The sequence below is a fragment of the Salmo trutta genome, chromosome 32 (assembly GCF_901001165.1).
Source record: "Salmo trutta chromosome 32, fSalTru1.1, whole genome shotgun sequence".
NCBI lineage: Eukaryota > Metazoa > Chordata > Actinopteri > Salmoniformes > Salmonidae > Salmo > Salmo trutta.
Window position 1 is genome coordinate 25,052,950 of NC_042988.1, and position 72,089 is coordinate 25,125,038.

General features: G+C 44.7%; 1 protein-coding gene across 2 annotated transcripts; it reads right to left on the reverse strand.

Moving 5' to 3' along the window:
- Window positions 1–27,197: 27,197 nt before the first annotated feature.
- On the reverse strand, window positions 27,198–55,563 carry LOC115171537 (neurexophilin-1). Of its 2 annotated transcripts, XR_003871211.1 has the most exons (3): window positions 55,130–55,563; window positions 34,214–35,036; window positions 27,198–29,372 (listed from the first exon to the last, which is right to left on the reverse strand). XR_003871211.1 is itself a non-coding variant. In XM_029728468.1 (2 exons), the coding sequence occupies exons 1-2, from the start codon at window positions 55,181–55,183 to the stop codon at window positions 34,269–34,271; spliced, it is 822 nt and encodes a 273-aa protein (XP_029584328.1). In that variant the 5' UTR covers window positions 55,184–55,563; the 3' UTR covers window positions 33,479–34,268. The 2 variants fall into 2 exon arrangements, 1 of the variants encoding a protein (XP_029584328.1); XM_029728468.1 differs by lacking the exon at window positions 27,198–29,372 and having other exon boundaries at window positions 33,479–35,036.
- Window positions 55,564–72,089: the final 16,526 nt, after the last annotated feature.

The window sequence follows — 72,089 nt, forward strand, 5'->3', positions numbered from 1 at the left end:
CATAAATGCGTATAAATCAGTCAAGGATATTGGTATTATAACAACATTTGGTACACATGTTGCAAACACTGTCAAGACTCAACATATGCAAGAACATTCATATCAACCACACAGTGGTGCTATAACGAGCACATGTTTATACTGCGCCTTCAGAAAGTATTCATATCCCTTGACTTATTCCACATTTAGTTGTGTTACAACCTGCATTTAAAATTGATTAAACATGTTTTTTGAAATGTTTGCAAATTTATTGAAAATTTAAATACAGAAATATCTCATTTACGTAAGTATTCACACCCCTGAGTCAATACTTTGTAGAAGAAACTTTGGCAGTGATTACAGCTGTGAGTCTTTCTGGGTAAATCTCTAAGAGCTTTCCACACCTGGACTGTGCAACATTTGTTCTTTTCAAAAATATTCAAGCTCTGTCAAGTTTGTTGTTGATCATTGCTTGTAACCATTTTCAGGTCTTGCAATAGATTTTCAAGTAGATTTAAGTCAAAACTGTAACTCAGCCACTCGGGAACATTCACTGTCTTCTTGGTAAGCAACTCCAGTCCAGTGTAGATTTGGCATTGTGTTTTAGGTTATTGTCCTCCTGAAAGGTGAATTCATCTCCCAGTGTCTGGTGGAAAGCAGACTGAACCAGGTTTTCCTCTAGGATTTTGCCTGTGCTTAGCTCCATTCCGTTTCTTTTTTTATCCTGAAAAACTCACCAGTCCTTAATGATTACAAGCATACCCATAACATGATGTTGTGTTGTATTTGCCACAAACATAACACTTTGTATTCAGGACAAAAAGTAAATTGCTTTACCACATGTTTTGCGGTATTACTTTAGTTCCTTGTTGCAAACAGGATGCATGTTTTGGAATATTTTTTATTCTGTACAGTCTTCTTTTCACTCTGTCAATTAGGTTAATATTGTGAAGTAACTACAATGTTGTTGATCCCTCCTCAGTTTTCTCTTATCACAGCCTGGGGCTCCTGAGTGGTGCAGTGGTCTAAGGCACCGCATCTCAGTGCTAGAGTCACTACAGACCCTGGTTCGATTCCAGGCTGTATCACAACTGGCCGTGATTGGGTGTCCCATAGGGCGGTGTACAATTGGCCCAGCGTCGTCCGGGTTTGCCTGGGGAAGGCCATCATTGTAAATAAAAATTTGTTCTTAACTGACTTGCCTAGTTAAATAAAGGTTAAATGAAAATAAATAAACAGCCATTAAACTCTAATTGTTGTATAGTCACCATTGGCCTCATGGTGAAATCCCTGTGGTTTCCTTCCTCTCCGGCAACTGAGTTAGGAGGGACGCCTGTGTATTTGTAGTGACTGGGTGTATTGATACACCATCCAAAGTGGAATTAATAACTTCACCATGCTCAAAGGGATATTCAATGTCTGCTTTTTATTTTCACCTATATACCGGTACTCTTCTTTGCGAGGCATTGGAAAACCTCCGTGGTCTTTGTGGTTGAATCTGTGTTTGAAATGCACAGTACTGCTCGACTGAGGGACTTTACAGATAATTGTATGTGCGGTACAGAGATGAGGTAGTCATTAAAAAATCATGTTAAATGGATACTTTGGGATTTTGGAAACGGTTCATCTGACTCTGGGGAAGCAGATAAAGGGCCTCATTGTCAAAATCTCAAAGTATCCCTTTAAAAAGATTATTGCACACAGTGAGTCCATACAACTTATTATGTGACTTGGTAAGCAAGTTTTTACTCCTGAACTCATTGATCCCGATATCCCAAACACCACTGGCCCGATTTTTACAAAACCTGGGTGAATGATGCGTCTTGCCATAGAGATCCATTAGTTACATAATCACACTGATTGGCCCAAGGGAGGTGCTGCATCATTCGTGGGGGACAATATGTTTACTGTTGCCTTGTTTATAATTTCTGTCCGTTTCGAGGAGGCTCCAATTCTGGTTCCTGGCTGGTTGTCTCTCATCTCATTTACTGTTTCTTGCTGTTTCCTAATAAGCGCTGTTGTAATTCTGTGTGTTATTAATGCCAGAGCGCACTGCACCCTGGGAGCCCTGGCTAGGCTGAGGTGAGGGCGTGTATCTGACACCCCGCGCCACCCGCCTTAGACCAACCACCCTCCAGAGAGGGGGCTTGCTCACCCAGGAGGTGACGCTAATGGGAGATTTTAACCACGTCTCTCCCCCTTCCTCTTTCCCTCCCTCGTTCTCTCTCTCCCTCCTGCTGGTCTGTGGATATGAGCCCAGAGCAAACACAGGCAGCTCTCATTAAGGGACTAGTGCTGGTATTAAATTTGCTGTTATTAGAGAGGCCTCCTTTAATTTCACTGGCACAGCAAACCACACACACCCACGAAGACTGCATTACATCTAGATGCTCTGTGTGTGTGCGTGAGCGTGTGTGTGCGTTTGCGCGTACTTGCGTTCGTGGGTGTGTGTACCTTAGAGGGGTGGTAATGGCAGCATCCTTTATGGAGTGGGTTCTACTGCGTTAAGGTGTCAGCCCCTCTGAAAGTGATAGCCTGTAATAAGGCTGGGCAGAGGTTGGGTTTTGATGTGGGTTTCTCCGGCTGTGTATTTGGCTCTGCCTCACTGGGCCTCAGACAGATAGGGGGTCAATTTTCACATTACTGCTCACACACCCCCTGCCTGACACGACCAAGACGAACAAGATCCATACTCATGCACCATGACAAAGACTCTGTCCCACAAAATCAATGCCAATTAATTCTTCCGAGTCTATTTCCACTATACAGAATGTACAGAATGTGTAAGACAGTGTGCGTGTGTCAGTCTCTCAACAAGTGAGTTGACATATAAATTCTTGCATATGGTACATTTGTCAAGCAGCGACTAGAGATCCCTCAAGGACATTTAATCACCTTCATCTGGATCCAGCTCCAGCCGCCTGTGCTGTGCCTCTGTCATTGGACATTCAGGACACGCCACGCGGAGTGACAGGGAGGAGGTAAAGTGACTGTGACAGGGGAACTGGCATCACGCTCTGTGACAGACAACCTCGCCATGATATCACCATGACAGGTGCATAAGAAGATGACTGAATGGGGAGACTGCGTGACAATACTAGAATATAATAGAGTTTTCTCTTGCTGAGCCAAAGGGGTCTGTTAGGGGGTCTACTAGAAGATTCTGTTTTCTACCGTGACCATTTGGTGTTCTGTTGGAACAGGTGGTTAAGAGGCGACGCTGAGAACAAACCACAATATCCGGTTCGCCTGTGATGACAAAGCGCCGACACAACTTTCACACAAACAAACACGATACATGAAACATGACATACTATAGTGGGACTTTATAGGACTATGTTTTCTTCTTGTTGGTGTGTTTGCGATTCACCAAGGCAGGCAGCCATTCATCCCGGCCCGGCCCTTCTGTCTGTCTGTCTGTCTGTGGGAGCTGTAAAGCACCACGGTGTGTTCAGCTGTGACTGAGACTCATTAAAGGGGGAGAGCGTCCGTCATGGAGGCGCGGCTGTCTGAGTGTCGGCCGGCTGTCCTGCGGGGGACTTACAGGGGGACTGGGGGGGCTCAGAGCTTCTCATCCACACAGAGAGGCCTAACTATCACCCCCCTCCCTCCTAACTGAACCCAACCTGCCGCTCCTCCATCACCCAGCTGGGGCTGGTCTCCTGTGATTCACTATGCCCCCCCGCCACCATGCATCACACACCAGCCCCACTCTCCAACCTGCCTCTTAGCAGACAGACCTTTTATCAAGCACCTCCAGGGCATAGCTTAGTGATGGATGCTTATCAAGGAGGACATTGTTGTGGACCTGTTGTGTGGATCTCTGCAGTGTCCTATGTCATGTTGTAATTGTCCTTCAAGTCCCATACTGCCTCTTTAGTAATTGTCAGCAATCTACTGCATGTTTACTGCTGTGGCATTGTGTCTTGAGATATTTGAGTGGACTTATGTGCACCTCTCAATCTCTCCCTGTCCATCCATATTTATGTCTATTGATCTCTTTATATGTATATTTCCATCCATCCGTTGGTGTAGTGTGGTGTGAGAAATGCCTGGTTGATGTGTTATTTCCCTAGAAGAGCCAGAGCTGTATTGTGTTCTGTGCTCTCAGCAGCAGACAGCAGTGCTGCAAGGCCAACAGGACCACACTGCTGCTGGGCTCTCTGTCGGTCTGTGACAGATCTCCACTGATGTGTTCAGCCGTTCAGACACACTGGCTCAATATCTGCCTCCCTCCTCATCCCCGCCCTCTATTATTTCTCTCTCGTTCTCTCTCTCTTTCTCCCTCTCCCTTTCTCTCTTTCCCTCTCTCTCTCTCACTCCACCTCTCTATCTCATCTCTTGTCCTCCCCTCTCTCCTATCCTCTCCGATCCTGCCTTTCCCCAGGGGGGAGATTACCCCTACTCCACGGGCCATTCCAGATATTTAATTTCCAGATATTTAATTTCCAAATCCCTGTAGGTAACCACCCCCTCCTCTCACTCTCTCTCCATCCCTCTCTTTCTCTCTTCATTGTGGTAAGAGACAAACACAACGGAGGAAACCAAACACAATGGGGGCTGTTGATATATTAGAGGAGGTGGCATCTGTGAGGCTGGGGTCACCGTGGTGCTCAAATGAGAAAGGACATCGCTCATTTCCAACCTCAAATTGCCTTGCTCTCATCTCTGACCTTCTCTAAACAGCCTCACTCAAGCAATCCCCCAGCTTTTCCTTGAGACGCACGCACAAGTACCAAGCTAGATCGCATGCACGCATTCACTCACACCCACACATGCGCATTAAACACACACACACCCTTACCATACACATTTGACACGATATGTACCCTTTCTACAGAGAAAGAAATTATACCAAAAAAGATACATAATAATAATTCCCCTTTAATTGCGCATCTAGTGAGAGAGGAATCTGTTGGTCTAGCGACATTTCTGTTGTTAGGACAACTGCTGCAGCATGTCATGGCACAGTTTGTGAAACAATGGCCACTCAATTTATACAAATAATCAAATAATATATACTGACCAAAAATATAAACCCAACATGTAAAGTGTTGGTCTCATGTTTCATGAGATGAAATAAAAGATCCCAGAAAAGTTCCACACACAAAAAACACATTTCTCTCATTGTGTGCACACATTTGTTTACATCCCTGTTCCAGTTCCCGCCAAAATATCCAGCCATTGAAGAGGAGTGAGACAACAATCCACAGGCCACAATCAACAGCCCGATCAACTCTATGCGAAAGAAATGTGTCGCACTGCATGAGGCAAATGGTGGTCACACCAGATACTGACTGGTTTTCTGATCCACGCCCCTACCTTTTTTTGATGATATCTAACCATCAAATGCATATCTGTATTCCCAGTTATGTACAATTCATAGATTAGGGCCTAATGCATTTATTTCAATTGACTGATTTCCTTATATTTGTATTTATTATGGATCCCCATGTCACGCTTGTCGTCGGTAATGGTGGACCAAAACGCAGCAGGTATGTGTACGCTCATTTTGAACATTTATTAAATCAAAACGAACATTCCAAAACAACAAAACGAAACCACGAACAACAAAACAGTCTGGCTAGGCCCAAGGCTAAGCACAGAACAATCTCCCACGAATCACAAACACACCCCAATATATGGGACTCTCAATCAAAGGCAATTGAGAGTCCCAACCCCAATTAATCAACCATAGAAATACACTCACTAGACTCCACATAGACATACATAAACCTAGACCATAAACCAAAACCCCAGAAATACTAAATCAAACACCCTTTTAACAAACACATCACCCTGAACCACATAAAACAAACACCCTCTGTGTCCGAGCTGTGTGCTAGTATTTTAAACAGACAGCTCGGTACATTCAGCTTGTCAACACCTCTTACGAAAACAAGTTATGATGAAGTCAATCTCTCTTCCACTTTGAGCCAGGAGAGATTGACATGCATGTCATTAATATTAGCTCTGTGTACTTTTAAGGGTCAGCCGTGCTGCGCTGTTCTGAGCCAACTGCAATTTTTCCAAGCCTCTCTTTGTTGCACCTGACCTGGTGCGTCAAAACCAGGGCCTGTAGGACCTGCCTTGTTGATAGTGTTGTTAAGAAGGCAGAGCAGCGCTTTATTATAGACAGACTTCTCCCCATCTAAGCTACTGTTGTCTCAATATGGTTTAACCATGACAGTTTACAATCTATGGTTACTCCAAGCAGTTTATTCACCTCAACTTGCTCAATTTCCACGTTATTTATGACGAGATGTAGTTGAGGTTTAGGGTTTAGTGAATGATTTGTCCCAAATACAACGCTTTTAGTTTTGGAAATATTTAGAACTAACTTATTCATTGCTACCCATTCTGAAAGAACTGCTGCTCTTTGTTAAGTGTTGCAGTCATTTCAGTCGCTGTAGTGGGTTGACGTGTGTTGAGTTATCCGCATACATAGACACGCTGCCTTACTCAAAGCCAGTGACTTTGAGTAACTCAGTAAAATCTTTGAAATTGTTGCATGTTGCATTTATATTTTTGTTCAGTGTAGTTCTGTCAGGTAAACCTACTTTGCAGTTAACATTTCATTGAGAATATTTTTGGGGAAGACTTTGTCTACCCACAATACGGTTATCATTAGCATCACTAACTTGCTATATACAGAGTGATAAGCAAACTTGTGCCCCAAATAGACAGATTTTTCTGGAAATTTATAGGCAGATGTTGTGTTTGGCCTTTTAAGCCAATAGAAGCTAACCAGGGGTGGGATAATTCAATGTGGCTTTGATTTGATAGTAGTTGGGAGCTTTATGTTTTTCACAGTTTGCTATGGAACAAATGAACTAACACTTTCAGAATTGCTTGGCGAGCTACTGGTAGTTCAGGATCTACCTGTTGGATACCCCTGGTGTAAAGTAACTAAGTAAAAATACTTTGAAGTACTACTTAAGATGTTTGTGGGGGTATCTGTACTTCACTGAGAAATGGCTATTTTTTTCAACTTTTACTTTCACTCCACTACATTCCTGAAGAATATATTTACTTTTTACTCCCATATATTTTTCCTGACACCCAAAAGTACTCATTACATTTGGAATGTTTAGCCGGACAGTAGAAAGAGAACACGATCTTGTAGACTCACTAAACACTATTGCTTTGTTTGTCTAGTGTTGGAGTGCGTCCCTGGCTATCCGTAAATACAAAAATAAAATGTGGCCGTGTGGTTTGCTTAATATAAGGAATTTTAAATGATTTAAACTTTTACTTTTGATACTTTTGACTTTTATTCAAGAAGTTTGTTACAGGGTGACTTTTCATTGGGTCATTTTCTATTAAGGTATCTTTACTTTTACTCAAGTATTACAATTGGGTACTTTTGCCACCACTGCACTTTCCCCATGAGTGTGTATGGTCCAGAATGTTATATTTGACATTTCACCAATAGATGAGCAGATGAGCCATAGTGTAGATTAGCCCCTCTACCTTCTGTCAGTGAAGCAGCCCTGTTCAGATAACATCATCACGTTTTAATGCAGACATAAACACAGCACTGTCTTCTAATTGGCCAGAGATATGACAACATTAAAGGGTGTCAGCACAGAGAACAGCGTTTTAATTCTGGGTTAATGATGATGTTTATTACCCCCGGTACTCGTTCCTAAGAGCTATGGCTTTATGCTGTAGTAGTGGCTAGCTGTAGCTGTGTGGTCTCTATGGGGAGAATGCTGAGTTCTGTCTCAAGGTAGTTTAGCTAAGAATCTCTCCTTCCCTCTGTAAGTTCTTTATCAGGAAGTAGCAGCACATTAACCTCAGAGCGGATTATGCCGTGTAACAGAGCCGGGCTGCCGGGACGCAGTGTGACTGGGCTCCTCTGGGCTCAGATTAGAGCCGACCTCTGACCTCTGTGTAAGTCACTGATAGTGAACTGTGCTTCTTCAACCTCCTCTCTCTCTCCACTCCCCGGTCATCTGAGGCTGCTGTGTGGTTCTGGAGTAAATCCTTACAGCAGGGCCAGGGTTAGTACTGCTGCTCTGATAGAAATCACACAGCTTTATCTGACCTCAGAGACAACACACCTTTCCCTAATCACAGTAGAAGTGATCTGAATACCTGTGGAGAAAAGACAGAACATTCTACAGACACCATGAGCAGAGATGAAATGAAAAAATAGCTTTCTGTTAAGGCCACAATTTACTGTACAGGAATGAAAGGCAGTCTATTTCTGACACTGAGGAACAACTTAAATGTCACATTATAAATTGGCAATAACTGTAATATTGTGCTGACATAAAGGTTAAAGGATATAGACTGACGAGTTTCTGCAGATATTTCTGTAATGAATTTCTGTGTTGTGAGAGCGATATAAATAAATGAAGAAAGAAAGGTCAAAAAAACTGTGGAAGAAAAGGTGAATGAGGGAGGGAAGGAGGGAGGGGGTTAGCATATTCTACTTCAATGACTCTGATCTTCTTGTAACTGCCGTGTGCATATGTTGGTGATGACGAGACAGGGATTAGCATGGAGAGGAGTGGTGATGGGGAGATGAGTGAGGTGATAGATTTATATCCTGCCATGACAGCCCAGGGAGAGATTAATTTCCTCTTTACGACTGTTTAAAAAGACGCTTGCGCCATGAGGGACCGACTGAGAGAGAGACCGACAGATAGAGACTGAGAGAGAGAGACACTGATAACTGCCAGGCTATGCCACAGAGTTGGTACTCGACTATTCCTTTGTGTGTGTGTGTGTGTGTGTGTGTGTGTGTGTGTGTGTGTGTGTGTGTGTGTGTGTGTGTGTGTGTGTGTGTGTGTGTGGAGGAACTGTGTGATTGATTGCATTTCAGAGTGCTTGTGCCGTTTGAGAAAGAGAGAGGGTGTGTGTGTGAGAGAGAGTTAGAACCTGTGGGCTGTTTGCGTGGTATGGCTTTTGGGACTTTCGTTTGATTAAGTGAGAGTGCTGTCGCTGTGACCAATGAGAGCGATGATGTCATCCCCTTTTATGCAATATTAGGCTGAAGAAGAAAATGATGAGATTTTTAGATCTCTTAAATGTCCCTTGTCTTGTTGAATCTGGAGGACCTAGAAAAGACTGGGACATTGCTCTAGCCCTAATCAGAAACTGCTTTAAAGTAAATTGGAGAGAATTTCTTAGTTTTTAAAAATTCTCTATTTTCTTCAAATTAAGAAAAATTGAATTTCATTATCGCCATAATATCTCCTTTACGTTGACAGTTTTTTATCATCAAAATAGGGTTCAGAAATCTTCCTGCTGTTCAAAGTCATGTACACACACACACACACACACACACACACACACACACACACACACACACACACACACACACATTTACTGATTATATTATTATTCTGCTAGAGCCTATAGGTGAAGACCAACAGGTGGTAATACAGTCACTCCACAGTAAAAGACGTACAGTAATAGGACCACTGATTGGTCTTTCCTGTCTCATCTAGCTTCCCTCCAATGAACATGTGAGTGTCAGTATAGCTGGCAGTGAAGAGGCTCTCCATCATGACACTGCAGTGAGCCCCTGGGGTGATGACGCTGCTCAAATGTCAAGCTAAATGAGCAGGCCAACGTGCCTCTCTGCATGTTGTTCTATCTGCCCCTGTTTATTACGGTAATGTTGTCACCCCCTGCTCTCTCTGCCAATAGCCCCGTTGTCCTCCAGCCCCCACCACACCCACCACACCCTGTGGTTCTCTCAGACGACCAGGGGTCAGTTGCTCATTTATAGGTTTAATTAAAGCCTTGTTAATTATTTAGCCACCTCCGGGGCAGAGTCCATCTCTGCCCCCTGAGTTTGATCAGTATCTGACTGCATGTTTAAGAGAAGGCCCTGAGCTAAATGGCTCTCTCTCTCGCTCTCTCTTGCTCTCTCTCTCTTTCTTTATTGCTGTCTCTCTAACTCTCTGTCTCTCTCAATTCAATTTTAGGGCTTTTTTGGCATGGTAAACATGTTTACATTGCCAAAGCAAGTGAAGTAGATAATAAACAAAAGTGAAATAAACAATCCACATTTTTTTACAGGACATTACACTAACAAAAGTTCCAAAAGAATAAAAACATTTCAAATATCATATTATGAGCAAATAGTTAAAGTACAAAAGGGAAAATAAATGAACATAAATATGGGTTGTATTTACAATGATGTTCGGTCTTCACTGGTTGCCCTTTTCTTGTGGCAATAGGTCACAAATCTTGATACTGTGATGGCACACTGTGGTATTTCACCCAGTAGACATGGGAGTTCATCAAAATTGGGTTTATTTTCAAATTCTTTGTGGATCTGTGTAATCTGAGGAAAATATGTGTCTCTAATATGGTCATACATTTGGCAGGAGGTTATGAAGTGCAGCTCAGTTTCCACCTTATTTTGTGGGCAGTGTGCACATAGCCTGTCTTCTCTTGAGAGCCAGGTCTGCCTACGGAGGCCTTTCTCAATAGCAAGGATATGCTCATTGAGTCTGTACATAGTCAAAGCTTTCCTTAAGTTTGGGTCAGTCACAGTGGTCAGGTGTTCTGCCACTGTGTACTCTCTGTTTAGGGACAAATAGCATTCTAGTTTGCTTCTTTCTTAGATTTTTGCATTCTTCATCAAACCATCTGTCATTGTTGTTAATTTTCTTAGGTTGTCTGCTTGAAATTTTTAGATTTGATTAGGAAGCTGAGAAGTCAAATATACTCTTTAGGGTTTCTACTGCCAAGTTTACACCTTCGCTATTACAGTGAACCATTTTATCCAGGAAATTTTCTAGAAGGGATATAATTTGTTGTTGCCTAATAGTTTTCTTTGGTCAATTTCCACAGTACTTTCCTTACTATCATGACGCCTCATGATTGAGCATAGATATGTTCAAGTAGAGTGTGGTTTTGCTGTGATCTGATAGGAGTGTCAGTGGACTGACTGTGAACTCTCTAAGAAACTGTGTTGAGGTCAGTGATAAAGTAGTCTACAGTACTACTGCCAAGAGATGAGCTATAGGTGTACCTACCGTAGGAGTCCCCAGCATCCGACAGAGCTGCAGGAGTTGTGACCCGGTTTTGTTGTTGTAGTTGTGTCTAGGGGAGCATATGGGGGAGGGAATGGAGGTGTTTGTCCCCCTGTGTGCTGAGAGTGTCAGGTTCTTGTCCAGTTCTGGCATTTAGGTCACCACAGACTAGTATATGTCCCTGGGCCTGGAAATGGTTGATCTCCCCCTCTAGGATGGATAAGCTGTCATCGTTAAAGTATGGGGATTCTATTGGGGGGATATAGGTAGCACACATGAGGATATTTTTCTCTGTTGAGATAATTTCCTTATTAATTTCTAGCCAGATGTAAAATGTTCCTGTTTTGACTAATTTAATTGAGTGGGTTAGACCTGCTATAAACCAAACTAGCATACTCCCTGAGTCTCTTCCTTGGCGCAGGGGCATGGGGGGAAGAAGGGGCATAGGTCTGATACGGGGGGGACGATATAGGGTGTGGTCAGGGTTTTCTTGGGGTGGTCTTAGCTGGTTGGGGTGTGGCTAGTGATGCTGTGGTCTGGGTGTAAGTCCTCTTGGCGTGGGTTCTCTCGTCTCTGTGACGACTGCCCTCTGGGTCTTGTTGGGTGGGGTGTTGTTGTACTGGTCTGTTTTGTGTGTTTGTTCTGTCTGGATTGTGTGGACCAGCTCCGTGAGCTCCACCATGTCTCTCTCCAGCTCTGTGAATTTATCCCTCTCAATGATGGAGGAGCAGTGCAGTTGTGGGACCTGGGTGTGTTCAGTGCTGGGGGGGTGACTATCCTCGTCTGCAGGACAGTTTGAAGAGGTGTGATCAGGCTCACTCAGGATGGGGGAGTCATCACAGAGAGAGAGCTTTTCCTGCTGCGCTGTCTTTGATCCCGTAAAACTCCTGCTGGAACTGCTTGAGGTTGTCCTGCACCATTACTGTCCTAGACTTTTACACATTGACAGAGGTTGTTTCAATTTCCTCAATGTCTAGTATTCCACCCTGGGCCAATACCCTCTTGACATAGGGGTAGTGTGCTCTTATATCACTGTGCCATGCCAGGGGATTCGTCTGTGTGGATAATTAAGTTGCTTATGTTCCCCTCAGCAAATAGTGTCTCTGGACTGTCTTTGAGGAGCTTTTTGTTGTTGTTTTTATTCCGTGCAGTGTTATTTTTTATATCTATGGGGTACTGTATGTTAATGACCTCTGCATAGGGATAGGCCATGGGGGCTTCAAAGGCCTCTGCATTTGGTGGGGGGGGGGGGGGGCTGTGAAATTCAATTCAATTTTCCTGCCATTGTTAGGCCTAAGAGTTGTCCTACCTCTTACTTCACACTTCAGTGCTAATTGAAGTTGCAGCCAGGTCAGTTCTGTTCTAGCAGCTTGGTAGATTAGTAGCCTTATTTATTAAGCTTTATATAACAAGATTGTCTTTTACTTTTTGACTTCAGAAGTAGGTTCAGGCTGAACATTACTTACTCAGTTATGTGTTGGGTGGTATTTCCAGGTTCCGCCGTGTTTTCTGCAGGTTTTAGTTTGTTCGTGTTTTCTTCGTAGTAGTCCATTCAGGTCATTTTGTCCAAAATGAAGGCTTTAGGTATGGAATTTGGATTTAAGGTTTTGATGTTGAGGTTAATATCCTGTATACGTCCCTGTGAAAAAAATGCAAGTTTATCTAAATGTATCCAACTCTAATTCTATCTTTTTGCAGAAGAACTCAGGAGTACATGAGCTCACTACCTCTATCTCTCTCTCTTCCCCAGCTATCCAGGCTGTGAATCAATTGTCTCTCTGTTTCTCTCTGTATCTCTGTTTCTCTCTGTATCTCTCTTTCTCTCTCTGTATCTCTCTCTCTCTCTCTCTCTCTCTCTCTGTATCTCTCTCTCTCTCTCTCTCTCTCTCTGTATCTCTCTCTCTCTCTCTCGACCACACTAACATGATCTCTGTCTACTCAGCTCTTTCCTCTGTTCTGGTTTGGTTCTACTTCTTATATGGTTGTGGTGGTTGTTTGATCTGATCCATCTTTGCCGTCATCTTTGTCTTCTTATGTTGTGTGTAATTATGTGTAGTCTGCCAGTCTGTCAGCTTGGTGAAGTTAAACCTCTGATGGATATAGCTTTTATACCTGGTCTTTTCCACAGTTATCTCATTTAGTGAAGTCAGTATAGTGAAGTCAGTATGCAATGTTCTCAGAGACATAGGTCTACATGACTAAGAGATAGCAGGGTAGCAAAGTGTTAGCAAAGAACTGCAGCCTCCAGTATTGCGGCCCTGGCCTGGCCTGCTAACCCCCTGACGCCATCTCTCCTCTCTGCTCCCCATGAGGGGGAAATTAAACAAACACCTATAGATGGCCCACCGATGTGTCACCGGCTGGGATGACCAGGTCGATTACATCAATTCCAGGCCCATCAATTAGACTGGTGATTTGTGTTGGACAGAAATCACTTTGTGTTGGACAGAAATCACTCTGGAACAGCCACTTGAACAGTCCCCCTCTTCTATCCCATAAACCCCGGAGGGCTCAGAGACTCATTGATTGGTTGAGCTGCCCACCCCTCAGACTGATCGATAATCGCCTTGCTCTCTCCCTGTGGGAGGGGGGGCAGGGTGGGGCTGGAGGGGGAAGTCAGGGGAGATCTTGGGGAGCACAGAGAGTGATTAGCCCGTTCCCATGGGAACTGCTCTCTAGGTGCCTGATACAGACTTCTCATAGGGAGAGATACTGTAGTCCACCTCTGTATTGGTTTCACACATTGGTACTGGGGCTTTTAACTTCCCGCTAAAAGTCACTGGTGAAGACCAGTCAGGGAATATAACTTCTGGGAACTGTCTTAGTTGGCAGTATTGGACAGAAAACATGGCTTTGTGGCTATCTGGGCTGTCTGGCATTTGTTTTCTGCCTTTCTGCGAGAAAACTCTTAAATGGTATGTTGCCAAAGTAATGAATTTCTCTTGATTGAAAAATTATTTTGGCGAGAGTGCGCTGAAAGCCTATTGATTTCCATTAAAGTGTAATCAAACTTTTCATGATAGATGCGCGTGGGTATTTCTTCATTGTGAAAAACTCTGATTTGTGTTTTTGAAGTGGTCTACACCATGACTCTACTCAGAGATATTTAGTCCTGAAGTGTTTGAGTGATCACCCTCTGCTATAGAGTCCTGTGATCCATGAATCTCCTTCCAATATTGGCTGCTAATAGTCTAAACCATGAATTGCGAAAATATTGGCGGAGTATCGTTGAAACAATGAAAACGACCAAAGTTGCGACCTGTATGGTGTGAATTATCAATCTCTATACCAGTATCCCTGAGTTGTCTGAAATATGAATCTCCCCTCAATATCAGCCCTGAAACATTTCAACCATCAATCTCTCTTCTATTAGACCTGCACCGTCTGTCTGCTCCATGGCCACGTCTCCTCCAAGGAGTTATAGGGAGAGAGGGAGGAGGTGGGGAGGGCTCTGGAACATAGAGGTACAGATGCTCTGTGTTTTTGGTAGCGTGACATGAGGGATGGTTATGTCTGTAAGGCCCTGCTCTCCTGTCCCGGCCGAGCGGACCCGACCGATCCGGTGTCTGTGTGGTGGCGGAGCAGGACCCATAAAGAGAGTGGTGCGCCCCATGTTCAGGCCATAAAACTGAATTAAAATATTAAATCTGTCAGGCTCTGTCCTCGTAAATAAAGTAATATATTACTCCATCCATAAAAGTGAAAAAAGGTCTAGAGGTTTAACGAGTGGGAGAGGAGCGGGCCTATTTCAGCTCTGATTGCCCCCCCCCTCTCCATCACCCAACCCCTGTAGATGGAGCTAGTTTTCAGAGCAGAGAGGGAGAGGGAGAAAGATAGAAGGTTGAGGGAAACATGTACTGATGGTCACGGTATGCAGGTACAGGATAAGTAAGGTGGGCTTGTTCCAGTGGTTCAGCACCGTTGCAGAGGTTTGCAGTATAGGAGAAGTGGAACACTGTAAGTTGGCCAGGGTCTGGTTTACCCAGGCAGTGTCCTACTATTAGCTCCCCAGCACCTCTTCCTCCAGCCCCCCCCAGGCCAGCCCCTTGTGCCCTTCAGTCCAGTCCAGTGGTCCCAGCAGTGAGCACAGTGATTAGCATTAGCAGGCGGTGGGTATGTTGGGCATGGTCCTCCACCTGCTCCTGTCCTGGGCAGCTGCTGCTGCTGCCCGCTCTGCTAATTGGCTGGCAGGTGGCCGTGGCAACACTAGTGTGGCTCTGGGAGAGAAAAAATAGGAGGACATCAAGCTTCCTGGTGTTCTAGACCAGAGATGTAAGTGTTGCTCAAGAATGCAGGCACTGCAGATGTGCAAACACACACACACACACACACATACACACACACACACACACACACACACACACACACACACACACACACACACACACACACACACACACACGGATGTGCACACACACATTGTCACAGTCTCTCTCTCTCTCTCTCTCTCTCAGTATGGTGGCTAGAATACCGTTGGTGCCAGCATGTTTCCTGCCTCACCAGTCTGAGAGATAGATGGCATTCTGCAGAGGCTGGCACAGCTCCTCCTTATGTTTCCTTTACATTCCCAGGCAATGTCTGTGTATTCTCTGATCTCCTCCTTTTACGTCTCCCCTCTGCAAGTTTCTCTTCCTCTTCTGTCCTCTCCTCTGTTCTCTTATCACCTCCGCTATTTCCCTCTCTTTTTGCTTCGTTCTTTTTTCACACTGTGTTCTCCCTTTTCCTCTCCTCTCTTCTCCTCTCCTCTCCTGCGCCAGTGTTAATGAGGATGTGGGGGAGCTGGTTGTCGGTTGAGTAAGCTCAGTATCAGATGATTAATTGCTGGAGGTGGGCATGGTGACCCAGGGACAGTCTGGCGCGGGGACATAAGGTTGCAGCACGGCATACCCTCCTTTTTCTCTCTCTAGCTCCATTTCTCTCTCTCCCTCTTTCTGTCTTCCTCAGCGACTTGCTCTCTATCTTTGTCTCTGTCTCGTTTACCCTCTCTCGTTCTCTCTCCACTCCATCTCTTCTCCTTGTTGTTGGCGTGTTGTGAGCAGACTCCCCTGTCTGCTGTCTGACCTACACATGTACTGTAGCCAGTGAGAGCTGGGCTGGGGTGGGGCCGGTGTTGTGTGGGATTGCATTCTTGCACATATGTGTGCGGCTGTTAATTAAGATAAAAGGCCTCAGGAAGGTGAGCAGACCCACAACAGCTGTTCATCAACGTAATGCTAATTGCACGGTGGTCTGCAGTAGATGTGTTTATCTGTGTGTGTTCTGTTCTGAGTGGTCAGAATGGGGCAGGCTTTTGGCTGCGGTGGGTCAGCAGTCAGCTGACCTTGGCTCTCAATGGCTGGAGGTTAAAGCCTTCCCCCTGACTGGTCAGAAGTTACCAGGCCTTGGCTCCAATTGGCCAGAGAGCAGTGGATACTGTATGTGATTGGTCCGAAGGCAGCAGGGCTCTGTTCTCTCTGTACCCAGCGATCTTGGCAGGAGCAGGCGGTCGCTGGACTCTGCATCTAAATTTAGATTAATGGAGGGAGAGCTGGGTACGTTTTGTAGTTAATAGCAGTGACATGGAGGGGCCAGCATATTACCAGAGCCTGAACAGAGCGGGAGCCCTGTCTGTCCCACACACACACACTGCCTGGGGGAACTGAGACCTCATCTATTTCTCAGGGTCTGTTTTTATTTACCGCTTCTTTGACTTCATTTTCCAACCAGAAGCTTTGTTTCGGCTCCGACTATGGAGTCTGTTTCACTGCTCCTAACTTACCACTACTGTTGGCTATAAAGGAGCCATATTGGAAGTAAAGTGATGATGCTGCTCTGTGAGGAGCTCTCTGTTGGTCCATATTGTTGGTTCTTCTGCCAAATCCTTTCCTTGTTTTCATCGGTAATTGTACACTCTGTAGGCTACCTCTATCTGTCTTACTCTCTCTGTCTCGGTTGTTCCAGTACTGCTGTACACTCCCTCCCTCCATCCTCCTCTCTCTCTCTCTGTCATATTGAGCTGTCCGTCAGTGTGGGGTGGCTCTCTGTCGGTGTGATGGATGGGGAACGCGTAGGAGGAGCAGCCATCTTTAATAGACATGCGGATTGAAATGCTGGGGAACTAAATGTTAAGGGCATCATAAAACATCCACTTCCCGACCCTCACCTTGTTGCCCCCCCATACCAACCCCTTCACCACCACCACAGGCCCCGTCAATAAGCACTGTTCCAGCTGCCATATTTTCTCCGTGGCAGGAAGGTAAGGTGGTAAAGTGATGGCTGCTGGGTGATGTCCACCGGGCCACAGGGTCGAATAACTCAATCCCCACGGAGGAGAGGTCAAAAGCGGTCAAGGACCAAGGCCAGGCAGGGAGAGTGATTTTAATGGCAGAGGAGTCTCTGTGTCTTGTGTGAAGCATTGACCCTGCTCATAATTCCAATTGGCTGGCTTGTTTGATACTGTCCCAAATCCCCTCAGTGTGAGAAGGGATTGGCTTTGCTTGAGCGGCTGGAACTGGCTGTGTGTGCGCGTGTGCGTGCGTGCATTTGAGCAGTCATTCTGTATGTGTGTTGTGTGTTTATTGTGCAACTTGTTCTCTTTAGTTGCTCTTTACTGTATCTCTCTCTCTTCAGACCATCTCCCAATTTAACATTGCGTTCCAGAGGGGTACATTTAAGCCAATGGTTTTTGGGTCTAAAAAGGAATGAAGTCAACTCAACCCTGCACATTCAGCCATTAATCATAATAATTCGGTTGGCGTTCAACAGTGAATTGGATTCCTGTAGTCTATGCGACCTCTACAACCCAGTAAAAAATGCTAGTATTCTAAAATGTTAAAGATAATGAGCAGAGACACACACTGTATCTGGCCAACTACCACCAGGTCCTCAGTCTGTCAGTATCCACAATGGATGCACTTTATAGCCAGCATCAAGACTTCAACACCAAGGTACAGTCAAGGGCATGGAGAGGGTTGAGGCCTATAGGATAGTATATAGATGGTAATAGGGTTATAGGGTAGTATGTAGACTGTATTAGGGCTATAGGGTAGTATGTAGATGGTATTAGGGTTATAGGGTAGTATGTAGATGGTATTAGGGTTATAGGGTAGTATGTAGACGGTATTAGGGTTATAGGATAGTATGTAGACGGTATTAGGGTTATAGGATAGTATGTAGACGGTATTAGGGTTATAGGGTAGTATGTAGATGGTATTAGGGTTATAGGATAGCATGTAGACGATATTAGGTCTATAGGATAGTATGTAAATGGTATTAGGGTTATAGGATAGTATGTAGATGGTATTAGGGTTATAGGATAGTATGTAGACTATTAGGGTTATAGGATAGTATGTAAATGGTATTAGGGTTATAGGATAGTATGTAGACTATTAGGGCTATAGGATAGTATGTAGATGGTGTTAGGGCTATAGGATATTATATAGACTGTATTAGGGTTATAGGATAGTATGTAGATGGTATTAGGGTTATAGGATAGTATGTAGACTGTATTAGGGCTATAGGATAGTATATAGACGGTAATAGGGTTATAGGGTAGTATGTAGACTGTATTAGGGTTATAGGGTAGTATGTAGATGGTGTTAGGGTTATAGGATAGTATGTAGATGGTATTAGGGCTATAGGATAGTATGTAGATGGTATTAGGGCTATAGGATAGTATGTAGATGGTATTAGGGCTATAGGATAGTATGTAGATGGTATCAGGGCTATAGGATAGTATGTAGAAGATATTAGGTCTATAGGATAGTATGTAGACGGTATTAGGGTTATAGGGTAGTATGTAGACGGTATTAGGGTTATAGGGTAGTATGTAGATGGTATTAGGGTTATAGGGTAGTATATAGACGGTATTAGGGTTATAGGGTAGTATGTAGACGGTATTAGGGTTATAGGATAGTATGTAGACGGTATTAGGGTTATAGGATAGTATGTAGACGGTATTAGGGTTATAGGGTAGTATGTAGATGGTATTAGGGTTATAGGATAGCATGTAGACGATATTAGGTCTATAGGATAGTATGTAAATGGTATTAGGGTTATAGGATAGTATGTAGATGGTATTAGGGTTATAGGATAGTATGTAGACTATTAGGGTTATAGGATAGTATGTAAATGGTATTAGGGTTATAGGATAGTATGTAGACTATTAGGGCTATAGGATAGTATGTAGATGGTGTTAGGGCTATAGGATATTATATAGACTGTATTAGGGTTATAGGATAGTATGTAGATGGTATTAGGGTTATAGGATAGTATGTAGACTGTATTAGGGCTATAGGATAGTATATAGACGGTAATAGGGTTATAGGGTAGTATGTAGACTGTATTAGGGTTATAGGGTAGTATGTAGATGGTGTTAGGGTTATAGGATAGTATGTAGATGGTATTAGGGCTATAGGATAGTATGTAGATGGTATTAGGGCTATAGGATAGTATGTAGATGGTATTAGGGCTATAGGATAGTATGTAGATGGTATTAGGGCTATAGGATAGTATATAGACTGTATTAGGGCTATAGGATAGTATGTAGACGGTATTAGGGTTATAGGATAGTATGTAGATGGTATTAGGGTTATAGGATAGTATGTAGACTGTATTAGGGTTATAGGATAGTATGTAGACTGTATTAGGGTTATAGGGTAGTATGTAGATGGTATTAGGGTTATAGGATAGTATGTAGATGGTGTTAGGGCTATAGGATAGTATATAGACTGTATTAGGGTTATAGGATAGTATGTAGATGGTGTTAGGGTTATAGGATAGTATGTAGATGGTATTAGGGTTATAGGATAGTATGTAGATGGTATCAGGGCTATAGGATAGTATGTAGATGGTATTAGGGTTATAGGATAGTATGTAGACTGTATTAGGGTAATAGGATAGTATGTAGATGGTATTAGGGTTATAGGATAGTATGTAGACTATTAGGGTTATAGGATAGTATGTAAATGGTATTGGGGCTATAGGATAGTATATAGACTCTATTACGGTTATAGGATAGTATGTAGAAGGTATTAGGGTTATAGGATAGTATGTAGATGGTTATAGGATAGTATATAGACTGTATTAGGGTTATAGGATAGTATGTAGATGGTATTAGGGTTATAGGATAGTATGTAGATGGTATTAGGGTTATAGGATAGTATGTAAATGGTATTAGGGCTATAGGATAGTATGTAGATGGTATTAGGGCTATAGGGTAGTATGTAGATGGTGTTAGGGCTATAGGATAGTATGTAGATGGTATTAGGGTTATAGGATAGTATGTAGACGGTATTAGGGTTATAGGATAGTATGTAGACGATATTAGGTCTATAGGATAGTATGTAGATGGTATTAGGGTTATAGGATAGTATGTAGATGGTATTAGGGCTATAGGATAGTATGTAGATGGTATTAGGGCTATAGGATAGTATATAGACTGTATTAGGGTTATAGGATAGTATGTAGATGGTGTTAGGGCTATAGGATAGTATATAGACTGTATTAGGGTTATAGGATAGTATGTAGATGGTGTTAGGGTTATAGGATAGTATGTAAATGGTATTAGGGCTATAGGGTAGTATGTAGACTGTATTAGGGTTATAGGGTAGTATGTAGATGGTGTTAGGGCTATAGGATAGTATATAGACTGTATTAGGGTTATAGGGTAGTATGTAGATGGTATTAGGGTTATAGGATAGTATGTAGATGGTATTAGGGTTATAGGATAGTATGTAGATGGTATTAGGGCTATAGGATAGTATGTAGATGGTATTAGGGCTATAGGATAGTATGTAGATGGTATTAGGGCTATAGGATAGTATATAGACTGTATTAGGGTTATAGGGTAGTATGTAGATGGTGTTAGGGCTATAGGATAGTATATAGACGGTATTAGGGTTATAGGATAGTATGTAGATGGTATTAGGGCTATAGGATAGTATGTAGATGGTATTAGGGGTATAGGATAGTATGTAGATGGTATTAGGGCTATAGGATAGTATGTAGATGGTATTAGGGTTATAGGGTAGTATGTAGACTGTATTAGGGCTATAGGGTAGTATGTAGATGGTATTAGGGTTATAGGGTAGTATGTAGATGGTATTAGGGTTATAGGGTAGTATATAGACTGTATTAGGGCTATAGGATAGTATGTAGATGGTATTAGGCCTATAGGATTGTATGTAAATGGTATTAGGGCTATAGGATAGTATGTAGATGGTATTAGGGTTATAGGATAGTATGTAGATGGTATTAGGGCTATAGGATAGTATGTAGATGGTATTAGGGCTATAGGATAGTATGTAGATGGTATTAGGGTTATAGGATAGTATGTAGATGGTGTTAGGGCTATAGGATAGTATGTAGATGATATTAGGGTTATAGGATAGTATATAGACTGTATTAGGGTTATAGGGTAGTATGTAGATGGTGTTAGGGCTATAGGATAGTATATAGACTGTATTAGGGTTATAGGATAGTATATAGACTGTATTAGGGTTATTGGGTAGTATGTAGACGGTATTAGGTCTATAGGATAGTATGTAGACGATATTAGGTCTATAGGATAGTATGTAGATGGTATTAGGGCTATTGGATAGTATATAGATGGTATTAGGGTTATAGGATAGTATATAGACTGTATTAGGGCTATAGGATAGTATGTAGACGGTATTAGGGTTATAGGATAGTATGTAGATGGTATTAGGGTTATAGGATAGTATGTAGACTGTATTAGGGTTATAGGATAGTATGTAGATGGTATTAGGGATATAGGATAGTATGTAGATGGTGTTAGGGCTATAGGATAGTATGTAGACTGTATTAGGGCTATAGGATAGTATGTAGATGGTATTAGGGCTATAGGATAGTATGTAGATGGTGTTAGGGCTATAGGATAGTATGTAGACGGTATTAGGGCTATAGGATAGTATGTAGACTGTATTAGGTCTATAGGATAGTATGTAGATAGTGTTAGGGTTATAGGATAGTATGTAGATAGTGTTAGGGCTATAGGATAGTATGTAGATGGTGTTAGGGCTATAGGATAGTATATAGATGGTGTTAGGGCTATAGGATAGTATATAGATGGTGTTAGGGCTATAGGATAGTGTAGACGGTATTAGGGCAATAGGATAGTGTAGACGGTATTAGGGCAATAGGATAGTGTAGACAGTATTAGGGCAATAGGATAGTATTGACGGTATTAGGGCAATAGGATAGTATTGACAGTATTAGGGCAATAGGATAGTGTAGACAGTATTAGGGCAATAGGATAGTATTGACGGTATTAGGGCTATAGGATAGTATTGACAGTATTAGGGCAATAGGATAGTGTAGACAGTATTAGGGCAATAGGATAGTATTGATGGTATTAGGGCAATAGGATAGTATTGACGGTATTAGGGCAATAGGATAGTGTAGACGGTATTAGGGCGATAGGATAGTGTAGACGGTATTAGGGCTATAGGATAGGAGGCCGTCACGGTGTCCGAAGATTGTATGAAGACAAGCAATTCATATGAGCTGCAGAGACCTGATGATATATGAAGGTTTGAATGACAGTGGCAATCATGACTAACACCATGGTTATTGTTAGAGATAAGGTCTGTGAGACTGGAGACAAGTCTTAAGTTATGCTCAGGGTAATGAGCAGTAAAACGTTTGCTGATCAGAGATATCTATCATGAAAATGAGCGGGGTGTCAGCACACTGTAACGCTCTGAAAATAGACACTGACAAAAGTCATTTTTCTGCCAGGACCGAGATCTAACAAGGATAGAAACATTGGTCTTTGTTTGAGTGTCTTTTTATTGGGAAACAAAGAGCTACATGGTGCTGGCTAGAGGCATGGTATGAGCTGCTTGAAGGTAGGCCTGAGCTTTTCTAGAACTAGCTATGATTACAGACAGTAGCTCACAAGGGTTATAGTACACAACAATAGGCTTAGAGCAGTGGTATTCAAAGTCGGGGTCATGACCCCACTGCAGTGGGGTGGCCCCACATTTAAAAAAAATTACAATTAAAATTAAGAGTATAGTTTATTGTATGGGACCATATACAAACGCTTTTGAGAAAGATAAAGGTTATTGAGTAAATGTATTTATTGCTTTCTTTTCATTTTGTAAACATCAACATTAACAGATTTTTAGGTTGTGTCATTAGCTTTGGGGTGGAGTTGGGTCGCAAGAAATTATTGGGGAAAAAATGGGGGCCCCAGAAATTCTGGTGATAAAAAATGGTCTCCCCTCTGAAAAAGTTTGATTACCACTGGGTCAGAGTATGAACCCATAGGCCAAGTGTTCGTGTTACAGCCTCAGTTCTACCAGATCTGACTGCAACCTCCTTGAGACCTGCAGGTTTCCTTTCACAAATCATACATATAGAGGTAATTCATGTCAAAAGTAAACATGAATTCCCATGTCACAGTAACATAGGCTTCCCAATGATTTCCCCGCAGCAATCTCCCTCTCTCTGGCTTTCTTCTTTTACTGTGCTGTAAACGATATGACCCAGGCACAAAATGCAATCCATTCACAGCAATAAAAGAGACAAGTCTGTCAGCAAGCTTTTTATTCAGGCATTTTATACAGGGAACATGGCCAAACTTGTCATCTTTACATCTAAGGGATTCCAATAATGTCCTAGCGCTGCACAAAGAAAAACTCCTCTTTCCTAAATTGTAGTTGGTTCTGTGGATGTGGCGTTTCATTAGTGTGTAATATTCATGACTTGTAGTTGTAATAGTGCCTGCAGGGGGATATCTATGGATGATTTCAGTATTCCTCCATTGCTCAAGGCCTAATTTCTGTTTTACTAACAGTCAGCCCAGCAGGACACAAGACTCAAACTATTTTTGAAACCTATTTTCTGTTTTAGAAACCGTCCTGGGCGATAATATAACTCTTTCTATTCTGTTTACTAAGAGTGGAAAACTAAAGGAACTGAAGTTTCTCACTAGAAGAATCTGTCTCCCCTACCAAAAATGAGGAAAAGAGGCAAATGAAGATTGATTGAGAAGTGGCGAAGGGTGTTGCACGTTGACTGCAGCTGACTCTGCACATCGCATGATGAATCCCATTCAGGGCTGCCGATAATGATCCAAGCCACTCACACAGCGAATGAAGGGAGGGGGAGGTACAAAAGGGGGGTGATCAGCCCCAAAGATACAGCCCCTAACCACCTGACTCCCCGCATGACTCTTATCAAGAACCCCAGTGTAGGCAGACTGTCAGAAGAAACACACCCGGAGAGGTGGGAGAGGGAGTTACAGAAAGACAAGAAGGAGGAAAAATGTTGTGCATTTTTTTGTCAAGCGGCAGTTTTTAAAGGACATCTTCTCAATAAGAGTCTCATCCCATCAGGCCTTGGGCTGTAGTCTGGGTCTCTACTCGGTGTGAGAGGACGACAGCACCTCCTCAGTAGATCATATCAAATGTTGTTCGCTTGGAGGTGAAAGAGAGATGGAGGTCTGGAGAGGCTGAGACAGAGACAGTGATGGAGCGGTAAAAAGCTAACCTTTACCAGTTTGTCTCTCCCTCCCTCTCTCCCTCCTCCCTCTCTGTCTCTTGCTTGATCTTTCTTTTTCTCACTATCTCTCCCTCCCTCTCGCTTGATCTCGCTCTTTTTCTCACTATCTCTCCCTCCTCCCTCTCTGTCTCTTGCTTGATCTCTCTTTTCTCCCTCTCTCTCCTACTCTCTCTCTCTCTCTCTCTCTCTCTCTCTCTCTCGCTGTCTCTCTCTCTCTCTCTCTCTCTCTCTCTCTCTCTGTCTCTCTCTCTCTCTCTGTCTAATGTCCTTATCTCATATGTACCAGCCTATTAAAGGCCCTTAGCAGAGCTGTCTGTCGGCATTACTGAGTTAGACACAAACACTTCTCACATCTAGACTGAAAGAACAGATGCTGTTACTTGTATTTCTCAAACACACCGCCTCAAAGCTAAAGGCTCAAACTCAGACCCACCCCTCACACATTCACACACACACCTGATGGTCTTTCAGCAGAGTGAATAATTACCTTGCCAAAGGGCACCACTGTCATCCCTGGCTGGTATTTAAAGGCCTGTCACTGAATTTTAATCACACCTTTCCTCAGCTTTGCTTAGTTAAGTGGAAATGTCCTCTTTGTTGGCTGATCCAGAGACCAGAGACCTGATGCCTTCATCATAACCTACAGATAACACTGTCTTATTGGCTAACGCAGACAGATATTATCCTTAATGTCAACACTGTGATGGACACATATCTCTCTTTGTTGTGCACAGATGAACAGTTGACCCCATTGAGACAGACTGGAGGGGGCTCATATTGTTGGCACAGTAACATGATGTATTTATTGATCATTGTGGTCATGGTCAAAATAGGTTTGAGGACCTTTAGGTTTTCTGTGACACGTCCGTGACCAGAACAGAAAGCCAACTGCATCCCAGAGGACTGAGTGACGTGAAATGTCCAATGGAAACGTTAAGCAAATAGCAGCAATCAGAGATTTCAGCACCATGGACAGCAATTCTTTGCAACTGCATCTACAAGGTCAGTTGAAATGTAGCAGGATTATGAAACTAGTGACTTGCTTAGTATGTGACAACTGATTGTAGTTTCACTATATTGTTGATGGTTGTTCATGTTTCTATACTAAAGGCTTTGTTTTTCTCTTCACAAGACTAATAGGATAAAATAATGATTTACAGTGTCTGAAGCCATTGTGAAATGATTCTAATCTAATTAGTTGATTCAGTTTGACTCCACTGTATTCTCCGGGCTGTTCCTGTTCCTTTCCAACAATCTCTCACTGCGTCACATACTCACACAGGCACGCACACATACAGTTTGACTTTTTCTTTATCTTTCCATTGGAAAATGAGACCCTGGTCTCAATTGGGCTCCCCTGATTAAATAAAAGTTAAGAAATAAAATAAAAAAGTTAATAAATAAAATACAAAACATTAAGAGCACCTTCCTCAATTCGTCAGGGCATGGACTCTACAAAGTCTCGAAAGCAGACCACCACATACCACCCTACCCCATATACAATTCATGTCTCAATTATCTCAAGGCTTAAAAATCCTCCTTTAACCTGTATCCTCCCCTTCATCTACACTAAATTAAGTGGATTTAATAAGTGACAACAATAAGGGATCATAGCTCAGCCTCTGTCACTGCCTGTGTAAGTGGTGAATAGTGCGTAAGGCCCAGTTAGTGTTCCATCAGGGCCATGGATGCAGAGCTGGGGGATCATGCAGGCTCAGGCACAGAATCAGGCTGGCTATCTTGGCCTCTGTTTGTTCTTCCCTCCCACATATGAACCAGCTCTGAGGGCCTCTAATCTAACACACGGTGCTAATAACCTCCAGGCTCCACACACCCACTGCTCTGCATGATTGGAATGGCAGTCCAGACAGACCATTAGAATGCTGGAACATGAAACCACTTAGAGCATTCGTGTGTAGGGCCGGCCCTACCTTTTTGGGAGGCCTCAGCGAGATTTGGGGGCCCCCCACCTAGTGGGTCAAATGTTTAGAAATTTTAAAGTAGATTTTCTGCAATTCTGCGCATTTTGCCACGGGCGGAGAGAAAATGTTGCAGTTTTAAAACTCATTTCAAGCAATTTTACTCATTGTGCCATGGGGCAGACAGAACATTTAGCAGTTTTAAAGGTCATTTCCTGGAATTACCGTCTTCTGAACAGGGTTGGTACCCAGGTAACTGTAGCCTAATCAACTTACATAAGACTGGTGGTCTTAGAAGCCAAGCCACCGTGTGTGGAAATAGATCCTAGGGCCAAATAGTGACACAGCTCACCGATACAGCCGCTGAATATAGAAAGGATAGTCTTGATATTGGTATTAGTAAAGTGAATGGGATATAGGCCCTGTAGATAAAGGAACCTGTGATAGATTTAGTATTGTTGGGTAACAGATGTATGAAGGGATGATGTTGCAAATTGACGTACTACAATTGAGGCCATGTTCCCAGGCAGGTGAGGTAAAGTATTCTGTTGTTGACTCAGACAATAATGGGCAATCAGTGATTAGTTGGTAATATTAATCGTATAGAGGGCATGTTGGGTATAATTAGGAGGTGGGCGACTTATAGTACGCATGCCCTGCAAATAATCTCTCTCTCTGTCTCTCTCTCTCTCTTTCTCTGTCTCTCTCTGTCTCTCTCTCTCTCTTTCTCTGTCTCTCTCTGTTTCTCTCTCATTCGCTCTTCAAGTCTTGTCTTGCTCTTCGGATACACTTTTTCATAGCTCAAGGTTACTTGTGTGAATGTCTATTTATCACTTTTAGCTTTGCACGCCTCCTCCCACCTTCTCATGCCATCACTAGTTATTTTCTCAATTGACTATGGTCCTGTTCCCTATTACTCCTGCTGAAACGCCACTTCCCCAACCAGATGCTCGCACTCACAAAATGTTTTCTCTTCCCAGAGAGAGCCAAAACGCCTCAGTCTGTGCCAGTTCGACAACACTGGTGTCCGCTGTTTCTCTCCCTTTAGACTGTTCCATGTAAACTCTATTCACTCTCCTTCACCACTACCAGCTTCCTCTCTCCCTTTAGGCTGTTCCATGTAAACTCTATTCACTCTCCTTCACCACTACCAGCTTCCTCTCTCCCTTTAGACTGTTCCATGTAAACTCTATTCACTCTCCTTCACCACTACCAGCTTCCTCTCTCCCTTTAGACTGTTCCATGTAAACTCTATTCACTCTCCTTCACCACTACCAGCTTCCTCCCTCCCTGTGTGTCAGCCACTACATTGCTGTTATATAGATTTCACATTCACAAGAACCCTGGCTTCCAAATTAGATTTCTATTCTTCTATCTTGTTGACTTTTTCCCTTTTCTTTCATCATCTCCAGCAAGGTTACCCTGAGGCAGGCGGCGCTTTTATGGAAACAAGGGGGCGTTGGCAGAGGGATGAGGAGATGGAGGAGAGGGGGATGGAGGAGAGGGGGATGGAGGAGAGGGGCTTCGCCGCCAGCCATGCCGTAATCGATCTTGTTTAAAGGGATGTAGTAAGCTGAATGTTGGAACTCATCTCCTCGTTAACAGTTGTCTGGGATTTAATTAAGAAGCCGAACGGATTTAATGTCAAATACATTCCCAAAATGAAGGAGAGAGAAAAGTCACAAATGAAAGAAAGAAAGAAAGAAAGAAAGGAGAGGCTCATTAAAGGAGTTGCATCCTAGTTCCTAGATCCTAGTTGAAACTTTACCCCCTTTTCTCTAGTTTATTTCTCTTTCCTCTTTCTCTCTCTCTTCGTGTCTCTGTAAGGGCCATTAGCACACATTGTCACATCTTTTCTTTGCCGTTGGCGCACAATATGACTATATGCAAATTAGCCAAAATAAAGATTTCATCGACATTGAGACGTTCTGGCTCCCAGTGATTTTGTCAAGCGAAACAAGATATAAGACTGGAGCCTGTTTCTCTACAATTGAAGTAATAAGTTATTTTGTGTACTTTATAGATTTTTTGAATGTTGGAAACCACAGTTAATGCCATCATATCATCCTTACACTATATCATCAACATGACACTGAAACAAAAGAATGTGAAAAGATAAAACAGACAACTCCACGGCATGACCCACATTAAATACAACTTTATTTAGGTCGGAGAACTTGTAGTTTGTATATGTGTATATGTATATATATCTGACGGTCAGTTCTGTTTCTATTGTGTGCTGAGAGGACAAGCATCGCCCTGTGGCCTATGGAAGGCCAACTGTCCACAAGTCTGTTGGCACTCCATTGGACAACAATAAGACAGTCACCATAACAACACTGCCCATCCTACAGCAACATTATCTCTTCTTCCAACCAGCAGCACCCTCTGTTTGAGCAGCCATAGAGGGGCACGGTGGAGTCTCAGTGATATATTGCTGTTCATTTGCAAGGATGGGGTGAGGATTGGAGCGAGGGACTGAGGAAGGTAGAGAGGCGGTACATGTGACCCAGCAGTCATGACAGTCCAGCAGTGTCTCTGTTAGTTTTCTAGTTGGCAGGAGGGGGTGGGGCTCCACCTCAAGGCGTTTTACTCCATATCTCCTCTGAAAGGTGTGTCCAGATGTGTTATCCAGATGTTCTGCTACAGGGCTGGTGGAGGGATGGAGGGATAGAGGTGAGTGGGGTGTCAGTAGGTTAGGCAGGTTGGCACACCTCTAGTCCTAAGCCTGCTTTCCAGGAAGTCTTCTTGTCTTTAATCTGACAGATTGGAAGGAGGCTGAGGTAAAATAGGAGCAGGAGCACCCATACCAGCCTGTGTGTCTACAAGGGCTGGAGGTACTGTGTACATAATCTTCTTCGTTCAGGTCTCTGTAGCACTGCGATGTGTGTGTGTTTGCGCCGGCGTGTGTGTGTGTTCTCACTGTTAATCCGAGAGATTAGCCAGATGAGCTCCGAGCTGGACTCTGGCGGGCGGAGATAGAGGGAGAGAAAGAGAGATGGATGAGGACCTGCCCACAGTGGAGTTCAGCGCCAGGGCAGGGGAGGTAGCCCCGACACAGGAACATGGGGGCATGGAGGTTAGGGGAGCTGGCCAGGTCACAGTGAGAGGAGAGACACAGAGAGGATAGGAGGGCATGTTATGGGTAGGGGAAAAGAGAGCCCAGATGGGCAGAGAGGAGTAGGAAGAGGAGTGGGATGAGTTTAGGCCAATGGCAGACTTCCACACACTAGTTGGTAAATCCCAACATTACAAACTGCGACATGAGGCTATACTTCCCTGCATGCCAACTCTGAGAGGGACAGGGTCTTGCCAGGCACTACTTGCATCAGTTTACTATGAGACAGGGAAGGTACTATGCTTACATGCACAATTCTGTTGGAGTATCTGGGTATTCAGATGAACTCTGTGGAATGCTAATGGGGATCTCAATAAACAAACAAATAAACTGCACTTGGACTCTAATATGTTCTGAATACTGTCTAGACTGTTTGCATGCTTACTACTGTATATTTATATTCCATTGATGGTTGCATGAGGCACATTTTCCCTAAAGGTAGCAAGCACTAACAACTAACGCAGAGCGTTACATCATTTTCTTTTACTTCAATCACTTCCTTTCATGTTTAATTTGTTCCTAAGAGGTCCAAAACCGCCTCTTAACAATTGCAAATATTCACCAGAAAGCTGTCATGCAAACAACCGTACTCTGAATGTAATGTTTACATGCCAAATACTGACTTAAAAATCCCAAACAAATTGTTTAGGAAAGGAGTATTGTACACTCGTTTCACTTGAAATTAGCTCATTCGGATTACTGGACTCTTCTTGTCTAATACGGGTGTTTACTTGTTTAATTCAGACTTATTTAATTCTGACTAATAGCAGATTATTAGTGTGCATTTAAACACAGCAGGTGTGACTATGAGAATTGACTGTGACACTAGTGATAAACCAGACAGATCTATTTTACAAACATCATCTGAACGAGGGAGAACCACCACAGCCAAACCACTGCATATTGTCTTTTCAAGTAAAACATTTGCTCAGAGGAAAACCAAATCATCAGTAAGCATCAGGGGTCTGAAGTGTAGACTGGGGTTTATGCGTCTGAATAGACAGTAATATCTTAAAAGATAATTTAGTCTTTGTGATGTTAGTGGTTAAAGTTCCCTGCTGGACCCTGCAGGGCTGTTCTAGCAGCAGCAGAGACAGTCAGTCTGAGAGAGGCAGCAACGGCAGTCTGAGAGAGGCAGCAGAGAGGCAGTCTGAGAGAGGCAGCAACGGCAGTCTGAGAGAGGCAGCCTGAGAGAGGCAGCCTGAGAGAAGCAGCAACGGCAGCAGCCTAACAGAGATGTTGTGGTTATGGCCTCATAAAGACAGGAGCTACTCCCCTCTTTAACAGTAAATGAAACACCCAAACACTTTGATGTTCAGATCTCACTTACAGTACATCCCATATATAGCCTTGTGAGTAAGCCTTTCTCTCTTTTATTCTGTCTCTCTCTTCTATTCTCCCCACAGTCACATCGCTCCATCTCTACCTGACATGATGCTCCCGTACCCCCCACAGGAGGAGGACTTTATAGTGAGTGGTTCCTGATCCAAGTCACACACTGGCCTCCCAGGCCTCAGTGCTACAGAAACCCCACTAAGCTCTCTCCAGACCAATCAGAGCACAGCAGTGCCATTTAATCACTTCTGTTACATTGAGGTTTTTCCTTTTTACAAATACATTAGTAATACCATATATTATGCATTCAGTGTTCAAAGTATGACACCTGCCATTGGAAAATACATAGCCGGGAAATCATCACGTAGTCTATATAGGTGCTATGAGTCCATTTCCAAACAGCCCATATTGTCAGGACAGAATCAGTTGTCCCTAAATTAGAGAAATAAAGTATTTTGTCTAGTGTTGCTGTTTGTGAAATGGACATGAGTTCAGCCAGCCAGTGGCTATTCATCTTGATGAGATGGCTGTTAACTGAAGGCTAAGCTGCTGGGTCAGGGAGCCATAACACAACTATCCACTATACCCCTCGCTGTGCTGCTCGCTGTGCTCCTCGCTGTGCGCCTCACTGTGCTCCTCGCTGTGCTCCTCGCTGTGCTCCTCGCTGTGCTGCTCGCTGTGCTCCTCGCTGTGCTGCTCGCTGTGCTGCTCGCTGTGCTCCTCGCTGTGCTCCTCGCTGTGCTCCTCGCTGTGCTCCTCGCTCACATCCTAATAATCCTAACTTGATTTCCAGGAATACATTTCGCCCTCTCTCGGTGGAAGCCTTAATTAGTTTTATTTTAATTTATTCCAGATAACGATCAGACTTTAGCGAACACATGCCGTTTGTCAGGAAAGAGAAATCTCCCACACACAGCCGAAGTTATCAAAGCTTGAAATCAGGAATCCTGACTGCAACAAAATGTAATCTTTTTCATACAGAGGGGACAATAGAAGGAGCTGAATACTCTACATCTCCTTCTCTCTCCTCCACTTTAATTAAAAAAGCTCTCTGAATCTCTCATTTCTCCCCTTCTCCCTCTCCCACATTCATGCTCACTCTCTCTCTCTCCCCCTCCCTCTCTATCATGTGTGGAGAGGCAAGTGCCTATCTCTATGCAGAATCAAGTTATTTCTCTCACGTTGAACTTAAGCCCTGTCCCATATTTTTGTCTGGCGATTGCTTTTGCTTTCTCTCTTTGCTCTCTCTTTCTTTCTTTCTTTCTTTCTTTCTTTCTTTCTTTCTTTCTTTCTTTCTTTCTTTCTTTCTTTCTTTCTTTCTTTCTTTCTTTCTTTCTTTCTTTCTTTCTTTCTTTCTTTCTTTCTTTCTTTCTTTCTTTCTTTCTTTCTTTCTTTCTTTCTTTCTTTCTCTCTTTTCTATAACATAGAGGTTACATAATTCAGGGAGAGAGAGATGATTGATAGAATGTCATACCTTTAGAATAAACATTGGGTGGGACAGCCTATCAGGATGACATAGGGGTGGGGTAGGATAGCCTATCGGGATGACATAGGGGTGGGCTGGGATAGCCTATCGGGATGACATAGGGGTGGGGAGAGAGAGGGTTGGGGTAGGATAGCCTATCGGGATGACATAGGGGTGGGGAGAGAGAGGGTTGGGGTGGGATAGCCTATCGGGATGACATAGGGGTGGGGAGAGAGAGGGTTGGGGTGGGATAGCCTATCGGGATGACATAGGGGTGGGGAGAGAGAGGGTTGGGGTGTGATAGCCTATCGGGATGACATAGGGGTGGGGAGAGAGAGGGTTGGGGTGGGATAGCCTATCGGGATGACATAGGGGTGGGGAGAGAGAGGGTTGGGGTGGGATAGCCTATCGGGATGACATAGGGGTTGGGAGAGAGAGGGTTGGGCTGGGATAGCCTATCGGGATGACATAGGGGTGGGGAGAGAGAGGGTTGGGCTGGGATAGCCTATCAGGATGACATAGGGGTGGGGAGAGAGAGGGTTGGGCTGGGATAGCCTATCGGGATGACATAGGGGTTGGGAGAGAGAGGGTTGGGGTGGGATAGCCTATCGGGATGACATAGGGGTGGGGAGAGAGAGGGTTGGGGTGGGATAGCCTATCGGGATGACATAGGGGTGGGGAGAGAGAGGGTTGGGATAGCCTATCGGGATGATATAGGGGTGGGGAGAGAGAGGGTTGGGGTGGGATAGCCTATCGGGATGACATAGGGGTGGGGAGAGAGAGGGTTGGGGTGGGATAGCCTATCGGGATGACATAGGGGTGGGCTGGGATAGCCTATCGGGATGACATAGGGGTGGGGAGAGAGAGGGTTGGGGTGTGATAGCCTATCGGGATGACATAGGGGTGGGGAGAGAGAGGGTTGGGGTGGGATAGCCTATCGGGATGACATAGGGGTGGGGTGGGATAGCCTATCGGGATGACATAGGGGTGGGGAGAGAGAGGGTTGGGGTGGGATAGCCTATCGGGATGACATAGGGGTGGGGAGAGAGAGGGTGGGGTGGGATAGCCTATCGGGATGACATAGGGGTGGGCTGGGATAGCCTATCGGGATGACATAGGGGTGGGAGAGAGAGGGTGGGGGTGGGATAGCCTATCGGGATGACATAGGGGTGGGGAGAGAGAGGGTTGGGGTGGGATAGCCTATCGGGATGACATAGGGGTGGGCTGGGATAGCCTATCGGGATGACATAGGGGTGGGGAGAGAGAGGGTTGGGGTGTGATAGCCTATCGGGATGACATAGGGGTGGGGAGAGAGAGGGTTGGGGTGGGATAGCCTATCGGGATGACATAGATGTGGGGAGAGAGAGGGTTGGGGTGGGATAGCCTATCGGGATGACATAGGGGTGGGGAGAGAGAGGGTTGGGGTGGGATAGCCTATCAGGATGACATAGGGGTTGGGAGAGAGAAGGTTGAGGTGGGATATGGGAGCATTGGGAAAGATTGGAGGAAGGGTCCATACAGAAACAAATGGAAGATGCCCTATGAAAGGAGAATGCTACCTCACCTGAATGACAGTGTGCAGTTCACGAAAACATTCATAGATGTTTGTAGGTGTTTTCTGTATTTAGCAAAGTAGGTAGTGAGATTAGAGGTTTGAGTTGAGGTAAACGTGTGTGATGATGGGTGTGCTAGTTACTACTGTTCCTGTCGATGAATGCTTCATGACAGCACTCTAAATATCAATGCCTCACTGTGTGCATACTGTATTTTTTGCATATATATGTTTTTACAGGGTACAGTAGTCTGGCTACAGCGAGGGGTTGTCTGGTGAGGTGTTGCAGCAAATTACATAAAAAGTTTAATCCAGCTCAATCTGGTGGCCCCTCACCCTACAGAGTCACTCCTCCCCTCGTCCCTCCTCTCGCCCTCCTGTGTGTCCCCCTTTAGCCCGAGGGCAGGTAGGGCATCTCATTGTGGTAGTTGTAGTCCGGGCAGACCTTCTGGACCAGGCGGTAGTCTGTACTGTAGAAGGAGATGTAGATACAGATGACCTTGAAGGGCTTGGAACAGATCCAGGAGACATGGCTCTGTGTCTGCTCCTGGAAGCAGGTCTTGGACGGGTCGTAGTTGCACAGCGACGTGCGCTTGCTGCGGTCCACCTTCTCATAGTCCACGCGGCAGTTGAAGATCTTAGAGTCCTTGGGGTAGACCACGCTCTGGCGCTCCAGGTCAAACTCCACCGCCTTGACCGGCGGCACCAGGCTGACTGAGATGTTGCCCTGGCCCGTGGAGTTGTGGCGGAAGTAGACGCTGAACGTTCCGTTGCCATGGTCTACGATCTTGCCGGTAATCAGCAGATTGAGGCGCACCGTCTTGATATTAGAGTAAAAGTCTCCCCAGCCAAACATCTTCTTGAACTTGCCAGTTTTGACGATGGGCCGGCGTTTGACGCGGGAGGAAGAGGAGGTGTCTGGCTTCATCAGGTCACTACCCAGCATCTCCCAGAACTCCTGCTTGGAGAAGGGAATGGGTGAGCGGTAGGGCAGCTCCAGGGAGGTGGCATTGGCTGCCCGACTTTTACTCTGGAGCATCCAGCGACTCAGGGGGGAAAGGGGAGTCTGACTCCCCAGGAGACCCACCGTCTTAGAGGACGACCCGTCTGCTGAGGAGCTCTTGGGGCTTGGAGAGTCATCTTCTTGACCCAGGGCCAGCTGGAGATAGAGGGATATGGAGAGAGAGAATGAGGAAAAGAGAGAGGGGGAGAGTGTGTGTTTGAGAGAGTGAGAGAGGGGGAGAGGGTGTGTGAGAGAAAAAGGGTGAAAGGGAAAGTGAGAGAGAGAAAAGAGAGATGGAAAGAGAGATGGAAAGAGAGATGGAAAGAGGAGAAAAAAGGGGAAAGTGGAGTTATTATCAAGGGAGTAAAAAACAAGGCCAGAAAAGCAATGAAAGATGTAATCGATACTTCATTTAGCTCCTGGTGCTATAGGTATCAACTGTGACATTCTATCAATGTTGTACTTTTCTAAATGAATGTTTGAGTATGCAGGTATATATGTTGCTTCTGTTACATTCTGGTGTCTATTCAGGTTGAGAACAGATATACCTTAATGTCTGCTTTTCAGAGAAGCTATATTGCTCCCCAGGCAGCAGATGAAATACAAATCGACTCCTATACCTTCAGCTACTTGAGAGGCCTGGGGGGATGAAGGTAGAGATTTAAGCCCCATAGTGCAGGCCTGAGTGGAGAAACAATTATTGCTTCGGTGCCTTCGGTGTGGGGTTGGAGGAGGGGCAGGCGAATAAACCTTGATGTGCAATTAAGGTTTTTTACGTTTTAATTAAAAAATCTGTATTGGCACACACACAAAGCTGTCAGATGTTAACAGTGAGTGAGGAGAAAGGAGAGCGAGAGATAAGATAGTCGTGCTGGGCTCAGCCGTGGCTTTGTGGAGTGTGTGAGAGCAGGCTGTAATGGGTAATTATTAGATGGTAATGATCTATTAACAGGTAGGCACTGTCGGCTGTGGGAGCCCGGAGTGCTCTTCTGTCCTTTTGATCTAACCGTGGAGAGGATAGGAGTCTGTCTGTGTAGCCGTTCCTCTGTTTGTGTTAGTGTCATTATGCAATGGATGGTTGCCGGAATGTGTGTGGACAGTACCCTATTAGCGAGGCATAAGTGTGTTTGTGTGCATTCTCTCTCTCGCCAGCCAGCCAGCCAGCCAGCCAGCCAGCCAGCCAGCCAGCGCAGGGTTTTTCCCCAGTGATCCCACTGTTATACAGTGATTCATAATGCATGCTGCTCTGTCTGTGCTCTGATCCATCCACTGTTTTGAGTGTCAGGGCTTCCTTACACCGGCTTAGTCAGGATTATTAAGTTTTACTCATTCTTACTCCATTTTATACAGATTTCTACAGGCTCACTCAGATTTGTTCTCTTGCATTTCAGACAGTCTTGTAATATTGATTTTCTGTCGCTCCAAAACATGCATTTCCTTTCGTAACAACTTGCATTGCAGCAGTCTGTAGAGGATTCCCTACTGATGTTGTTGTGTAATGGTCTAGCTATGGACTCCCAGTCCCCAGACCACAGCCTTTCTGTCTGGTCCCTCTAGGGCTGTTTGAGTTACCTGGTCTGGTTACCTGGGCTGGGCCACAGTCAACACTACACACCCCTGGTCTGGGTACCTGGGCTGGGCCACAGTCAACACTACACACCCCTGGTCAGGGTACCTGGGCTGGGCCACAGTCAACACTACACACCCCTGGTCTGGGTACCTGGGCTGGGCCACAGTCAACACTACACACCCCTGGTCTGGTTACCTGGGCTGGGCCACAGTCAACACTACACACCCCTGGTCTGGTTACCTGGGCTGGGCCACAGTCAACACTACACACCCCTGGTCTGGTTACCTGGGCTGGGCCACAGTCAACACTACACACCCCTGGTCTGGGTACCTGGGCTGGGCCACAGTCAACACTACACACCCCTGGTCTGGGTACCTGGGCTGGGCCACAGTCAACACTACACACCCCTGGTCTGGGTACCTGGGCTGGGCCACAGTCAACACTACACACCCCTGGTCAGGGTACCTGGGCTGGGCCACAGTCAACACTACACACCCCTGGTCTGGTTACCTGGGCTGGGCCACAGTCAACACTACACACCCCTGGTCTGGTTACCTGGGCTGGGCCACAGTCAACACTACACACCCCTGGTCTGGGTACCTGGGCTGGGCCACAGTCAACACTACACACCCCTGGTCTGGGTACCTGGGCTGGGCCACAGTCAACACTACACACCCCTGGTCTGGTTACCTGGGCTGAGCCACAGTCAACACTACACACCCCTGGTCTGGTTACCTGGGCTGGGCCACAGTCAATACTACACACCCCTGGTCTGGGTATCTGGGCTGGGCCACAGTCAACACTACACACCCCTGGTCTGGTTACCTGGGCTGGGCCACAGTCAACACTACACACCCCTGGTCTGGGTACCTGGGCTGGGCCACAGTCAACACTACACACCCCTGGTCTGGTTACCTGGGCTGAGCCACAGTCAACACTACACACCCCTGGTCTGGGTACCTGGGCTGGGTCACAGTCAACACTACACACCCCTGGTCTGGGTACCTGGGCTGGGTCACAGTCAACACTACACACCCCTGGTCTGGTTACCTGGGCTGGGCCACAGTCAACACTGTCTCCCATGTTTCCCACAGAGAGCTGACCCTCATTCAGACACAAACACATCAGCCTGACAAGGAACCCTGTTGGCTAAAATGTGATATTATTTGACATTTCTGATAGCGTCCCTGAGAATTCCTCCTTGGCTTCATTAATAATGAATAAAAAACATGGAGCAGAAGACATATTGATTTTAATCTATTCAGAAGCCTTCTCTTGCCTGCGAGTGTGTGCCAGGCGCTGTGACTGTGATTGCAAATACACTATTCCCCCTTGTCCCTGAATGATGTGCCACTTTGGGTTTGACTCCTCTCCCTTCATGGGACAGTGTCTGGTGGGCAAAGAGCAGCACGCTGCCTGTCTGCCAGTCTCCCTAGGTGGCACTGCAGAGTCTCAGTGGTGGCCATCACAGTGCCCTCCAGGGTTGTGTGGAATGTGCCACTGCATGAATCTTTATGACACTCTGTCTCTTGTGTTTACATTGAGATCATTTCCCAGACACTCAGTGATTCAGTGACTCAGACAGGCAGTGGCGGCAAGGAGAAGAGCTGAACAACAAACACATTGCCCACTCTATAATACAATCTCACTGAGCCATAACTTGCATGAGATGTGTTCGTTTAAGGAGCTGAATATGTAAACAGAGCATTCGGGGTAAGATAGGACGTGTGTGTTAGAGGTTAGGGAAGAGAGAGTGCTGCTGTAGAACAAACGATTGAAGGGCACAGCGTCAGTGTGGGAGACATGTCAGAACGGGCTTCATGGATGATTACTGGGGTAATAAAACAATGAGGATGAGATCCCCCTCGCTTTAGAGCAGATGGTTAACGGCTTGAAGGAACGCTTCTGTAGAGTGAGTCACCGTGCTGAAGGTTATGCACTGGCCTGCTTATGTTGACGGATGTCTGAAGTGAAAGATGGAAACACATGCTATGAGGCTGAATAGTGCTGTATAAGACTGACAAAGCATGGCACAGCAGTTTGAAGAAGATGAATAGACCTGTTTAACAGCAGCTGTATTAGGCTGAGTTGTAATCCGAGGAACAATGTTGGTGTTAGGTTTCAAAGTACTTATGAAGCTTCATAAAGAGTGCTTATCAGCCGATCTGAGCTACACAAAGCTGAAATGAGAGCGAAGGTGCAATCAGGTCAGAGTCTAGGGTTGTTGGCGGGGGGTGATTTTGTCGTCTGTCTGTCATGTGTGAGTCAGTGAAATGGTTGGAGGGAATGTGGGGGGTCTGCAGGCTCCATCACTGTGGTAATTGTGACGCATTAAGCGTTAGTGAGTACAGGCCTGGGGCCTCTCTCGCAGCAGGGGGTAGAGGAACGGGAGAGGATGAGAGGGAGGAAATGATCAACAAGAGCCCACCAGCTCCACAGGAAATATTCAGATGATTAAAGTGACAGTTACACCATTTTACCCTCCCGTTTCCCTGGCGTCACGGCACACAGTTGCTAAAAGCCAGAACAGAGATTATGGAGAAAGTTAGCTCAAATCTCTGAACTTACTGTTCTGTTCTGTCCCAGTGCTCAGGTGGTGATGAGAGACCATGGTGTCAACTAGAGAAATACTGCTACTGAAAATAGAGAGTTTTACCTATTCAGATGTGTCTTCTCATCAATGTCCACATGTATAGAGACGGTGTATATGGTATTTGATCATATAGAGGCACACAGCAGGTGTTATTACAGCACATCCTTCTCCTGGGCAGCAGATGGCTTCAATAAGCTCTCAATTTTCCTCTGGCTGTTGAGTTGAAATCTTCATCTCTAATATGACATACATTTTTAATTAAAGGCTCAAGCGCCTGTTCATATTTCCAGAGTGTTCACCGACGCTTTGTGGGTTTTTTCCCTCCCACCAAACTCCAGACCTAATGTGTTCACTGTAGGAATATTCTTCTTCTGTTACATGATTAAAATCGGAGAGCGGCTGTGCCCTTATAACTAATTATTCCACTGGCTAGCGTGGACGGGAGGGCCGGGGGAGGGAAAGGTAATTTCACAAGAAACAAGGCGTTTGACTCTTAATTAATAATTTACGTCAGCTTCAAGGGGATCACCGGAGCTTAGCTCTGCGCTGGGTGGATGAACTCACTAAATTCAGCTCTGCGCTGGGTGGATGAACTCACTAAATTCAGCTCTGCGCTGGGTGGATGAACTCACTAAATTCAGCTCTGCGCTGGGTGGATGAACTCACTAAATTCAGCTCTGCGCTGGGTGGATGAACTCACTAAATTCAGCTCTGCGCTGGGTGGATGAACTCACTAAATTCAGCTCTGCGCTGGGTGGATCAACTCACTAAATTCAGCTCTGCGCTGGGTGGATGAACTCACTAAATTCAGCTCTGCGCTGGGTGGATGAACTCACTACATTCAGCTCTGCGCTGGGTGGATGAACTCACTAAATTCAGCTCTGCGCTGGGTGGATGAACTCACTAAATTCAGCTCTGCGCTGGGTGGATGAACTCACTAAATTCAGCTCTGCGCTGGGTGGATGAACTCACTAAATTCAGCTCTGCGCTGGGTGGATGAACTCACTACATTCAGCTCTATGCTGGGTGGATGAACTCACTACATTCAGCTCTATGCTGGGTGGATGAACTCACTACATTCAGCTCTATGCTGGGTGGAGGAACTCACTACATTCAGCTCTATGCTGGGTGGATGAACTCACTAAATTCAGCTCTGCGCTGGGTGGATGAACTCACTACATTCAGCTCTTTGCTGGGTGGATGAACTCACTACATTCAGCCTCTTTCTCTATGTTTTGAGCTCCTTACTCATTTTGGACAAGTTCAGTTCTACCATCCCACTGGACCTGCAGCTTCATTTAGTATGCTGAGGAAGAGACCTTGCTCTGAATTGGCTATCAAATTTGTACATTATAAGATATCGACAAGGCGGCTGAGTGGAGTGCGGTGCTGGAGCAGGATAGCAGGAGGAGAGCGAGAGCAGGGGTTGATGGGATAGAACTGATTAAAGCAGAGTTCTGCTACTGTATATGCCCACCTGTCTGAGAGGACCTGAGAGGGGACTGGACTCCCTCCCTCCCTCCCTCCCTCCCTCCCTCCCTCCCTCCCTCCCTCCCTCCCTCCCTCTCTCTCTCTCCCTCTACCCCTCTCTCTCTCTCTCCCTCCCTCCCTCTAACTCTCTCTAACACTTTCTGTGGTGATGCACTGTGGAATACTGGGCTTAACTTTCATTTGAGGTCATATCAGTGGATATAGTTAATACTATCTGGTTTTTGTGTCTGGTTATAGTACCAACACAAACATCAACAGTGTGGACATCTCCATCGACATTGTCATGGCTCCAACCTACATCATACATCTCCTTTAAGCTACAGTACAAACTCAGTCTGTTCTAGAACAGTAAACAGAAAACCCTTCCAGAGCAGAGCACTACCCTTGGAGACATATAGTACTCCAGTCCTTCAGATCACTTCAACATCTCGGGACTACACCCTGGAGGCCCCTAAGTCAGCTGGTTGTTGGAGTGGGTAGATACTTGTGTGTCTTTTCTCCCTCTCTACTGTAACCAAACAGCCCGTCACAGACTGGTGAGGTCAGCAGAAGCCCCATCACCCCCTGATGATGTCACCAGGAGCCCCCGTCACAGCCTGGTGAGGTCAGCATGGGACCCATAGCCCACTGCATCATCAGGAGGACATCACTAGTGGTCTCTTTGTAGTAGCAGATGGTGACAGATGTCCCCTCTTCAAATAAACCTGCTTCTATTTCCGGTAAAAAGGAGTTCTGCCACCGTCCGCTCTTTAAAGCTGAATATACTTTTATTTATTTACATAAATAAAAGTATATTCAGCACAAATAGGAAGCTCTTGAGTGGCTAGCATTCTCAGAGGAATGAAATTGTGTGACGCTTCCTTCCTAATAATCAAAGGTGAAATGACTTCTAATTCTATGGAATTAGAGCCAATTTATAACTTAAAGCCAATTTATGCTTGATCTGAAAATGTGGTCGGAGGCTTCGTATGGAGGGTGTGACGCAATTGCAGAGTATCCAGAGGCATGCAGAGACCAAATCAAGCTCTGTACCGCATTGCCGCGTGCTCTCAATTATTTTTAACAATGCAGAGGGCTCTGTATAGCTCCGCATTGACATGATTTGTTGACAGCAGAGCTGTTGTGAAGGAAGTTGTCAAGGAAGTGAGTTTGTGTTTATACAGGACCTCCCGCCCCAACCTTCTGTCAACCAATAATGTCAATGTGGAGCTATACAAAGCCATCCGTATTGTTAAAAAATTTGAGAGCACGAATGTTTGATCTGACTTCTGCGGAGGCCCCATCGCAGTAAATGCTGTACGGTCACAGCAGACGTCGGATTGACCATGCAGAGCCTTTTACAACCTTTGTATATTATTGTTGTGTGGTTCAAACAATTCCTGACAGACACATACTGTAACATATTCTCTAGCACAATTCATCCAAGGCCCTTTTTTACTATGTGCCCCCAGTGTTTCAGAGGAGAATGCCACAACTGGTTGGGCAGGAGAAAGGCGCATCTCTAGGGTCATCCATGCCACACAATGGTGCCGGAGGGGATGGCTGCTGTTTTACAGGCTCCTAACCAATTGTGCTATTTTGTGCGTTTTTTCACGTTGCTTGTAACTTATTTTTGTACATAATGTTTCTGCTACCGTCTCTTATGACTGAAAAGAGCTTCTGGATATCAGAACAGCGATTACTCACCTCGAACTGGACAAAGATTTTTTTCTTTAATGAGTCTGACACGAAGGATATACTGCTACTCCCAGACCAGGCCCAAATCCCCGTCATTCGCATGAAGAGGAGACAGAGATACAGGGGCCGCAGATCCGGGTGCCTTGTGAGAATTCGTTGGCGAGTGGGTAACCCGGCTCTACCATCCGTCCTATTGGCCAACGTGTAATCACTGGAGAATAAACTGAATGAGCTCTGTTTGAGACTATCCTACCAATGGGACATTAAAAACTGTAATTTATTTTGTTTCACCGAATTGGCTGAATGACGACATGGATAATATAGAGTTGGATGGGTGTTCGTGCATCGGCAAGACAGTTACCTCCGGTAAGACGAGGGGTGGGGGTCTGTGTCAATTTGTCAATAACAGCTCGTGCGCGGTCTAATATTGAGGAAGTCTCTAGGTTTTGCTCACCTGAGGTAGAGTACATCATGATATGCTGTAGACCACACTATCTACCAAGAGTTTTCATCTATATTTTCGTAGCTGTCTATTTACCACCACAAACCGATGCTGGCACTAAGACCGCACTCAACGAGCTGTATAAGGCCATAAGCAAACAAGAAAATGCTCATCCAGAAGCAGTGCCTCTAGTGACCTGGGGAATTTAATGCAGGCAAACTTAAATCCGTTTTACCTAATTTCTACCAGCATGTCACATGTGCAACCAGTGGAAAAACAACTCTAGACCACCTTTACTCCATGCACAGAGACCCGTACAAAGCTCCCCCTCGTCATCCATTTGGCAAATCTGACCATAATTCTATCCTACTGATTCCTGCTTACTCACAAAAACTAAAGCAGGAAGTACCAATGACTCGCTCAATATGGAAGTGGTCAGATAATGCGGATGCTAAGCTACAGGACTGTTTTGCTAGCACAGACTGGAATATGTTGGCTCCCGAGTGGCGCAGCAGTCTAAGGCACTGCATCTCAGTGCTAGAGGCATCACTACGGATCCTGGTTCGATTCCGGACTGTATCACGACCGGCCGTGATTGGGAGTCCCATGGGGCGGCGCACAATTGGGCCAGCTTTGTTTGGGTAGGCCGTCATTGTAAATACACATTTGTTTTTAACTGACTTGCTTTGTTTAAAAAAAAAAAAAAATTCTGGGGTTCATCCGATGGCATTGAGGAGTATACCATCTCACTCACCGTGCATTGATCATGTCGTCCCCACAATGACCATACGTACATATCCCAACCAGAAGCCATGGATTACAGGCAACATTCGCACCGAGCTAAAGGCTAGAGCTGCTGCTTTCAAGGAGCAGGACACTTATAAGAAATCCCTCTACGCCCTCTGACGAACCATCAAACAGGCAAAGCGTCAATACAGGACTAAGATTGAATCCTACTACACCGGCTCTGTGAACGTTGGATGTGGCAGGGCTTGCAAACTATTATGGACTACAATGGGAAACCCAGCTGCGAGCTGCCCAGTGACGCGAGCCTACCAGACAGGCTATATGCAATTTATGCTCGCTTTAAGGAAATGAACACTGAAGCATACATGAGGGCACCAGCTGTTTCAGACAACTGTGTGATTACGCTCTCTGTAGCCGATGTGAGTAAGACCTTTAAACAAATCAACATTCACAAGGCCCAAGAACACTAAGGTAACCTGCCTAAATGACTCACGTCTGTAGCCATGAAGTGCTTGAAAGGCAGGACATGACTCACATCAACACCATCATCGCAGATACCCTAGACCCACTCCAATTCGCATACCGCCCCAACAGATCCACAGATGACGCAATCTCAATTGCACTCCACACTGCTCTTTCCCAACTGGACAAAAGGAACACCTATGAGAGAATGCTGTTAATTGACTACAGCTCAGTGTTCAACACCATAGCACCCACAAAGCTCATCACTAATTTAAGGACCCTGGGACTAAACACCTCCCTTCACAACTAGATCCAGGTCTTCCTGACGGGCCACCCCCAGGTGGTAAGGATAGGCAACAACACATGTGCTACGCTGATCCTCAACACGGGGGCCCCTTAGGGGTGCATTCTTAGTCCCCTCCTGTACTCCCTGTTCACCCACGACTGCGTGGCCAAGCACAACACCATCATTAAGTTATCTGACAACACAGCGGTGGTAGGCCTGATCACCAACAACGATGAGACAGCCTATAGGGAGGAGGGCAGAGACCTGGCAGTGTTGTGCCAGGACAATAACCTCTTCCTTAACATGAGCAAGACAAAGAAGCTGATCATGGACTACAGGAAAAGGAGGGCTGAACACTCCCCCATTTACATCAATGGGGCTGAAGTAGAGTGGGTCGAGAGCTTCAAGTTCATCACCAACAAATTATTATTTTCCAAACACAGTGAAGAGGGCATGACAACGCCTATTCTCCCTCAGGAGACTGAAAAGATTTAGCATGGGTCCCAGATCCTCAAAAAGTTCTACAGCTGCACAATCGAGAACCTCCTGACCGGCCTGGTATGGTAACTGCTCGGCATCCGACAGTAAGGCACTACAGCGGGTAGTGCATATGACTCAGTACATCACAGGGCCCAAGCTTCCTGCCATCCACGACCTATATACTAGGCAGTGTCAGAGGAAGGCCCAAAAAATTGTCTAAGACTCCAGCCACCCTAGTCATAGACTGTTCTCTCTGCTACTGCACGGCAAGCGGTACCGGAACGCCAAGTCTTGGTCCAAAAGGCTCCTTAACCACTTCTACCCCCAAAACATAAGACTGCCTTCCCTGCCTTCCCTGTGGCTCAGTTGGTAGAGCATGGTGTGTGCAACGCCAGGGTTGTGGGTTCGATTCCCACGGGGGGCCAGTACAACTACAACAACAAAAAAATGCATGAAATGAAAATGAAATGTATGTATTCACTACTGTAAGTCGCTCTGGATAAGAGCGTCTGCTAAATGACTAAAATGTAAATGTAAAATGTAATGAATCAAATGGCTACCCGGACTATTTGAATTGACCCTCATCCTCCTCCCTTTATACTGCTGCTACTCGCTACCTATGCATAGTTACGTTAGCCCTACCTGCATGTACATATTACTTCAACTACCTCAACTAACCTGTACCCCTGCACATTTTTATTTGTATTTATTTCACCTTTATTTAACCAGGTAAGCTAGTTGAGAACAAGTTCTCATTTACAACTGTGACATGGCCAAGATAAAGCAAAGCAGTGCGACACAAACAATAACACAGAGTTACACATGGGATAAACAAACGTACAGTCAATAACACAATAGAAAAAAGAGTCTATATACAGTGTGTGCAAATGGCGTTAGGTAGGCAATAAATAGGCCATAGTAGCGAAGTTATTCACAATTTAGCATATTACCATTGGAGTGATAAATGAGCAGATGATGATGTGCAAGTAGAAATACTGGTGTGCAAAAGAGCAGAAAAGTAAATAAAAACAATATGGGGATGAGGTAGGTAGATTGGGTGGGCTATTTACAGATGGACTATGTACAGCTGCAGCGATCGGTTAGCTGCTCAGATAGCTGATGTTTAAAGTTAGTGAGGGAAATATGAGTCTCCAGCTTCAGCGATTTTTGCAATTCACTCCAGTCACTGGCAGCAGAGAACTGGAAGGAAAGGCGGCCAAAGGAGGTGTTGGCTTTGGGGATGACCAGTGAGATATACCTGCTGGAGCGCGTGCTACGGGTGGGTGTTGTTATCGTGACCAGTGAGCTGAGATAAGGCGGAGCTTTACCTAGCATAGACCTATAGATGACCTGGAGCCAGTGGGTCTGGCGATGAATATGTAGCGAGGGCCAGCCGACTAGAGCATACAGGTCGCAGTGGTGGGTGGTATAAGGGGCTTTGGTAACAAAACGGATGGCACTGTGATAGACTGCATCCAGTTTGCTGAGTAGAGTATTGGAAGCTATTTTGTAGATGACATCGTCGAAGTCGAGGATCGGTAGGATAGTCAGTTTTACTAGGGTAAGTTTGGCGGCGTGAGTGAAGGAGGCTTTGTTGCGAAATAGAAAGACGATTCTAGATTTGATTTTGGATTGGAGATGTTTAATATGAGTCTGGAAGGAGAGTTTACAGTCTAGCCAGACACCTAGGTAATTGTAGTTGTCCACATATTCTAGGTCAGAACCATCCAGGGTAGTGATGCTAGTCGGGCGGGCGGGTGCGGGCAGCGAACGGTTGAAAAGCATGCATTTGGTTTTACTAGCATTTAAGAGCAGTTGGAGGCCACGGAAGGAGTGTTGTATGGCATTGAAGCTCGTTTGGAGGTTAGTTAACACAGTGTCCAAAGAAGGGCCAGATGTATACAGAATGGCGTCGTCTGCGTAGAGGTGGAGCAGGGAATCCCCTGCAGCAAGAGCGACATCATTGATATATACAGAGAAAAGCGTCGGCCCGAGATTTGAACCCTGTGGTACCCCCATAGAGACTGCCAGAGGTCCGGACAACAGGCCCTCCGATTTGACACACTGAACTCTATCTGAGATGTAGTTGCTGAACCAGGCGAGGCAGTCATTTGAGAAACCAAGGCTATTGAGTCTGCCGATAAGAATACGGTGATTGACAGAGTCGAAGGCCTTGGCCAGTTCGATGAAGATGGCTGCACAGTACTGTCTTTTATCGATGGTGGTTATGATATCATTAAGGACCTTGAGAGTCGCTGAGGTGCACCCGTGACCAGCTCGGAAACCGGATTGCACAGCGGAGAAGGTATGGTGGGATTCGAAATGGTCAGTGATCTGTTTATTAACTTGGCTTTCGAAGACTTTAGAGAGGCAGGGCAGGATGGATATAGGTCTAACAGTTTGGGTCTAGAGTGTCACCCCCTTTGAAGAGGGGGATGACCGCGGCAACTTTCTAATCTTTAGGGATCTCGGGCGATACGAAAGAGAGGTTGAACAGACTGGTAATAGGGTTTGCAACAACGGCAGCGGATAATTTTAGAAAGAGAGGGTCCAGATTGTCTAGCCCAGCTGATTTTGTACGGGTCCAGGTTTTGCAGTTCTTTCAGAACATCTGCTATCTGGAATTGGGTTAAGGAGAAGCTGGGGAGGCTCATGCTCATAATGACTGGGGTTACAGTAGCTGCGGGGGTAGCTGTTGGCCGGGGTTGGGGTAGCCAGGAGGAAAGCATGGCCAGCCGTAGAGAAATGCATATTGACATTTTCGATTATCATGGATTTATCGGTGGTGACCATGTTACCTAGCCTCAGTGCAGTGGGCAGCTGGGAGGAGGTACTCTTGTTTTCCATGGACTTTACGGTGTCCCAAAACCTTTTGGAGTTAGAGCTACAGGATGCAAATTTCTGTTTGAAAAAGCTTGTCACGTCATGACCATAGAAAGCTTTTATTTTCTATGGTAGAGTAGGTCAGGGCGTGACGGGATTTTGTCTAGTTTAAATGTTCTATGTTGTGTGGTTCTTGTTTCTGTTTTTCTATGCTGTTTTTTGGGGGGATGATCTCCAATTAGAGGCAGCTGGTCATTGTTGTCTCTAATTGGGGATCATATTTAAGTAGTTGTTTTTCCCTCCTGGGTTTGTGGGAGAAATTATTGAAGTACAATAAGAATCCATTGTCCACAGGGAGGTGTTTTAATGTCTGTAACCTCTTTTTAGACCGTGACCCTGCCTGCTCTTGTCTTGGACCTGGTCCGTCTTGTAAAATAGTTTTGATCTCAATGAAACCTGGATAGATAAAGGTTAAACAAAACAATCAATACAAAAAATGAGCGACAGAGATATGGCTATAGCTTATCTATGTTTGTGAGGCCATAGTATAACTGTACTGTTTGTGACTGATTGATACTGTTTGCGGATGTGATTGAACCTGGAGACAGCAAGACAGAGAGGCACTAGGACTATAATGCACAGCTTTGCATTGGCAGTCATCTAATGTGTTTGTGATGATACAGCATTGCTGTATTGTACCATATTTGTGTGGCCATGTACAGTCTGTGTCTCTCTGTCTCAGTTTGGAATGCTTTGGATGTATTGTTGTTGTACAGGGGAAGCATGGCTGGTGTTGTCCTGCTTAGTTAGGGATGAATCTGGGTGGACAAGGTCACTGACCGTGAAGGGAGGGCTGGGTATCTAAGAAAGATGACTCAAAGACTTTCTGACAAGACAAAAGAGGGGAAAAGAGCTGCATGTGGTTAAAATGACCTTCAGCCAGTCTCTTAACCTTAAATAACACAACACGCTGTGGAAAGACGCTCTGTTTAATATATATACAAACACCTAAAATTGCACTGGCAACTAGATGTCAGATATGTAATGATCCTATAGACTTCATAGTGGACAGGGGTAGAAAGGCTGGAGTAAAAACAGATAAGTGAGAACAGACCCTGATGCTCAACATATACATAAAGCTCATACAACACATAGCTGTATAAACATAGATCAGTCATGTAGCTGCAGATGTCCGGCCTATAACCAGAAAACATAGAGCTGTGTAGATCAGAGTGCTGTATGCAGCGTAACTTCATTGGGAGAAGCCCAAGGTAATACTTAAGACATCACACTGATGTTTCAGCACCATGGACAGGAATCACAACCAACACGGGAACATAGAAGACATTTTCAGTACCATGGAAAGGGAGCACAACTAATGCTAAAACCCACGAAAGTTGAGAGCCACTTCAGATCCTTGGACAGCACCTCAGATCTCTTACTGGGCGAATATTCCACACACCTCTGTTGGCCTATGGCTCCTCTCTGTTGTTCCCATTTAATTTCCCCTTAAACTTAGAATTGTAAAACTATAGTTAATACATTGGAAATCATGCTCTCTGACAACTGCCACTACTATGTATAGTGGGTGACAATCTGTGGAGGACATGTGCAACCTCTCAAGGTCTCTGAGAACTTGAGGCTTCTAGCCTATAGAAGTCCTTGTTCACTACGTGCCTGCCTCTCCAAAACTGGGTAGAGTGTGAGCTCACTGAATGCGTGTGTGTGAGAGCAGAGCTCCTTCATCCCTGGTGATCCCTGCTGTTGAAGGTTACAATGCAAATTTCAGACCAGTGCTCCATGGCAAATAACCCCTCACGCGTCCCTGTGGTGTGTGTGTGTGGTGTGTGTGTGCGTGCGTGAGTGAGAAAGTGAGATTGTGAATGTGTAATATACAGTATTGTCTTAGTTTTACCAGTACAATTCACTTCTTATCACTTGCATACTACTGCACTGAAACCCTTATCCATGCCTTCATCACCTCTCGACTGGACTACTGCAACACTCTCCTCCCTGGTATCCCCACCAAACTCACCAACAGATTCCAGCTGGTCCATAACTATGCTGCCAGAATCCTCACCCGCACCAGATCGACTGAACACATCCTTCTCATTCTGCCTCTCCACCATGGGTGCCCGGGCATTCAACTGCTCAGCACCCAGGCTCTGGAATGCACTATGCCCACACATACAGTGAGGGGGAAAAGTATTTGATCCCCTGCTGATTTTGTACGTTTGCCCACTGACAAAGAAATGATCAGTCTATAATTTTAATGGTATGTTTATTTGAACAGTGAAAGACAGAAAAACAAAAAAAATCCATAAAAACGCATGTCAAAAATGCTATAAAATTATTTGCATTTTAATGAGGGAAATAAGTATTTGACCCCTCTGCAAAACATGACTTAGTACTTGGTGGCAAAACCCTTGTTGGCAATCAGAGGTCAGACGTTTCTTGTAGTTGGCTACCAGGTTTGCACACATCTCAGGAGGGATTTTGTCCCACTCCTCTTTGCAGATCTTCTCCAAGTCATTAAGGTTTCGAGGCTGACGTTTGGCAACTCGAACATTCAGCTCCCTCCACAGATTTTCTATGGGATTAAGGTCTGGAGACTGGCTAGGCCACTCCAGGACCTTATTGTGCTTCTTCTTGAGCCACTCCTTTGTTGCCTTGGCCGTGTGTTTTGGGTCATTATCATGCTGGAATACCCATCCATGACCAATTTTCAATGCCCTGGCTGAGGGAAGGAGGTTCTCACCCAAGATTTGACGGTACATGGCCCCATCCATCGTCCCTTTGATGCAGTGAAGTTGTCCTGTCCCCTTAGCAGAAAAACACCCCCAAAGCATAATGTTTCCACCTCCATGTTTGACGGTGGGGATGGTGTTCTTGGGGTCATAGGCAGCATTCCTCGGCGAGTTGATGCCAAAGAGCTCCATTTTGGTCTCATCTGACCACAACACTTTCACCCAGTTGTCCTCTGAATCATTCAGATGTTCATTGGCAAACTTCAGAGGGGCATGTATATGCGCTTTCTTGAGCAGCGGGACCTTTTTGGCGCTGCAGGATTTCAGTCCTTCACGGCGTAGTGTGTTACCAATTGTTTTCTTGGTGACTATGGTCCCAGCTACCTTGAGATCATTGACAAGATCCTCCCGTGTAGTTCTGGGCTGATTCCTCACCGTTCTCATGATCATTGCAACTCCACGAGGTGAGCTCTTGCATGGAGCCCCAGGCCGAGGGAGATTGACAGTTATTTTGTGTTTCTTCCATTTGCGAATAATCGCACCAACTGTTGTCACCTTCTCACCAAGCTGCTTGGCGATGGTCTTGTAGCCCATTCCAGCCTTGTGTAGGTCTACAATCTTGTCCCTGACATCCTTGGAGAGCTCTTTGGTCTTGGCCATGGTGGAGAGTTTGGAATCTGATTGATTGATCGCTTCTGTTGATTGCTTCCCTTTAAGAGTGTGCTCCTAATCTCAGCTCGTTACCTGTATAAAAGACACCTGGGAGCCAGAAATCTTTGATTGAGAGGGGGTCAAATACTTATTTCCCTCATTAAAATGCAAATCAATTTATAACATTTTTGACATGGGTTTTTCTGGATTTTGTTGTTGTTATTCTGTCTCTCACTGTTCAAATAAACCTACCATTAAAATTATAGACTGATCATTTCTTTGTCAGTGGGTAAACGTACAAAATCAGCAGGGGATCTAATACTTTTTTCCGTCACTGTACAACATGAAGCCACAGTCATCTCATTCAAAAACCTCCTCAAAACACACCTCTTCATAGGAAGCCTATAACCTGTAGCCTGTAGTCTATGATTGACTCTGTCCTACACCCCTTCTCAGTATCCATGTGTCCCCCCCAAACCCTTACCCTAAACCCGTCCCTTTGCCAATTCCCAACCTGATCCCCTAAACCCAAACCGTTACCCTAAACTGGGTTTATATCCTCTACCCAAGCCCTCCCTCCTCATTTTATTTGTCCTGTTTTGTCTGGTCCTTTGATTTTAAATTGTACATTGATTGTTACACTTGATTTGATGTAGACCTACTGTTAACGGAAGATGTCCTTGACTGTCCTGAAAGGCGTCCACCAAAGAAAATGTATTATTATTATTATTATTATTACTACTGTTACTCTTCCATCTATTCTACGCTCTAGCCATTTCAATCCCTCTCCTTCCCTCCGTCTTTCTCTCCCCCAACTCTTTCATTTAATTTTGTCTCTTTCCATACTCTCTGTTCTCGTTGTATGCTGTTCTACACATTTCTCTCCTTGTCTTTTTCTATCCTATTCACACTAGGCTGTCCCTCACCCTGTATTTGACTGCTAACTCTCCCTTTCTGCACTCTCTTCCTTATTCAGCCCTTTTGTAAGCCCGGTCATTATGAGCATGGGCACATGGCACACAGTGGATATGCTAGGAGCCAGACTCCCCTTACCTGTCTCTCGCTCTGTCTTTCTCTTTCTCTCTCGATCTGTGTGTGTGTGCGTGTGAACCTGGAGAAAGCACAATAACCCCTGATATTGCCTGTCTTACTGTAAGGATCTAATGGTATGGCTATGAGACTAGTGTTGGGTTAATAGCCCTACTATAAACATTTAACAAACAAATTAGTTGTAATAAGCTCTTGACTGTATAACACTGAATGCTCGAGCCATTTAGTCCATTAAAAACAAATGAATCCAATCTCTGAGCTGCATGTCATAGAATGAAAAATTGCTAAACCCTCGCCAAAAACATACTATAATTTCTCAGCATAGCAGTCAATTTCAAAGCACTCTGACTAAGACTGTTTATATTATTCATATCAACCAATGCATGGCATAGTAATTAACATTTGAGACGCTAAATCCATCACATCATTGTTGCTTTCTTCGTGTTGATAGTGTATTAATAACCTTATTTCCATCCAGACAGTGTGGGTTTATACACCCCAGAGACAAAGGCTACACACTGATATTGAGTGGGGCGGTACAATAGGGAAATCAGCTGAATTTGAATATAAATGCATGGTCTATCATTATTAATCTGAGCTCTATTGTGTAATAAGTTGGATAATGTATTAATTGCTCTATAATTCATCAATGTCATACTGCTAATGAATTACCCAAGATTCCCTGCTGAGAGATGTGGTGCGCCACAGTTTTTAGATAGGAAACATGGTAGAATATTGATAGAAACTGCACTCCAATTAATTACATCATTAGTGCAATCCTGCTGCGTTTGAGAGTATGTGGCAAGCATGTGTGAACATACACCTAGAAGCGTAAACATGCTCTCCGACTCCTAAAATCTCTCTCTTAGATGGGAGGAAATGGAAGGGGAACATTTATTCAATTTGTCAAGTAATAGGGCCAATGTAATCTATTAATAATATGTCTTTACGAACCAAATCCTTTGTAAGACGTGCAAATGTTGAATCAATGAAGAAAAATAATTTTGAGACGGTGGTACATTTGGCCTAATGATGACTTTTATTTTGAATTATCCATAATCTCATTTTAATTTCACGTAGGCTAAACAGTGGCCTATGTCTTTATTTAAAATAGGTTACCTACTTTAAGATGCACTCTCAAACTGTTGTATAATTTCAGCCAGCAGTTTTGAAAGTGGTGCTCGAGCAAAAAGTTGTCCCCGTTTTTTGTTTACTACCTCATCAAATTGTGTACCAAGTCATCCATTTCGTGTAATATGTTACATCAAAGACAGTACAGTATGTAGGCAGAAACTGCTTCTCCAATAGAAATCCCTGATCACACTTATAGGCGATGTCATGGTGACGTTGACTAGTGGGCTGAAACACGTCACTGGGTCTAAGTGGAACTACGATGTGCTGGCCGTCAAATCAAAGGCAGTGCTTCCATATAATGTTGGTTTTGAGGAAAATGAAAAGGTGTCAGTTTGTCACTTTCACGAGGTTGGAGTAATAATATGTTCAACTACTTAATTAAGACGTTGGCTCGAATCCAGGTTGTGCCTTTAGATTTCAAGAAAATGAACAACTAAGGAAAGAAATGTCACTTCTCTCGCTGACTTCTCAAACCCCAGCCTGCTCTGCTTGGTTTGTTTCACAAGTGTTCCCAGGAAGTCTTGCGATGTTGCACCTCTGGGTTTAGAAACTCTGTGGTTACATCCTGCAATATTTAAAAAAATATTTTTTTACAATTCGTATGATATGTTAAGAATCCAATTCTTACTATATTTTACGAATTTGTTGTGCTTAAAATCCTGGATTAGGCAACTACCCAGTGGGCAAAAACTGGTTTAATCAACTTGTTTCCACACCATTTCAATCAAATAAATCAATGTGGAAAACGGATTGGATTTGAAAAAAAGAATGAACATAAGGGGATTCCGTCTTTTTCACCTAACTTTTAACCTGAATCCAATGACATGGTGACATGTTTTGTTGATTACACCTTGACTTTACATTAGTTGCCAACTCAACGATAACTAGACGTTGAACTGACATCTGCGCCCAGTGGGTAATAACTCTTTGAATACTTTATTATAGCCTACAATTCACCTGTAGACTACAGTCCTTGTTCAGTCAGAAGCGCTCAAGGTTATTCCGTGTGTGTGCCTTTACAAAGCCACAAGGTCGGCCGCTCTGACACAAAGGTGCCAACAGAACACAACACATCAAAGAAGCAACCTTGCGACAACACTTGAATTTAGCCTACGTCATTCAGTTTTTGTTCTTGATGCTACAATTTGCCTCTAAATTTGCCAAATTAGATTGTTTCTCTATATATAGATATACATGTAAAGCATGATGACGTAAATTTGTTTAGAATATTAAAGTCCAGGCTAAAATTGTACACACAACATGGTCAATAAACATGCCCAATAAGGCACTTAGTTTCATCTTAATGTTAGTCTTGTTTATCTCATTAAAATCATTTAATTTACCAGGACTCGAAATCCTGTAGTAATTGCAGATCATTAATCACAACATAATTTTGATTGAGTATACACCAGGTTGCACAGTGTGGTACATGAAATGGCATAGGCTACAGTGCACTAACGTCGAATTGTGTTGCCTGCAATAATCAGCTAGTGGTCAATAAAAAATTATAGAAATTCCTTCATTTTTTTTTTACTCAACCTTGCACAATGAAACATTAAAATATTGACCAGACATTACCTGTATGGGGACACGTTGCACTGTGTCTCATGCCTGGTAGCCTATTCGTCTCGCCTTTGTACCGTTATTAAGTTAACTTTCAATTTTTTTTTCAATAACATATAGTAATGATCGGTCAAAGAAAGTCCCCTTTCGTTGTCCATCAACAAATAACTTCATCAATGGATAGAATACGCTTCAACCGAGGAACTCCAATATGGAGATTCGAGACTCACTTAATGTACGGGACCGTTGTCCGTGGCGCAGCATGCTATCCATGGCAACCGCTCACAGCGTACCCACTCACGCGGGTCTCTGCCCTGGGAGAGGGAACCTTGTCGGGTCCAGTAGCTCGTGCGACACCGTACGCACGGTTAATTCCCTTCACTTTTCGCGAAACAAATGAGTGGCACATGTCTGAAGGAAGAGGTAGCCTAGTAACGACGGGGGTGAATGGACATGGAACTATGGACACAGACACACATATGACTGGTGTAACTTTTTTACACTGCTGGGCACCGCCGCCCCTTCTTGCTTACCAAGCACGCTGTTCCGTTAAGGAGAAGCAAGACAAAGCCGTGGTTGGAACGCATTTTTCTGCCGCGCGCAGTGCCTCAGATTCCCGCTTCAGCCCGAAGTCAGCTTTCCTTCACGAAGACGCTATTCCTTCCGTACTGTATTCCCCAAAGCTAAGATACGATCCCATGTCCAACGCAGGCTCAGCTGCTACACCTGGGCACCTTCAACACGCCCTGTCCTTTTACTTTTCCCGGGTTTGAGTCCAATCACTACAACATTGGAAATCCATGAGAATGTATCGCATTACCATCCACGAAAAATAGTGTATGCAATTCCTGCTCAACCTGCAACAGTGGGAGTGAGAATGAAGTAAATCATATCTGTTCGGCTGTGTCAGTGTATATCCACGGCGGTGAAGCCTAGTTGATGAATGGAATCCTTGGCGTTGCTCATATCAGCGTGTGTGGACTGACAAGGAATCGTATACTGGCATTGACGTTTAAACAGTCTCTCTCCCCCTGCCCCTCATGCGTGTGCCCCCAACTATCTCTCTTTCATCCCCTCACACTATTTCTCATCAACAGTCAAGCAGAATATAGTCTAACCCACAGTGGTTCTACTAAACTAATTGACTGGTTTGCACGTTTGCACACATTATGTCAGTGGAACCAAGCATGTCATTATGTATGATAATGATGGCTGCTGTTTGGAAACCCATTTCATCCATTTAGGGAATTAAGCTATTGATGCAAGTGATTGGAATCAACTTTTCTATGATCTTCTGTAGACTAACAGACCGTCCCTGACCATTGTGGTTCACCTGCTGTGTGCAACAGGTGGTGACCATCACCATGTCACAGTCACATTTCAGTGTTAACCAATGCCAACACACATGGGGCATACATAACGTTTTCCTCATTGACATCTGAAGGACAGGAACTGACCTTTTTGGTTAGGGCCGGTTCTGACTTTGTTATGCCAGTCCCAAAGCTGAATTGATCCCTTTTCATTCTGATGGACACAGGAACGCTGTGAGCAGCTTGTTTGGCCCTGATGTAGTTTCCTGCAGGGTGTCTAGTCAATCTACAGCCTTGTTGAAGCTTATTGATGTACACAGTGAGCCTGGAGAGCACACGTGCGTCACCCGGTGCTGTGTGATTAATAAAAACATTTCCTATAACACAGTTCATTAGGAGCAGGTTAATGGGCCGGACTACTGGATATCTGGCGACTTCAGCATATTACTGCTGCTGCTCACTGCTCGACTCTACTTCCACTTCATTAGATAGAAACATAAAGTTATGTCTGTCTGGTTCAGTCGGTCCGGTTCAGTCTGTCTATATGTCTGGTTCAGTCGGTCCGGTTCAGTCTGTCTATATGTCTGGTTCAGTCGGTCCGGTTCAGTCTGCCTGTCTGTCTGGTTCAGTCGGTCCGGTTCGGTCTGTCAGTCTGTCTGTCTATCCGCCTACCTTTTTTTCTATCTGATAGATTATATATTTTCCTCAGCTTCCTGCTTTCCTCTGGATCTCTAATGTTACTTTACCCTTTGAACTTTGGAGTTATCTGTATCTGCTAATCCAGCTTGTTTGGCTATCTATTAAGGCGATGTTACAGGGTTAATTGATCTCAGTTCAGGGGTTAATTAGCTATAAATCTGTGATGGCCAGAGACTCTACCCTCAAACAAGACTGAGGTCAGAGGTGAGAAGTCACTGGAGGATAAGGTCTCTGTGGAGTGTGTCAATCAGCCATATGACTGAGACATCAAAGAGAAGGAGGTCTCTGACATGTGCTCTCCTCTATCCATCTGACACACACACACACACACACACACCACACACACACCACACATCACACACACGCCACACACACACTCAATAGTCCCCCTTTCTATTGTCATTACGCACCACTAAATGCTGATGAAGGTTAAGAATGAGTACCCAGGCTCAGGAGGGCTCTAGATGTCTGTTAGATTATTTTAGACTCTATAAACTTCCCTCTTTTTAATTGTATTCTGCCTCAGAGGCGGCCCTGTGTACCAGAGAGGGTCATGGAAGAAGCAACAACCCGTCTATAAAGGGATATCATCTCCCCAACCCGCTATCTAGTGGAACACCAGCCATAATAAAGTGTCTTTAAATCAGCACGGTTTCATTCACCACCACACATTGTTACAGGCCCATAACTCAGTTTCTTTACTCACTCAAGATAAGCAGAGGCTGAATGCTAAAATAAGTCGTCATGCTACAGCAGGGAACAGCATGTGTAACAATATATTCTCCCAGTCTAGTTTTATTCAAGACTTGAATCAGAATGCCAGACAGAAATGTGTGTTTGTGTAATATGAATTGAGTCTACTTTTCTTCCAGACTCCAACAATAGTGCTCTATCATGTAATCCTATTTCACTGTATAATTCAATTTCAATGAGGCGCTGCAGGCGACAGCCAGGCAGAGGGAGCATGGTGAGAGCTGGTCTGGGGCGTGCTGGTGTGATCAGTGAGGTGGGGGTGACCTCTAGTGTCCAGGTTTGGACACACCCTGCTGACATAGTGGCTTAACTAAGGGTCAAACTCAAGCTGTCAGATGCATATTTTATCGATGGAGCAAGAAGCTAGACTAGAAAATAAATTTTTCAATTCCAATGTTTTGGTTAATATTAAATACTGAAACATTTATAATTTTAAATAAATGTTGTCCTTACTAAGTACATTTGTGTCTTAGTTTAGTCCAGTCAACAGTCTTTAGAAAACAGTAGGCATTTGATCAGTTGACAATAGGGGGAGCTATTGTAGCATGTGAATCTGTCAGGCGTTTACTGGCAGTGAGGCTGATGTAGATACAGGTAACTGCCAAAATAATGGAAACACGAGTAAATGATCTGGGTCCTGAGTTAATTAAGCAATTAAAATCCCATTATGCTTAGGGTCATGTTTAAAAATGTTGGGCAGGCACTTTGGCTACCATGGCTATGCCCCCATAGGATGACAAATCCCCATCCCCAGTCCACGAGTACTCAAATCAAATCAAATTGTATTTGTCACATGCGAATACAATAGGTGTAGACCTTACAGTGAAATACTTACTTACAAGCCTTTAACCAACAATGTTTAAGAAAATCCCCCCCCAAAAGTAAGAGATAAGAATAACAAATAATTAAAGAGCAGCAGTAAATGACAATAGCGGGACTATATACAGGGGGTACTCACTGAATGATTTGATGAGCATGAAAATGATGTAAACCACATGTCATGGCCGTCGCAGTCACCAGATCTCAACCCAACTGAACACTTATGGGAGATTCTGGAACGGTGCCTGAGACAGTGTTTTCCACCACCATCAACAAAACACCAAATGATGGAATTGTTGTGGAAGAATATGTTGCATCCCTCCAATAGAGTTCCAGACACATGTAGAATATATGCCAAGGTGCACTGAAGCTGTTCTGGCTCATTGGGGCCCAACACCCTATTAAGACACTTTATGTTATTTCCTTTATTTTGGCAGTTACTTGTATGTATGTGTGTAGGTGCTGTGCAGTGTGTATCTGGCATGGGATCATTTAATATGTTACATGAACAAGGTAACATTTTTATTTTATCTAACTAGGCAAGTCAGTTCAATGACAGCCTAGGAACAGAGGGTTAACTGCCTTGTTCAGACAGATTTTTACCTTGTCAGCTCGGGGATTCGATCTTGCAACCTTTCGGTTACTAGTCCAACACTCTAATCACTAGGCTCCCTGCCGCCCCAACATGTCTGTGTATATTCTGTCTAACAGTATCTCCTGCTGTTAGAAACACATCAACTGAAATACTAGGAGAGTTTTTTTTTTGGCTGGGCCTTGGGTGGTTGTTTGGGATGAATCAAACTTCAAGTCTCTGCCAAGTCTTCCAGCTAAGTGCTTCCCTCATCAGAGAGTCTGTTTCACCTGCAATCTACAAGTCCATTTTTTTGTGAAAGGAAAATGCTGAGGAACAAAATATAACGGCATTAGAGGGGAAGGTGGTCTGGTTGTCATCAGCAGCAGTAGCAGAGTTACACCTGGGTCTCTCTCTTTCTCTCTCTCGCTCTCTCGCTCTCTTACTTCAAGTCTCTGACAATCTCCGGGGATTTCACAACTATAGGATCCACTTTCGGCCAGTTACCGAAAGGTCGCTGGTTCAGATTCCCTGAGCCGACTAGACTGAAAAATCTGTCAATGTGCCCTTGAGCTAGGCATTTCACCCTAATTGCTCCTCCTGTAAGTTGCTCTGGATAAGAGTGTCTGCCAAATAACTAAAATATAAATGTAAAAGGCAGTGGTGTAAAGTACTTAAGTAAAAATACTTTAAACTACTACTTCAGTAGTTTTTTGGGGTATCTGTACTTTACTTTACTATTTATTTTTGACAGCTTTTACTTCACTACATTCCTAAAGAAAATAATGTACTTTTTACTCCATACATTTTCCTTGACACCTAAAAGTACTTGACAGGAAAATGGTCCAACTCACTCACTTATCAAGAGAACATCCCTGGTCATCCCTACTGCCTCTGACCTGGAGAACTCACTAAACACAAATGCTTTGTTTGTAAATGAATGTCAGAGTGTTGTAGTGTGCCCCTGGCTATCTGTAAATTTAAAAAAAACTAGAAATTGTGCTGTCTGGTTTGCATAATATAAGGAATTAGAAATTATAATAACTTGTACCTTTGATACTTAAGTACATTTTAGCAATTCCATTTACTTTTGATACTTAAGTATATTTAAACACGAAGTACTTTTAGACTTTTACTCAAGTAGTTTTTTACTGGGTGACTTTCACTTTTACTTGAGTCATTTTCTATTAAGGTATCTTTACTTTGACTCAAGTATGACTTTTGAGTTCATTTTCCACCGCTGGTAAAAGGGGGAAAGAAGAGTGGAGAAGTGGAATTGTAAGGATAAAGGAAAGAGGATGGAAGGAGGTCTAAATCTCCAGCTCTGTTGAGGCTCAGGCTCCATTAATCCTGATAGATCCTTCCTTTATTTATGTTTCATTTCCTCCTCTCTTCCTCTGAGAGAGCAAGGGAAAGAAAACCCACCGGCGTGGCTGCGCCTCTACTCTCTCTTTCACTTTCCCATAACCACCGCTGGTCCCTGCTCTCACAGCCTTCCGTCTTTCTATGTGGTTTGTGAAAGATTGTGTCTGTGCATTGAGTGCCTATGTGTGTTTCCTTTGTGTTTCCCCAGAGGTCTATTTTTCCCGAAGCTGTCCCATGTTGAGTATCAGCCCCCTGTCTCCCCCTGGCTCTGCCTGCAAATCTAATAGAAAGTTAATGTTGGGTAGGTGGACCACGGTGGGTGAATTGAGTCTAATAGAAAGTTAATGTTGGGTAAGTGGACCATGGTGGGTTAATTGAGTCTAATAGAAAGTTAATGTTGGGTAGGTGGACCACGGTGGGTTAATTGAGTCTAATAGAAAGTTAATGTTGGGTAGGTGGACCATGGTGGGTTAATTGAGTCTAATAGAAAGTTAATGTTGGGTAGGTGGACCACGGTGGGTTAATTGAGTCTAATAGAAAGTTACTGTTGGGTAGGTGGACCACGGTGGGTTAATTGAGTCTAATAGAAAGTTAATGTTGGGTAAGTGGACCACGGTGGGTTAATTGAGTCTAATAGAAAGTTAATGTTGGGTAAGTGGACCACGGTGGGTTAATTGAGTCTAATAGAAAGTTCATGTTGGGTAAGTGGACCACGGTGGGTTAATTGAGTCTAATAGAAAGTTAATGTTGGGTAGGTGGACCACGGTGGGTTAATTGAGTCTAATAGAAAGTTAATGTTGGGTAGGTGGACCACGGTGGGTTAATTGAGTCTAATAGAAAGTTAATGTTGGGTAGGTGGACCACGGTGGGTTAATTGAGTCACAACAGGAGGACAGAAGATTTGAAAGCTTGTCATATTTTTTCTTCTGTTTTTGTCTTAGGAGTGGATTACTTCCAGACATACTGACAGTCCGACCCAGTGCTCTGTGAAATGACTCCTTTAATTTCAGACATTTTTAGTTTTCTCTTGTTCTGTGAAATCTATAGTCCAGATAGAGCTGTTACTGTGTGTAGCAGAGCCAGAGGCATATACAGAGAAAGATGGAGAGACAGAAGAAGTGAAAGGGAGGCATATAGAGAGAAAGATGGAGAGACAGAGAAGAAGAGAAAGGGAGGCATATAGAGAGAAAGATGGAGAGACAGAGAAGAAGAGAAAGGGAGGCATATAGAGAGAAAGATGGGGAGACGGAGGAGAAGTGAAAGGGAGGCATATACAGAGAAAGATGGAGAGACAGGGAAGAAGTGAAAGGGAGGCATATAGAGAGAAAGATGGAGAGACAGGGAAGAAGTGAAAGGGAGGCATATAGAGAGAAAGATGGAGAGACAGAGAAGAAGAGAAAGGGAGGCATATAGAGAGAAAGATGGGGAGACGGAGGAGAAGTGAAAGGGAGGCATATAGAGAGAAAGATGTTAATAAGATGAGAAAGACAGAAGAAGTTAATACGCTCACCCCCATGTGCTTCTGATCAACATCTTGTCCTTGCTGATAATACCTCAGTCTATGTCTGGTGTTTAGTGTCTCGTTTAAGTGTCTGGTGTTAGTATCTCATAGCGTCTCGGCGTCGCGTTGATGTTTGTTTGGGTTTACACACTATGGGAGAGAGAAGTGCTCAGTCTTAACACTAGAGGGTTATTCTTGTTCCACCTCTGCTCAGCTTAAACCGTTTAACCTCCCTCTAATACCAAAAACAAACATCTCCTGGAGGGGAGCTAGCTTTCCATCCCCCCTTGAGGGTTTGCTGCTGAGGTTCATTCAAACTCCGTTTTGTCTCTATTGAGTGACATGGCTTAAACTAATCTGGCATTTTCACGACCTTTAACCCTAAACATGGGAACTACTCAGCTCACAAGCATTTCCTGGTTGGTTACTAAAGACCATGCATCACCGTGGTGTCACCCAGGGCGTATACTCAGTCCATTTGGATTTTTGTCACAGGCTCTTCTATGGGAAATCCATTTAACCAGGTAGCATGCTAATCAACGTGACTGATTGTCCTCGTAGATAATTGAGGATAATTCAGTCCCTTGCCCTTCTCTCAGATAATGACTATGTGTGACAAGGTTGCAATGCTAGTGATTTGGAGTGGTAATAACCTCTGTTGATTTGGAAGCGATGGAATTCCACTCTGTTCATAATAGAGATTTGTCAGCATCACCTCTCTCCCTGTGGAGGATCATCATCACTCAGCCCCTTCCCTCACCACATCCTCCTGACATGCACAATCACAAACCACAGAACAGGTGAGCCCTTGTTCTAATGGCCTAGTCGTTGTTCTTCGGGCTCTGGTCAACACCTGATAACCATTAAAAAGCAGTGGTCTCCAAAATGTCTTACGTTCATTCCATGATCCATATGCTGATCTTATCTAAGTTAGTGCTCAGTTCTATGGTGTCAATGAAGTTTCCATAGTTCCCATCTGATCAAAGTATGGCCCTGCTCAGCTGGGATGCTCTGCGGCTCACAGACAGAGAAGGTCACCGGCTGGGGCTTAGGGACCATGGTGTGAAGGTGTCAGACTTCAAGGTCTGTCTGAGCACCCTGTGTCACCTGGCATTGTGGTCCAGACTGGGGGGGTGCAGCAGGGTGCCTTCAGGGGGTGGACTGGCACCCTTTGAAGCTGGTTGGTTTGAGACGCTGTAGCTGTATGGCCTCCATAGGAACGCTACCCTGCTTCCAAGCCTCATTTGATCCCAGAGTAACATGAGAGGTTGTGTAGCAGCCAGTCAACGACGGACAGACTTGCCTGATTGGTCGGAACAGGAAGCAACCGTGAACCAGGGGTCAGAAACGGAACACTTTTCTCAGAGCGGTGACTATTGGATTAGTGTTTTATGTAGACCAGAAAGCCAGAGGAGCATAGATAAACAAACACACACACACACACACACTACATTTTGTCCCCCTGCTGTGCCTATGAAGTTTGCTCTGTTTTCTCTCATACACAGTCACAGGTTAATGCAACTTAATGCAACACAAAATATGGCAGTGATGTTTTGATTTCATGGTCGGCGTAGATGTGTATAAATGAAAATGGATATGTAAAGTACACTAATAGCTGTTCAATAGTTGAGTCACACTGTCCACTACATTTCCCTTTCTATATTTACATGCACTTATTTCTTTTTTTGTGCACAGCCTGCCAAAGCCAGACGTCTCCACTTCAGGGAGATGAATAGAAACATCCAGGTTTATTGCACTCGGTCTCTTTACCTCTCCCCCCCTCACTCTGTCTCTTTACCTCCCTTCCCCTCACTCTGTCTCTTTACCTCTCTCCCTCTCACTCTCTCTTTATCTCTTTCTCCCTCACTCTCTCTTTACCTCTTTCCCCCTCACTTTGTCTCTTTACCTCTTTCCCCCTCACACCTCCCTCCCCCTCACTCTGTCTCTTTACCTCTCTACCCTCACTCTGTCCTTTACCTCTCTCCCCCTCACTCTGTCTCTTTACCTCTCTCCCCCTCACTCTGTCTCTTTACCTCTCTCCCCCTCACTCTGTCTCTTTACCTCTCTCCCCCTCACTCTGTCTCTTTACCTCTCTCCCCTCACTCTGTCTCTTTACCTCTCTCCCCCTCACTCTGTCTCTTTACCTCCCTCCCCCTCACTCTCTCGTTACCTCTCTCCCCCTCACTCTCTCTTTACCTTTCTCCCTCTCACTCTCTCTTTACCTCTCCCCCTCACTCTCTCTTTACCTCTCTCCCCTTCACTCTCTCGTTACCTCTCTCCCCCTCACTCTCTCGTTACCTCTCTCCCCCTCACTCTCTCGTTACCTCTCTCCCCCTCACTCTGTCCTTTACCTCTCTCCCCCTCACTCTGTCTCTTTACCTCTTTCCCCCTCACTCTCTCTTTACCTCTCTCCCTCTCACTATGTCTCTTTACCTCTCTCCCCTCACTCTGTCTCTTTACCTCCCTTCCCCTCACTCTCTCTTTACCTCTCCCCCTCTCACTCTCTCTTTACCTCTCTCCCCCTCACTCTGTCTCTTTACCTCTCTCCCTCTCCCTCTGTCCTTTACCTCTCTCCCCTTACTCTCTCTTTACCTCTCTCCTCTCACTCTCTCTTTACCTTTCTCCCTCTCTCTCTTTACCTCTCTCCCCCTCACTCTGTCTCTTTACCTCTCTCCCCTTACTCTCTCTTTACCTCTCTCCTCTCACTCTCTCTTTACCTTTCTCCCTCTCTCTCTTTACCTCTCTCCCCCTCACTCTCTCTTTACCTCTCTCCCCTCACTCTCTCTTTACCTCTCTCCCCCCTCACTCTCTCGTTACCTCTCTCCCCCTCACTCTCTCTTTACCTCTTTCCCCCTCACACCTCCCTCCCCCTCACTCTGTCTCTTTACCTCTCTACCCTCACTCTGTCCTTTACCTCTCTCCCCCTCACTCTGTCTCTTTACCTCTCTCCCCCTCACTCTCTCTTTACCTCTCTCTTTACCTCCCTCCCCCTCACTCTGTCTCTTTACCTCTCTCCCCCTCACTCTCTCTTTACCTTTCTCCCTCTCACTCTCTCTTTACCTCTCTCCCCCTCACTCTCTCTTTACCTCTCTCCCCCTCACTCTCTCGTTACCTCTCTCCCCCTCACTCTCTCGTTACCTCTCTCCCCCTCACTCTGTCCTTTACCTCTCTCCCCCTCACTCTGTCCTTTACCTCTCGCCCCTTACTCTCTCTTTACCTCTCTCCTCTCACTCTCTCTTTACCTTTCTCCCTCTCACTCTCTCTTTACCTCTCTACCCTCACTCTGTCTCTTTACCTCTCTCCCCCTCACTCTCTCTTTACCTCTCTCCCCCTCACTCTGTCTCTTTACCTCTCTCCCTCTCACTCTGTCTCTTTACCTCTCTCCCCCTCACTCTGTCTCTTTACCTCTCTCCCCCTCACTCTGTCTCTTTACCTCTTTCCCCCTCACTCTGTCTCTTTACCTCCCTCCCCCTCACTCTGTCTCTTTACCTCTCCCCCTCTCACTCTCTCTTTACTTCTCTCCCCCTCACTCTGTCTCTTTACCTCTCTCCCTCTCACTCTCTCTTTCTCTTTCTCCCTCACTCTGTCTCTTTACCTCTTTCCCCCTCACACCTCCCTCCCCCTCACTCTGTCTCTTTACCTCTCTCCCCCTCACTCTGTCTCTTTATCTCTTTCCCCCCTCACTCTGTCTCTTTACCTCTCTCCCCCTCACTCTCTCTTTCCCTCCCCCTCACTCTGTCTCTTTACCTCTCTCCCCCTCACTCTCTCTTTACCTATCTCCCTCTCACTCTCTCTTTACCTCTCTACCCTCACTCTGTCTCTTTATCTCTTTCCCCCTCACTCTGTCTCTTTACCTCTCTCCCCCTCACTCTCTCTTTCCCTCCACCTCACTCTGTCTCTTTACCTCTCTCCCCCTCACTCTCTCTTTACCTATCTCCCTCTCACTCTCTCTTTACCTCTCTACCCTCACTCTGTCTCTTTATCTCTTTCCCCCTCACTCTGTCTCTTTACCTCTCTCCCCTCACTCTCTCTTTCCCTCCACCTCACTCTGTCTCTTTACCTCTCTCCCCCTCACTCTCTCTTTACCTCTCTCCCTCTCACACTCTCTTTACCTCTCTCCCCCTCACTCTGTCTCTTTACCTCTCTCCCCCTCACTCGGTCTCTTTACCTCTCTCCCCCTCACTCTCTCTTTACCTATCTCCCTCTCACTCTCTCTTTACCTCTCTACCCTCACTCTGTCCTTTACCTCTCTCCCCCTCACTCTGTCTCTTACCTCTCTCCCCCCTCACTCTGTCTCTTTACCTCTCCCCCTCACTCTGTCGCTTTACCTCTCTCCCGCCTCACTCTATTTTTCCACTGATGAGCGTCCAGCTCACATCCCTTCTCTGTTCATAAGTGAGATGAGAGACACATGGAGCAGGTCAATGTCACTGCAGGTTTTTTGTCATCAAGTCAAAGCAGGACAGTTTGTGTGCAGGACAGAGCGGAGCAGAGAGCCAGCCCAACTCTAATGGGCACCGTAATTAAAAAAGCTTTTAGAGCAGGGTGTGCCTCTGGGAGAGGAGGCAGGGTGCGGGGGTGGGTGGGGGCGGCTGAGTGATCAGAGAGGACAATTTCAGATTAAAAACACAGACTCATTTATGGACAGGAAGGGAGGGGTTGAGGAGAGCTAGAGGATGGCTTCAGACTTGGTCTAAGTGTCTCGATCTGTTTTTACACAGATATTGGTGTGGGGTCATAGTGATGTCTCTAATAATGTCCACCACTAGAGGGAGTATAAGACTCTGCACCATGAGAACACTGCAGCTGCTTCATTCCGTAATATACAGTATCAATCCCATGACGTAATTACCAGTATGTTGATTATAGGCCCAGGCCCATAGCCACAGGGCCCCCAATCAAACTCTTCGTGTTTGCATGTCCAGAAAATGTTTATTTTGCTTGCAAACCACTGTAAATATTGTGTGATGAGCATAGACATGGCACCTCAGCCTTTGAAGCTGCTTCCAGCTAATGATGACAGCACCACAGTCTAATGCAAACATGGTCAACATAAATATTCATCAGGACCAGAAGAGAAAAGACGCTATGTTAGATAGTGTGGAAATAGATTTCTGAATGAGGTACAGTATGCATGTATGAAGTTGGTAGCTATGACTACTGGACTGCACGACTGTAGTGCATACACACACAGGTACATGGATGCATGATCATATTAGCACTGGACGGGAATGTGCATTTTAATGAATCCAATGTCATTTTATCAACCTCTTTTGAGTTGTGAACTGGATCAGAATGGTTTTAGAATGATGTGATCTGTTTCATTGTAGTTTGAGACAGTGAGTGTCTCTGCGTTAGTGTGTGAAATTAGTGTGTCAGGTGATAGACTTGGCCTTATGGTTGTGATTAGTGTGTTATGAACTCTAACTCTCACAAGCTGGGAAAACATTTGAAAACAATTTTAATTTCCTCAGGTTGAAAGGAAAGCATCTCACACACACACACTCTCTCTCTCTCAGTATCCAATCGTCTCTCCAGTGGACCTCCACTATCCAGTATTACCATAGCAAAACATTTCCCTCTGTTCAGCATGGGAACCCGAAGGTAAAGACTGACTGGGTGGCTGGTGTGAGTTTTAGGTCTGGGTTTGGTGTGAGCTTAGGGTCAGAGACTATAGGTTTCTCTATACCTCTTCCACTCCGTAGTATCAGCCCAGGTCGATGAAACTGACTCAACTCTATTTGACATATTGAGGTTTTGATGCATACTCCATGGGATGGATGAGGCAGTAGACCCCCTGCCTGGATCCAGAAACAGGAGAGGATTGGGCTGCAGGGAGAGGTGTTCAATCCAGGCTCTCCTTTCCTCCGGCATGGGATGTGGTGACCCCACTCTGCTGCAAGACTCCATGGCTGGTCCTCATGCAGGATCTGAGATGATCCTCATGCAGGATCTGAGCTGGTCTTCATGCAGGATCTGAGCTGGTCCCCATGCAGGATCTGAGCAAGTAGACTATTTGGGTTCCAGGGGAGCTATTTATTTGTGCGGTTTGACATGTTTCTGTCGTCTGGGGGTCAGAGCAGCACGGAAAACCGATATCACTGAAGTGTATTTATTTGCACTGGAGGCAAGGCAACCAAACAGAACAAGCTTAGGGAGAGGAGGTGGAAGTGAGAGAGAGGGTGAGAGAAAGAGAGGGGAGAGAGAGAGACAGACACAGAGAGAAACAGAATCAGATAGGAAGGTAGAGCGAGAGAAGCAGATAGGAGGTTAGAGAGAGAGAGAAACAGATGGAAAGGTAGAGAGAGAGAAGCAGATAGAAAGGTAGAGAGAGAGAGAAGCAGATGGAAAGGTAGAGAGAGAGAGAAGCAGATGGAAAGGTAGAGAGAGAGAGAGAAGCAGATGGAAAGGTAGAGAGAGAGAGAAGCAGATGGAAAGGTAGAGAGAGAGAAGCAGATGGAAAGGTAGAGAGAGAGAGAGAGAAGCAGATGGAAAGGTAGAGAGAGAGAGAAGCAGATGGAAAGGTAGAGAGAGAGAAGCAGATGGAAAGGTAGAGAGAGAGAAGCAGATGGAAAGGTACAGAGAGAGAAGGAGATGGAAAGGTAGAGAGAGAGAGAAGCAGATGGAAAGGTAGAGAGAGAGAGAAGCAGATGGAAAGGTAGAGAGAGAGAGAAGCAGATGGAAAGGTAGAGAGAGAGAGAGAAGCAGATGGACGGGTAGAGAGAAAGAAGCAGATGGACAGGTAAAGAGAGAGAAGCAGATGGAAAGGTAGAGAGAGAGAGGGAGAAGCAGATGGACAGGTAAAGAGAGAGAAGCAGATGGACAGGTAGAGAGAGAAGCAGATGGAAAAGGTAGAGAGAGAGAGAGAAGCAGATGGAAAAGGTAGAGAGAGAGAGAAGCAGATGGAAAGGTAGAGAGAGAGAGAAGCAGATGGAAAGGTAGAGAGAGAGAGCGAGAGAGAAGCAAATGGGAAGGTAGAGAGAGAGAGAGAGAAGCAGATGGTGAGGTAGAGAGAGGGAGAGGGAGGGTATGAGAGATAGTGAAAGTGTCTGAAGGGTATATTGTATCCTTAATGTTGCTCCTGTAAATAGATGTGATCCTCCTCCTCTAACTGATCTTGTCCCAGCATGCAGTGCTCCTGTGGTGGTGCTGATGGGAGTGATGACCGATCTGTCCATCTGTCTGTCTGTCAGCTATGACCCTCAGACACAGCCTGGATATTAGACCTGGCCCCAGACCAAAGGACAGGAAGGGCATGGGCCAGCACAAATGTAGGACAGTATCACTCTTATCATCTGTCCTACTATCATTTTCTACACTCCTCCCATCCCTGTTCCTCCTCCCTCTCTCTGTTTCCCCCTCTCTGCCTCTCTGATAGTGCTAATGTTGTCCATGTGTATCCATCCACCAGTTATTTTAAACCTCAAACCTTTGCTCTTGAACATTACTCAGACCAGACCTTTATAAACACAGCTAATCCAATACAGCAATGAATACACATACTGAAGAGGAGAGGGGGAGACCGTGACTAGTGCCGGCACTGAACCGTTTCAACATTGCCTGCACTACAGATGTAGGATCTTAATATGAGCAAGTTTGCTACAGCAGGAAAATAATCCTGCAGCAACAGGAAATGTGAATTATTATGTGGATTATAATTAATGGACATTTTTGTAGGTGTTGATACACTTGCCATTAGGGAAAATCAAGTCAGAAATTTCAAAGTGGAAATTACAAACTTCAGAAACCTTTTTAAACCTAAAATACCCTGCAAGTTTTACATTTCCTGCATTGCAGGAAAGTTCTCCTGCAACAGGGGGATCAAATGAAGATCCTACATCTGAAGTATTTGAAAATAATGCATTAACAGACTGACAAAAAGCCCAGAGCACATTTCCTTATGAGAACGAGTTCTTTCTCATTGGAGCAGTGGTCTGGTTTTAGTGTGCATACCGCAGTGTGAGAGGCATTAAACTGGTTTGAAGGATAAACCAGACCATGATGGTCGACCACATGAAGGTCCCAGTTATCCTGTCAGAGATGGCCTGAAGATGCTTCCCAGAGCTGGATTACCTGTAGATTACCTGCAGATTATGTGCAGATTATAGGTGGATTACTGCACTGCACCACCAAAAAAACAGAATATGAAATAATATACTCACACACACCATACATGCACTCAGTCATTCCAGGAATAGTTTCCATTTATATACAGTCACTTTCTCTGTGTTTATGAAAATGTCTGTTTATTGGGAGAAAAGTGACTTTGAGGATGAACAGAGCAGACTGACGTAGTCCCTCTCTCTGGTCCTTATGGTCTCTCTGAGCTGCTGTGTGTTCGTACAGGCCTGTGGTGCTGCTGATTATACCAGGACAGTATGGTGACTGACTGGTACCATGTAGGGAGGGAGAGAGGATGGTTTGATTGATGGGAGTTAGAGTAGGTTGTGGTAGCGCTCTGTCTAATCTGGCTATGTGGAAGGATGATAGGTGGAGATTATTCCATTTTTTTTGTCCTACAACAGAAACAAAATACATGACAAACTAGGGCGAGATGGAGGGTGTTAAGAAATAGGACCCGGCAGCCTATTTAGTTGGCTGTGGAACAACAACTGTTGAGACAGTCAGAGGTTCAGGTGAACAAATAGATGGTTTTTATTTACAGTGCAGGCAGTGATGAAGAAGACTGAATCCAGAATTGAGAGTTGTATTTACAAAAATGTACAGATGGTAAAAATGATGAAAATAGTTGACACAAATAATTAACTTGAAAAAAACAATAAACTTACTTGGCCAAGGCAAAAACACCCTAGAATTGACAGTTTCAAAAGCAAACTCCCACAGCTGAGTAATAGCAAAACTTCTAGCAACATGTTACTTCAAGAGAGGCTCTTCCCTAAGTGGAGAGAGTGGGGATCTTTAAAGGATCTGCCATAACTTGGCATAAACCATTCACCTTTAAACAGGTAGACTAAATGTTTTATGAACAGTGATAATACACTTTAACGGCAATACTATTGAACACTTGACATTACAATGGTCAATAACTAACTCCTTCGTGAAAAACTATGAGAACACCCCTTAAAATCTCTTAAGGATCCGCCTCAATTTTTACCTAAAATGACAAACCCAAATCTAACTGCCTGTAGCTCAGGACCTGAAGCAATGATATGCATATTCTTGATACCATTTGAAGGGAAACACTTTAAAGTTTGTGGAAATGTTAAATGAATGTAGGAGAATATAACACATTAGATCTGGTAAAAGATAATACAAAGAAAAAAACATGCGTTTTTTTGTGTCTTTTTGTTCCATCATCTTTGCAGTGCAAGAGAAAGGCCATAATGTATTATTCCAGCCCAGGCGCAATTTAGATTTTGGCCACTAGATGGCAGCAGTGCATGTGCAACATTTTCGACTGATCCAATGAACCATTGCATTTCTGTTCAAAATGTTGTATCAAGACTGCCCAAATGTGCCTAATTTGTTTATTAATAACTTTTCATGTTCAAAACTGTGCACTCTCCTCAAACAATAGCATTGTATTCTTTCACTGTAATAGCTACTGTAAAATGGACAATGCAGTTAGATTAACAAGAATTTAAGCTTTCTGCCAATATCAGATATGTCTATGTCCTGAGAAATGTTCTTGTTAATTCCAACCTCATGCTAATCGCATTAGCCTACGTTAGCTCAACCATCCCGTGGGGGAGAGACGTAGCTAACGGTACCTCTTAACTGAACACGATATGGGGCGATGAAACATCGGAAGCCGTTCGTTTTCAAGGGTGGGAAGCAAAGTGGCAGGGGGAATGTTGGGCGATGCGATCATGGGCAAGAAAGCGTGAACAGGGTGGGACCAAAGTTGGGAAAGCTGAATATTATGCAAATAATCTGCGACATTGTGGCGCTATTGACCAATCGAAGCTCACTACAGCTTCCAGCCCCTACTGGATAGGCTGTTGATACCTAGCACTACCTAGTATGCTTGCTACTGTAGCATCTACATGAGGGCGAAGCTATCGTGGTGTAATGCTGGGACCTAGATCAGCTCCTGCTCATCTAGGAAGCCTGGACCTAGTACAGGCTAGTGATACCAAACAACAATGCTTAACATTTTGTGAATAATGGTAACCAAATGCTGGCATTTTCTGTTCACTCTATATATAAAGCACAATGTTTAATGTGACTAGCGATAGCGTAGTTAATTTAGCAAGCGATGTTTGTACCAAACAATCAGGAGGCCTACGTTTGTGTGGGGAGAAAGGGAGGGAAATGTCCCACTTCATATGACTCATCGGCAGGGTTGTACATGTAATCAGTTACGTTACCTGCAAAAATATTGTAATCAGAATACATATACTGTTTAAAACTAGATGTTTGCGAGGAGGAAGAAAAGTTTGTTCCAGCTGAGTGAGTCTAACCACAAATCAGAGACTACTATAATAACACACCAAATGTTTTTTAAGGATCCT

Excerpts from the sequence above, each read along its gene's own strand:
- LOC115171537 (XM_029728468.1), bottom strand. The coding sequence starts at position 55,183 with ATGCGTTCCAACCACGGCTTTGTCTTGCTTCTCCTTAACGGAACAGCG. Across the intron at positions 35,037-55,129 it reads TTAACGGAACAGCGTGCTTG|CTGGCCCTGGGTCAAGAAGA; the intron begins GTAAGCAAGAAG and ends CTCTATCTCCAG.